Source organism: Dipodomys ordii, unplaced genomic scaffold (genome assembly GCF_000151885.1).
Source record: "Dipodomys ordii isolate 6190 unplaced genomic scaffold, Dord_2.0 Scaffold1, whole genome shotgun sequence".
NCBI classification, from domain to species: Eukaryota; Metazoa; Chordata; class Mammalia; order Rodentia; family Heteromyidae; genus Dipodomys; species Dipodomys ordii.
Window position 1 is genome coordinate 26,616,259 of NW_012267217.1, and position 72,089 is coordinate 26,688,347.

The window sequence follows — 72,089 nt, forward strand, 5'->3', positions numbered from 1 at the left end:
CAAGGCTAGTGCTCTACCACTTGAGCCATAGCACAACTTAAGGCTTTTTTCTTTTTGCTTATGTGGTGCTGAGGAATCGAACCCAGGGCCTCATGCATGCAAAGCAAGAGCTCTACTACTGAGCCACCTTCCCAGCCCCTGAAATTTTCTTAAAAGAGACTCAAAAACACAACAAATCAAAGAAAGGTTGAACCAATGGGATTGCATGAAATTGCAGCGCTTCTGCATGGCAAAGGACATAGATAGCAAGATCAATAGAAAGCCTGTAGATTGAGAGAAGATCTTCATAGCTATACAATGGACAAGAATCTCATAACTAAAACATACCTGGAACTCAAAAAATTAAATCCCCCAACAACAAATCCTCAAAGATACAACTGCCTGATAAGTAAGTGGGCTAAAGACTTAAAGAGAAATTTCTCTGAAGAGGAAAGAAGGATGGCCAATAGACACATGAAGAAATGCTCAACTTCCCTAGCCATGAAAGAAATGCAAATCAAAACAACATTGAGATTCTACCTCACCCCAGTTAGAATGGCTATAATCAAAAACTCTAATGTGGCCAAAAAGGAACCCTACTGCATTGTTGGTGGGAGTGTAAACTTGTTCAACCACTTTGGAAAACAGTATGGAGGTTCCTCAAAAGACTCCACATAGAGCTCCCCTATGACCCAGCAATCCCACTTTTAGGCATTTACCCAAATGATCACAAACAAGACCATACTACAGCTACCAGCACAACTATGTTTATTGCAGCATTATTTACCATAGCTAAGATATGGAACCAACTCAGATGCCCCTCAGTAGATGAATGGATCAAGAAAATGTGGTATATATACACAATGGAATTCTATGCCTCCATCAGAAAGATGACATTGCCCTATTTGTTAGGAAATGGAAAGACTTGGAAAAAATTATATTGAGTGAAGTAAGCGAGACCCAAAGAAACATAGGTCCCATGGTTTCCCTTATTTGCAATTACTAGTATATGTCTGAGACAAGCAGAAAGATCAGATAAGTTGATGTTAGGCAAAATGAACCCCAAAATAAGGATTCAAATGATTTTCTTTCTTGCAATTGTTTCTAACATATTTATAAGATGATTTCTTTGTTGCTTTGTATGTCCCTTCCCCACGGTATAACCTCTGTTTTCACTGTATTCGATATTGGTATACTTTGTAGAGGGGAAAAGAAAAAACAAATTGTTTAAATAGAGATACAGGTGGACCCACTGCAACAATGAGATGTACAAGATGTTATGTCAAAAAACAAACTTTACAACTTTGGCAGGGCAGTGGGGTGGAGGGTGGGGGGGGAGTGGGAGATGGGAAAGGATGGGAAGGGGAAAACAAAGGAGGGGGCAGCAATGCTTGATAAGAAATATACTCATTACCTTGCTCATGTAATTGTAACCCCTTTGTATGGTATTTTCACAATAAAAAATTGAAAAAAGAGTTCTATGTAATCATAGAAACAACAACTTAATATATTGTCAAGATGCCTGGGAAGGCTCCAGGCTTGAGCTTGGATTTGAAGGATGAGCCTACATTTTCCAGACAAAGAGGGAAAAATGTCATAACCAGAAGGAACACCCTTTATAATGTCATTGGAAATCACTTAATCCATAGCAACAGCACACACTCAACAGAAAACTTAATTCTATCTGAGACTGAAGTTATTATAATCATTGTTGTCTACAAACCTGGGATATGAAATTAGTTTCACATGGGAGAAAAGTTATATATATATTGATTATAACTGTAGAATCAAGACATTTCAACATGGCACCAATGTCAGTGTTATCTTGGCTCTAGGAGGTATGAGGTTTGAAAGTCCTGCCAAAACCTGGAATCATGATGTATACACTAGACAAGGCTCATCAGACCAGCTGAAAAAAGGCAAGTTTAGATTTTCCTCTCAAACTCACAGACTTTCGTTGAGTAAGATGGTGAGAAAATATCACTGTAAGCCTAAATATAAGTTCTTTTTCTCTCTCATTCCTTTTATATATCATCTTCCTACCATAGGTTGTAATTGATTTTACTCGTTAAATTCATGCATGATGTGATTTTTCCAACTGAATCTGTATGTTTGATTTGCTCTCAGTTTGTCAAGGATTTCCTTTTATAGCTGCTATTAAGAATATTAAGCGTATACTCCTGTATTCTATGTTCTTAATTGCAAAAATCATGGAACAGCCAATGGTATATTGGATAATAGTCCTTGAAAATAATTGTTGAAATCAAAGAAAGATTGGACAAATGGGATTGCACGAAACTGCAGCGCTTCTGCATGGCAAAGGACATAGCTAGAAAGATCAATAGAAAGCCCATGGATTGGGAGAAGATCTTCACTAGCCATACAACGGACAAGGGTCTCATATCTAAAACATACTTGGAACTCAAAAAAGTCCCTTCGGGGCTGGGAAGGTGGCTCAGTGGTAGAGTGTTTGCCTTGCATGCATGAGGCCCTGGGTTCGATTCCTCAGCACCACATAAGCAGAAAAAAAGCCGGAAGTGGCTCTGTGGCTCAAGTGGTAGAGCACTAGCCTTGAGCTGAAGAGCTGAGGGACAGCGCCCAGGCCCAGAGTTCAGGCCCATGACCGGATCCAAAAAAAAAAAAAAAGTCCCTTAACAAATCCTTAAAGAAACAACTGTCCAATAAATAAGTGGGCTAAAGACTTAAAGAGAAACTTCTCTGAAGAGGAAATAAGAATGGCCAATAGACCCATGAAGAAATGCTCAACTTCTCTAGCCATAAAAGAAATGCAAATCAAAACAACATTGAGATTCCACCTCACCCCAGTTAGAATTGCTATAATCAAGAACTTTAATAACAACAGATGCTGGAGGAGATGTGACCAAAAGGGAACCCTACTGCATTGTTGGTGGGAGTGTAAACTTGTTCAACCACTTTGGAAAGCAGTATGGAGGTTCCTCAAAAGACTCCACATAGAGCTCCCCTATGACCCAGAAATCCCACTTTTAGGCATTTACCCAAATGATCACAAACAAGGCTATACTACAGCTACCAGCACAAGTATGTTTATCACAGCATTATTCACCATAGTTAAGATATGGAACCAACCCAGATGCCCCTCAGTAGATGAATGGATCAAGAAAATGTGGTATATATACACAATGGAATTCTATGCCTCCATAAGAAAGAATGACATTGCCCCATTTGTTAGGAAATGGAGAGACTTGGAAAAAATTATATTGAGTGAAGTAAGCGAGGCCCAAAGAAACATAGGTCCCATGGTTTCCTTCATTTGCAATAACTAGTATATGTCTGGGACAAGCAGAAAAGGTAAAAAGTTATATACATATGACCAGATAAGATGATGTCAAGTGAAATGAACCCCAAGACAGGGACACAAGTGGCTTTATCTTGCTGCTATTGTTTTTAATGTACTTATAATGTACTATGTGATTTTTTTTTGTTGCTTTGTATGTTCCTCCCCCATGGTATAACCCCTGTTTTCACTGTATTTAATTCTGGTGTCCTGCATCTTGTATGTACACTTTTCTAATTTGGGGAGGGGAAGGGGAAAAACAAAATGCTTAAATAGGGATACAAGTTGACCCATTGTCACAATGAGATATACAGATGTACAAGACACTATGTTGAAAATGAACTTTACAACTTTGGCAGGGAGGGGTGGGGAAGGGGGAAGTTGAGGAGGTGGGAGGGAAGGGATGGTAGGGGAAAAACAAAGGAGGAAGCTACAATGTTTGATAGGAAATGTACTCATTACCTTGCTCATGTAACTGTAACCCCTCTGCACAGTATTTTGACAATAAAATCATATTAAAAAGAAAATAAGCGTTGACGTTTGGTTGGCAAAGAAGCATTTGTAGCGTACCCTCATGGGTTTCTTTTTTTCATGTTTGGACTTTCTTTTTTTTTAAATAAGTTTTTTATTGTGAAAATACTGTACAGAGGGGGTTACAATTACATGAACAAGGTAATGAGTACATTTCTTATCAAGCATTGTTACCTCCTCCTTTGTTTTTCCCCTACCATCCCTTCCCTCCCACATCTACAACTATACTCCCTACCCCTCCTCATGAATTTCTGATGCCATTAAAGTTGACTCTTTTTGAAAAGCAACTTGGCAATCATGATAGTGATGATGAATGTGTTGACAATGATGATGGAAGTAAATATAATAATAATAATTTTTGGTTGGTTGGGGGGCTTGAACCAACTGTCAGGGCACTATCTCTGAGCTCTTCAGCTCAAAGCAAATGCTCTACCACTTAAGCCACAGTGCCACTTTCGGTTTTCTGGTGGTTAACTGGAGATAAGAATCTCACAGACTTTCCTTGCCCAGGCTGGCTTTGAACCACGATCCTCAGATTGCATTCTCCTAAGTAGCTAGGATTATTTATAGGAGTGAGCCACTGGTGCCTGGCATGAATATAAATCTTAAAGTTAATTTGTTCTGTAGTAGGTCATCAATCCACACTCTCAACTTCTGCAGAACTTACAATTAGTAACCTTGATGGACTAATGAGGAAAACTAGAACACAGAAAGTTAAGACAATTTTGTCAAGGCCACATAGGTAGTAAGTGGCAGACCAGGGAACTCTGACTTCAGTGGTTCATATCTGAACTACACTGCTTTTTATTGTATCAGATGCTAATACCTTTCAACATAGTTATTGCGCTTCTGGGAATCAATCCACAACAAAATCTCTAACCATGGGCATCATTATCTATATGCAAGAAGATTTATATTGTAGTGTTACACATCCTTGGAAACAACCCAAATATTCAAACATTGAGGAGCAGTTAAGAAAGTGATGTATTATCAAGCAGTTGACAATCTCATGCCATTAAAAATGGTGGTTATAGCTTTCAGGTAAATAAGGTGAACTGGGCAATTGCCTTCCATTACTCCCTTCATAAATGATACAGCGCAAACTTTTTTCCCTGAAGATTTTTTCCCCACAAGTACTGGAATGAAAGGAGAGATGATAGCAATTTTAATTTCAAAGCTTGCAAGTGCACAAGCTATCAAGTACTGTAAGATTTAAAAGCCTGACCTCTAAACTGCAGTAAGGAAAAGCATAAATAGATCTAGTTCATATTATAGGATTTTTTTTCAAAATCCTAGAAAGTGCTGATTTTTATTTAAAAGTGGAATGGAGGAAGAGGAATAAAACATGGGAAAGAAGTTAACAGTCAAAGAAGCAATTTGATACATGATCATCTCTTCTCCTATTCTATATAACCAGAAGATTATCCTCTACTCCAAGGAAAAGTCAGGAAGTTTGTACCTGTAGTCATTAAGAGGTATGATTTGTGGCCAGGTGAGCTAAAGGGTGTTAATCACAGTGTTCTGTCATCGGCTTTCGGTATAGTTGATGTCTGTAGTTCTTCCAGTTGACTTCCAGATAGAGTTCTCTTATGATCCTCTGCCTACTTCACAGGGCCTTCCTCACAGTCTCCTTTGGTACTTCTTCCTTACCTACTCAACCTCTAACTGCTAGAGTAACACAAGATTGAATTTTTTTTTTTGTCGGTCATAGGGCTTGGGCACAGCTCCAGGCGAGCGCTCTACCACTTGAGCTACAGCGCCACTTGCAAGATTGAATTCTTTAAGCTCATCTCCAACTCTATTATTTCCTAGGTGATCTCTTCCAACCTCTGTCTTAGATTTATATTTCTTCCCTGTTCCCTGAAAACCTGACTATGCATTCATACACATTCTACAGGCATCTAAATGGAACCAAGAAAAGCCACATCTGTTTCCTCCATAGTTGTCTCCAGCTTATAAACTGTCAATTCCATTCTTCCCGTTGCTCAAACCAAGAGCCTGGAAGTCATCATTGGTTCCTATCTTCTCTGTCATTACCTAACCAACAGATTAGTAAATTCAGAAAATGTATCCAGAATTTAACCATCTCTCAACACCTATTTGGCTACCATCCCAAACCGAGATACCATGATGACCTGACTAGATTATTAGAACCACCTCCTAGCTGGACTCCCTGTTGTTCTCCTTGGCCCCCTACACAGCAAACATTTGGATGGTTCTTCTACTCCTTATTGAGTTAATTTGGCTGCAGCTGTAGCTTTTTTTTTTTATCTTCTCCAAAGATATTACACACATTTCTTTCTCAAGAACTTTGCCTAGTCCCTGTACTTGAGAGGCTCTTTCTCCAAGTAGCCATACGACACACATCCTTCGGGGTTTTGTTCAATGGTTCTTCTGAAGAAGGTCTTAGACCACTCTAAAATAACTTCCCACTGCCATCCAAGCCTTGCCTTTCCTTTTCTCCCATCTGTTTTCACTTGTTTATTGCTTTCTGATAAGCCACATGTCTTTTATCTATCTACATCTGCCTATCTATCTACCTACCTATGTACCTACCTACTTAACTTTCATCTACCCTCCTGTATTTTACAAAGTCAGGAATTTTTTTGGGGGGTCCATTCATGGGGCCTGAACTCTGGGCTGGGCGCTGTCCCTCAGCTCTTCAGCTCAAGGCTAGCGCTCTACCACTTGAGCCACAGCACCACTTCTGGCTTTTTCCTTAAGTGGTGCTGAGGAATCAAACCCAGGGTCTCAGGCATGCAAGGCAAGTGCTCTACCACTGAGCCACCTTCCCAGCCCAAAGTCAGGAATTTTTATGTTTAATTCACTCCTGCTTCTGCAGTGCTTACAACAGTGCCTGATACATGATAGAAACTCAGTTAATAATGCAAATGAAAGAGATCAGTTATACCTGAAGCAAGATTAGGAGAGCATTTTCATATTGGAAGATAAAAATCTTACCACATTCACCAGTCCCAACCCAAGAATGTACAGAAGTAAGGCTTTGACTGCCAGGCCGGAAATTGATAAAATAGTATTTTCTGGGGAATCTGCCAGCTCAACAGAAAAGAATTGAAGGCACTGACATTGGATTACCAGTGAAAATCTCTGGAAGGAGATTGAGTCCAGTACTAATGGGGTTCCTGGTATGTGGGGTTCTTTGTGCTAAGACTGAGCCAGTCCTAGGCAAACCAGTGTGGTTGATTACCAAGCCATAATCAATAAGCCCCAGTCGCATACTCAGTTTCTAATCATTCAACTATGATCCAGCTCAGGAGGGAGGGAAAGAGGGAGGGTGGAGAGAGGAGAGAGGTTTAGGGGAGAGAGGGAGAGAGGGAAAGAAGAAGGAGGTGGAGGGAAGGACAGGGAGAGAGAAGAAAGGGAGAGAAGCAGAAAGAGGGTGAAGAAGAGGGACAGGGAAAGGAGAGGGAGAGGATGAAGAAAGGGAAAGGAAAAGAAGAGAGGGGGAAAGGAAGAGAGGGAGAGGTGGAGGGTGGAGAAGATCACTAATACTGTCTGATGAGTACAGGAAGCAGAACCACAGTGATCCAACCTGACTTCCTGCAAAGTTTATGAGCGTGAAGAAGTGAAGGGGGTTGGCCAGATGAAGGCCCAGAAGAGTTTGTGTGTGTAACACTGTGCACACAAAATATTTCAAGTCCAACGATACATGGAACACAGCAAATGAGGGACACACTCAGGTTTCAACTGTGTCAAATGGCCCAGACAGCTAAGACGGAGGGATCTCTGGATTCAGAACTGTGAGATTGGTGGTGACTGCCACAAGAACAATTTCAGTGGCATTTTGAGAACATAATTCAGAGTAGGGAAGGAAGAATAAGTAGAAAGTAAGAACTTGGATATGAACATTCATTTTTTTAAATTCATCTATTCAGTAGAAAGTTGTGTAATCAATTAGGATAGGAGTGTGTCACACACATACACACACACACACAATTTTTAAATACAAAACACATGGTTTAGTGAGGTCACTCAATTGGGTGATTCAATTCTGGCCCCAAATCAAAGACAGCTAAGCAAGTTCAAGTGCCTTTGTGCCCCAGGATGGAAACAAAATGGAGCTGACATTCACAAACAAGGAGAGACTTATGTTTATGGAAAGGGCTTCCTTCTTAGGGAATTAATGAGATACGCATGCCTTTGGCAGAAATGCCCTTTACATATTTATTTATGCTAAGGGATATAGTGAAACGATGAAAGTAGTTAGCAGAAAGAGTAGTTAGGGAAATATTATTCTTCTATCCATGAAAGGAGAGAAATATTGCTTGAATACTATTTTCCTTGTGTCCCTTATACTTTCTTTGTTCTATGTATATATTTCGTCTCCTTTGATTTAGCAATGTATCTCTGGTTTCCTTCAACACCAAACCTTGAAAAGCAACTTCATGAGTTCTACCCGATTTATTCACAGATACTCATTCAGCATGTCAGTGGATGAGGGGCATACACCTTTTTGAAAAATTGTATTTGCTTTTCCCCTTCAGATTTGCCTGGTTTTCAATGTCACTTCTGGCTACTCAGTGATTGCCATTACTGAACTTGCAGAAATCCAACACAGTCTGTATCAAATACAATTTTGGCCTATGATCCTCTAAACAATGAATAATAGTTTTGTCCACCCAGAACATTGGCTCAAGGTTTGAACCAACTGCTCATATTGCATTTCTTTTCTGGACTAGTTTCATCAACAGCAGCTATGTCTTATAATAATTAACATTATAATTATAATAACATAAGCCTTTGTAATTAATTTCACTCATGTCCCCTCTATTCCCAAGAAACAGTGACTCATTATTCTTAATTTGCAAAACACACTCCATTTTTTAATTTTATGTTTAACATAATAAGATACAAAATTAATTTATTCAGGGTCTTACAAAAGCAGAATTGCTGAGACAGGATGAGAATGAAATCACCAAGTCTCAGGTCTTACTATTCTGTCACAGTCACTCTTGTCATGGTCTGTATATCCACCCATCCACCTACCATCCCACCCATCCATCCATCCACCCATCCACCCATCTATCCAGCACAACTTTACCATGCTAGTTACAGCCAAATTCAACAGACACACAATTACTACTGCTTTTATGATAACAAATATAAGACAGCAGGCAGGTTTTAGAAAATGAATAATAAGTGCAATGATGAGAAATGTGCTACATGTTCCACAAATATATCCAGAGCTTTCTGATATTTGAACTGATCAAGGTTTTATTTTATTTTTTTTTAATTTTTATTGTGAAAATACTGTACAGAGGGGTTACAATTACATGGGTGGTCAAGGTTTTAGTACGTTTTATGGGGCCAAACTGTTGATTTCCAATGCTAACCGGCATGCCAGTGGTATATCAATCTTAGGAAAGAATGCTCTCGTAGAACAATTTTAGGATTGTTGTGTTAAAGAGGTTTCTGAAGCTTTCTCTTTCTGCTCCTAAGCTGTGAAACTTGTCCTTCAAAGGAAATCTTAGCTATGTAAACAAAACAAATAAAAATGAGCATCCTTAGATGAAAGCAGAAGCAACAGATTGGAGCACAAGCTATTGGCATGTCCAGAGCGTCCATGACTCCTATCCCCAAGGCTCCTTGAACATTGCTAAAAACCAATAAGGAGGGCTGGGAAGGTGGCTCAGTGGTGGAGCGCTTGCCTTGCATGCATGAGGCCCTGGGTTCCATTCCTCAGCACCACATAAGCAAAAAGAAAAAAAGCCGGAAGTGGTGCTGTGGCTCAAGTGGTAGAGTGCTAGCCTTGAGCTGAAGAGCTGAGGGACAGTGCCCAGGCCCAGAGTTCAGGCCCCAAGACCGGACCCCCCCCCAAAAAAAAAAACAATAAGGAAAAGGCGCTATCCTTTCAAACTCAAGTGCTCATTTGTCAAATCAGTCAACTTTTGCCACCTGTGAGAATTAACACAGAGTCTAATAGCTGAATCAAATCTGGCTGATCTAAAGGTGATCTGCTTGTATAGATGTAAAAATCTTCTAAGGAGCTTCAACAATGCTCATAGGGCTCCTTCATCCATGTTTCACAGCAGCATTTTGTTGTTGTTCTCTCCTTGGCTGTGTAATCTGTAGAGTGCTTTCAGAATTGTTTTTAATATTTATTTTTATTGTAAAAATACTGTACAGAGGGGTTACAGCTACATGAGTAAGGTAATGAGTACATTTCCTATCGAGCATTGTTACCCCCTCCTTTGTTTTTCCTCTACCATCCCTTCCCTCCCACCTCCCACCTGCCCAATTCCCCCACTCCACCCCCCTCATCCCCGCCACAAAGTTGTAAAGTTCATTTTCAACATACTGTCTTGTACATCTCATTGTTACAATGAGTCAACCTTATCCTTATTTCAGCATTTTGTTATTTCCCTTCCCCCCACCAAATTAAAATGCATATACAAGATGCAGGAATCAAATACAGTGAAAACAGGGATTATATCATGGGGGAAGAACATACAAAAGAAACAAAAGAATCACATAGTACATTGTAAGTGCATTAAAAACAACAGCAAGAAAGATAAAACCTCTTGTCTCCCTATCTTGGGTTCATTTCGCTTAGCATCATCTTATATCGTCATATATACATAGCTTTTGACCTTTTCCACTTGACTCATACATATACTAGATATTGCAAATAAGGGAAACCATGGGACCTATGTTTCTTTGGGCCTGGCTTACTTCACTTAATATAATTTTTTCCAATTCTTTCCATTTCCTAACAAATGGGGTGGTGCCATTCTTTCTGATGGAGGCATAGAATTCCAGTGTGTGTGTGTGTGTGTGTGTGTGTGTGTGTGTGTATCACATTTCCTTGATCCATTCATCAACTGAGGGGCATCTGTTTATCTGTTTTCAGAAATGCTTTTGAGAAATGTTGCACTTCTCTTTCCAAAACAGAACACTTTTTGAAATTTCCCCACATATGAAAACCAGAGATAGAGTTGTTGGTAAGACTGACACAACCTATTGCCTGAGGGGAGTCAATATATAGAAATATATATTGAATATATAGAAATATATACTGATGGTGAAAACATACAGGAAGACTAGGAAAAGATACTCAAGTCCACTGTAGAGAATTTTTATGACTAATTCACAATGCCAGTCAAACAATAATTTTTGTTACCTCCTGAATGCCATACCCCACATTGGACTTACAGAGACAAAATGAGTGAAATACAACCTTAACCCTCAGGAAGCTCGCACAGAATACATACCAAGGAAAAGAGAAGTGTACAAATGACAGTTCATTAGATGTCTGAGTGTATTACCCCTCAGGTGAGAGTAAGATGAGAATGGTCATTGCTATCAGGTAAAGGAAAGTTATTCTGCAAGGCTCATTAAGATGATAATTTTCCTTTGGGGACCCTAAAGTCCTTTCCTATATTATCTATTATTTAAGAGGATCACAGGAGAGAATGAGGCCAATTTATAATCATGTCACTCAGATGTTTCACTTGGATTTAATCCACAAATATGTTTGTCTTCCATTTTCCCCATCTAGAGAGATGACCATACAGCTGGCTCTTCCTTGGACAAGCTCCTTACTCACTCTCATTACCATCCCCATGCCTAAGAAATCACCAGATCTACTCATTCAACTTATTGAATACATCTGGAATATATCCACTCTTCATCTCTCAAATCACCCCACCCAGCACATGCTAGCCACCTCCACTGTCATCTCCTGAGGCCAGCGACCACATTTTCTTTCTTCACCTTTGTATCCCCAACACCCATAGCAGAATCTGGCATAGAGTATGTGCTCCATGGAAAAGAAGGGGGGAAAAGGAGGGAATGAGAAAGGAAGTAAAGAAGAGGGAGAAAGAGAAGGTTAATAAAAATAGTAATTAGCTCTTCCATTAAACTTCCAAATGATTAGGTATAAACCAAATATAGAAATGCATACATGTCTTCCTAGTTTACAGTTAGATGATACCATCATTTATTGTGAACAGTGAGCTCTTGATAATGTCAAATATTCAAGTGTACTATATATTATGACATTCAGTATAAATATTTTTTTAAAAAAACAGAACCATATTTCTCCATGGTGCAACACAGAATCCAGTTGTTCACATATTTTTTTGGTGCTAGTACTGTGGCTTGAACTCAGAGCCTGGGCACTGTCCTTTAGATTTTTTGTACAAGGCTGGTGCTCTACCACTTGAACCACAGCTCTCCTTCTACCTTTTTGCTGGCTAATTGGAGATCAGAATCCCATGAACTTTCTTGTCTGAGCTAGCTTTGAACTGTGAGAACCATATTTTGGTCTCCTGAGTACCTAGAATTACAGCTCACATTGTGAGTCATCATCATCTTCTTCTTCTTCTTCTTTTTTGCCAGTTGTGGGGCCTGAACTCTGGGCCTGGGTGCTGTCCCTCAGCTCTTTAACTCAAGGCTAGCATTCTACCACTTAAGTCACAGCACCACCTCCATCTTTTTCTGCTTATGTGGTGCTGAGGAATCGAATCTAGAGCCTCATTCATGCGAGACAAGTGCTCTACCACTGGGTTACCTTCCCACCCTCCTCCTCCCCCTCCTCCTCCTCCCTCTCCTCCTCCTCCTCCCCCCTTCCCCTCCCCCCTACTGATATCTAAACACTGTATGGCTTATGTAACTGAATGTACTATACTCATTGGCTGGCTTGACACAGGACTGAGAGTATGTGCCAAAAACAGATATGGTTAAATCTACCCCCTCAGCATCTGTGATACACACGATATAAATCATCAGTTCATCCTTATGATGATTCCACTTACCAGAACATAAATAGCCTTGTGACCACATTGATTTGAAAACTTACCCTGTGCCTGTCAAGACTGTTTCAGAACTTGGTCACAAGACACAGGTGAGTGATGCCAACATTTCCCAAATCAACACAATTTAAAAACAGGAGTCTGTTTAACAATCTTGGTAAAGAGGGGGTGGGCCTCCACCTCACCTTTCAAAGTGGAGCATCTTCTATGATTTGATGAACAGTACCATTTCCCCCTCTGCCAGCCCACTGCAGAGACTGCGCGCCACAAACCCTCAATCCCACTTGAGGATTCAGCCTCCAGGCCGGATGCTCTTCATCCTGTCCAACTCATAGTTCCCCCCAAGCAACATCAATCTCATTATGGTCATTCCATCTGCTGCTGGTCTTGGAAAAGGTTAAAACTTTGCAGAAGCCTAATGAACCATGTCCTGTCCTCAGAAATACAGATTTGTTATTGCTTTTCACAGAAATGAAACAAGTGGAAAAAAACCAGGACTGGATCTTATGAGTCACAGGATATGTGGTCAAAAGCACAAAGTCAATTGAGAGCTTAAGTACTAATTCATTGAATGGAAAGCCAGGAAATTGGAGGTCAAGATTCCGCTCTGTACCAGTGACCTGTGTGAATTTGAACAAAATAATAAAACCTAGGCCTCTGTTTCTATAATTCTATCTGAAAGCCCCTTGAGAATTGACAAAAGGATGGGATGATAAACATGAGAACACTTTGTAACAGTTAAAAAAAATCTCATAAACTAAGAGCATTTTAGAAAACTTCAGGAGTACATAAGAAAACTTAAATCCCTCCTAGTGGGACTTAGAAACAACTAGGTGGATTCTTTTGCAAGAAATGTGTTTTTCTAGGTGATTATTCAATTTAGCATTTCTTAAGTATGTTGTCTGTGTTTCAGGAGCAAGTTGATAGAACTGAGGAGAACAAAAGAGGAAAAACAGCTCATGATTCAAATTTTCCTACAGAACCTCAGATTCATTCAATATTTGTTTGTTTGTATACTCAGTCTAGAAGCAGTCATTTAATTCCATAATGCTTACTGAGCACTTCCCATGCTCCAGGCACTGTGCTAGCCACTGTGGCTACCATAAGGGTAAGAATGGTCCTGAAATCCCTTCCCCTTGGATCTTGTAACAAAGCCTTTCTTTATGAAAGAATGAACCAGACAGGACTTCCATTCTGAAGTCATTATAAACTAGTAGGAAAAGGGAAGTAGCCTGTTTTAAGAAGAGATAAATGGATCCCATCAACCCCTCCTTATCTCGGATCAGCATATAGCATCAGTGTCAGCTGATCTTAGCAGGTCATATAGACCTGTTTTAATAGCTTCTATCATAAACCTTCCCTTGAGCCTATTCCTTACGACAACAAAATTCTTATGAGACTTCCCTGTGGCCTCTGTCTCTGTTTCCTTATACTCTGGTCTTCTTTTAACCAATCTAATTGAGATTTTTGCCCTCTCGCCTGATTGAGATTGCTCTTGACAAAGACACCACAGGCCACCATCTTGCTAAATTAAGTGGTCACATCTCTGTTTTCCATCTCATCATTATTTGAACTAACTGACTGCTCCCTCCTTCTACAAAGAAAGATTGTTTCCTTTAGTTACTCCTTTGACACTATGATCTCCTGATTTTCTGCCTGGCTAACTGGCCACTTCAGACTTGTTTGCTGGTTTCTCATTCTCCTCTAAACTAATATAGGAATTCCTTGGGGTTTATGTCTTAGGCTCTCTTCTCTATATACACTCTTCTTGAGTGGTTTCATTCCATACCATGGCTTCAATAGTCAGGTTACACTATATTTGTTTATAACTACCTATCATCCATCCATCCATCCATTTATCCAACCACTTATGTAAATACTTATGTATCTATGTATCTGTCTACCTATCTATGTTGATCTATAAGTCTGTATCTGGCTAATCTATATGTAGCTCATATAATTTTTTTTTTTTTGGTCTGGTCGTGGGGCCTGAACTCTGGGCCTGGGCGCTGTCCCTCAGCTCTTCAGCTCAAGGCTACACTCTACCACTTGAGCCACAGCGTCACTTCTGGCTTTTTTCTTTTTGCTTATGTGGTGCTGAGAAACCAAACCAAGGCCTCAGGCATGCAAGGCAAGCGCTCTACCACTGAGCCACCTTCCCAGCTCTGTAGCTCATATAAATTTAATGTTGACTTTCTCTTTCACTCCAAAACCATATATCCAATCACCTATTTGACATTTCTGCCTACTTTTCTAATAAACATGTTAAACTTAACATGGTCAAAACAAGTTCTTGACCCTGTTCTTGTCAACATTGACACCAGAATCCAGAGTTTTCCTTGCTTCTTCTCTTGAACTTCTTTCCCATTAGCAAACCTTGTTGACCTCACCCTTAGAACTTGTCCTGAATCTCTCCACAGTGCTGCATCGCAACTGCTGTGTATACCTCTTCCCCTTCTCTCCAGGTACATGAACCTTTGTCCTGGTCCTCAGACATGCACTTTGCACAAGCAGCAACTGCCTTCGCTTGGAATGTTCATCCCTCTGATTTTTAGATAATTCGCATCCTCTTCTCACTCACTCAAATGAAAGGTTTCTTCTTCAGAAGTCTCTTCACAAACATTGTATTGAAAGCATTTACTCACACACTTGTCTATCACTCCAGTTTAATATATAAAATATTTATTTATCTAATATTACAATATATTATAAAATGTGTAGTATTTAGTAAATAGGTATTATTTAATATTCATCCATCTCACATTAGGTATCTGTTTATAACTTGTCACCTTTACAAAAAGGATCTCTGCCAGCTTTGTTCACTGCTGTGTCCTTGGTGCCTAAGATAGAACATATTGCAGGCTTATATACATTTTTTAAAAATATACATTTATTGAGAAAGTGAGGAAAATGTGGAATCCGAATCCTACCAACATTCTAAGACTTGGGTCCTCCAGATTCTGGTTAAATGATACAGGAACCCAGATTAACATGACTATTGCCATTTTGTTGTAACAACCATTTTGCCATGCCCCTCCCCCTAGTGATCCTGGCCTTCATTCCAACCCTGTAGGATAAATAAAGTCATTAAGATAGTCAGCTGAGAATGTCATGATATACCTACACTATTTTTCACTGGTATTTGAGAGGTTACTAATATATTATGATTGGCTAGTTTTCCTTTATCCAGCTTAGCATAGAAAACCCTTCCCTTTTACCTTGGTGTTCACATATCCTCCAATTTTGCTGTCATCAAAAACATTATTTTTCTGTCTGCAAGTCCCTAATAAACTGCATTCTGTATAAACTCCTATCTGTATGCTCTTTCTTTGGTCTCTTGTCATCTTCTACCTTCAGTGACTGGCTCTCATACAAAGAATTTTTCTGAAACACATGAGTTTGTTTCCCATTTCTGACAGTTGGATCCAATATACTTCATCACTGCTTCTGGCAATGCCTAGTGTCCATTGTGTTAACTCATTCATTGCTAATGATACAATTTGTATTTCTTATTTTAATATTCAATGGTGCTTACAAATAATGAGGTTGAAATAAAACAAGGGAACACAAAAAGTTCCCAGTGTCTTCTATGTCCAAATCTCATAGATTCCTTAAAGCAAAGACAAACATACAAATAATTGTACAAATTGTAATATGACAGCATTCCTAGGATTTCAAGTATGGGTATTTGTTCCATTAACTTTCAGATTTTTAGTTCAATTTTTTTTGTCTTTAAAACACGTTCTCACGGTGAGTCAATTTTATTCAATATTTTAAGCAATCTCAGACAGTGTTTCTAGTAGATTGTCAAATTGTCATGTCTGGGAGACATACTGCCCTTCTTTTTGGCCCTTTTCCCATTTAGCCCAGAGATGGCTATAGGATCTTTCCAAACAGCATTCTGGGTAGATAATAGCAGTAATCACAGTTTGTAAGAAAGATGATACCTTTTGGCCACCCCCAACTTTGGATGTAATGAATTTAGATTCAATAAAGTGGGTATCAGATTGAAAAGCCATTTTGTGCTGTAGTATTGTGGACTTGAAAAGACTTGGTAAATTACTTGTCTGATTTATCAGAAACTTCTGACTATAGGAAATCAGCCTTAATTTCTGATTCCTTACAGGGATGGCTCTGGCCATCTTTTTCTAGTGGTCATCTGGGAGGGCCCGCTTGTATCCACATGGTTCACAGGAGTTTTAAAATATAAAATATTTTTAAAATATAATATTTTATAAAATATAAGCACAATAGCCTGTAGAAGAAGCAAGCATCTGGGTATGAATCACTGCTGTACTACAAACCAGCCACAGACCTTGCCTAACCTCTCAGAAACTGCTTGTTCCTCTTCGATGTAAGATGAAGAATATATTCTTTGAAGTGCTATTGTGCAGATTACAGATAAAGCTGAAAAGGTTCCTGGTACATAGTAGGTGTTTAATAATAAATGATATAACTATATAAACTGTGGGTTTATCCAGCGTCTACAACTATTAAAAAAAAAAGCAGAAGAATCATGAAAAGCATAGCTAGGAGTAGTGGTACACACCTGTAGTCCCAGCTACTCCAGAGGTGGAGGCTGGATGATTATAAATTTTTGCCCAGGCCCAAAGGCAGCATGGCCCTGTTTTAAAACAAAATAAAAACAAAACAGCTGGGGGTATTGCTCAAGTAGTAGAGAACTCTGTTAGAATGTGCAAGGCCCTGCCTTCAATCCTGAGTGCTAGAAACAACAACAACAACAATAATATATTAAATTCCACCGGTGGGGATCAAAAATGTCCACAGAATTTATGAGAATGTTAAAGGTAAGAAGGAAAAGAATATTATCTGGAAGAGGAGGTGAGGCAGAAGATGGAAAGAAATCCAGAGAGAAAACAGAATGCAGAAACGCCTCCCTCCAAGGTGATTGAGAGGCCCGTCCAGTAAGATGGTACTATTACTTACACATAGAGAATGGAAGGTCAGTGGCAATGGTACCGCTTGCCTTGTTAGTCTAAGGGCCAAGGAGAATGGTGAGCTAGAGCCCACAATTTTTACCTCCTTCACACTCTCCTCCCACTCACCAGCATAAAACAGAAAGGTAGACCTTGTTTTCCCAGGGAGTCAGTGGAAAATGTTCTAACGAGGGGCAAAAATAGCAGCATTGTCTATTGCTATAGTGGCCAAGACATGCTGTTTAGGCAAAAAGGGAGGTAACAGGCAAAAGTGGAAAAATCAGGCTACCTCACTACAGCCACAAGGTCCCTCCCTGCCAGTTGAATACATCTCTTAGGGCAAAATCATATCCATTTATGAGCACCAGTGGCTCACTCCTCTCATTGTAGCTGCTCAGGAGGAAGAGAACAAGAGGATCACAATGCCAGGCCTTACCAAATAAAAAAATTCAAGCATATAAATCTCAGCAGAAAGAGCTGGATGTGGTGGCACCCATTTGTCATTCCAGCTGTGCAGAAAATGCGAAATAGACCACTGAGGTTCAGGCTGGCAAGGCAAAACTAAGTGAGACCCTTTAAAAAGAAAAACTGAAGCAAAAAAGGCCAGAGGCATAGCTCAAGCAGTAGAAAGCTTGCTTAGTAACTGTGAAGCCCAGAGCTCAAACTATATGGAGCCAGTACTAAAAAAAAAAAAAAAAAAAAAGACTAAACTAACTCCTCAAATCCTCCCCCACCCACATCAACTTAGAATGCTTGAGTCTTATCTAAGATTTTCTTTATCCATAGGAATGAAAGCTATCTCCAACTCTTACCATCAATGTCCTCTAACAGAAATATTATCCAATTGAGGTGATATAAGAATTTAACCCACTTTTCCAAAAAACATACCAGTATAATATCTAATTATATATGACTACTATAAATAATCTCAGTGGCTGTGGTTTGTAATGGATGTGCTTTATAATGGCAAGACTCATGAGACCCAAATCACCTGAGTTTCAAGTGGAGATTGCTACCTCTCTGCCTCTGAGCCTGATCTTGCTCTTGGCAACAGGCTGTCCATTGCCAACAGCAACTGTAACCTAGAATACATTAAGAATAACAGTGATTGACTCCAATCTAGTTAACAGATGGTAAAGCTGTTACACTAGGATTGTAGGTCAGACTAAGGCCCAAAGGTCAATCAACATAGGGGACATGCAGCATGTTTTTTCTTGTCCTGCCATAGCTCTGAGAAGGACATTCTATCTTTTTTTTGGTATTACATTCACCAGCTTGACCTAAGAATGTAAAAGTGACAAGCTAAATGGGAGAATCCTGTATAAGCATTGATTTTTTTCCCCTACAAGAAGCCATGATCTAAAGCTTAAAAAATGTTTTTCAAACCACAAAGCCCTAGATTTTGTAGGAAAGTGAAACAAAAGATTATTCCACAGTGAACACATGCCAGCCTTCCAGCGTGATCTGATGGTCTCTTCATTGTAAGAGATTCCACAGCTGCTTTCATGACATAGTCTAAAGCTTAATGCTTCCTCAGCCAAAACTCACTGCATTGTTCTAACTTAACACTCCTTGACCATGATGAAAACCTACTGTGTAAAGATCATAGACTAGATATTCTGGACACTTGGAAAGACATTTATTTTTTATTTATGGTTTGCCTCTCTCACTTATTTAAATGACTAAGATATCTGCAGATGATTTTTCATCAGGTTTTCTCTTCTCTGACCAAGGAAGGTCTTTTTCTGTTTTCTTTTTTTCCTTTTCCTTCTCCTTCTCCTCTTCCTCCTCCATCTCCTCCTCCTCCTCCTCCTCCTTCTTTTCTTTTTGGCTGTCCTTGGGCTTAAACTCAAGGCTGAGCACTGTCCCTGAGCATCTTTTTGCTCAAGGTTAGCTATCTACCACTTGAGCCACAGTGCCACTTCTGGCTTTTTCTGTGTATGTGATACTGAGGAATCGAACCCAGGGCTTCATGAATGCTAGGCAAGCACTCTACCACTAAACTGTGTTCCCAGCCCAAGAAGGTCTTTTTCTATGCAAATATGTATCAGTGGTTTCACCCAGAATAGTCGGTTCTGAGTTATTTTCCATCATTACCTAGCTTCTCCCTACCTGTTCAAACCTTTTCCCACCCTTCACTTTCATGAGGTCTTTTATATTGTTGACTCTCCCTCTGTAATGCTCTTGCTTTCCCATTCTATGTTCCATGGCACTTCTTACTTCAGCAGTGAGTAGACTCCCTCTGTATTGAACTCCTAAAGTGCTCTGTCCACACCTCACAGTCTAACACTCCCTAATACCTTCACCATTGTCCATATGGAACATTGTTGGTGGGAGTGCAAACTTGTTCAAAAACTTTGGAAAATAGTATGGAGGTTCCTCAAAACACTCCACGTAGAGCTCCCCTATGACCCAGCAATCCCACTTTTGGGCATTTACCCGAATGATCACAAACAAGTCCATACTAAAGCCACCAGCACAACTATGTTTATTGCAGCATTATTTACCATAGCTAAGATATGGAGCCAACTCACATGCTCCTCAGGAGATGAATGGATCAAGAAAATGTGGTATATATACACAATGGAATTCTATGCCTCCATCAGAAAGATTGACATTGCCACATTTGTTAGGAAATGGAAAGACTCAAAAATTATATTAAGTGAAGTAAGCCAAAGAAACATAGGTGCCATGGTTTCCCTTATTTGCAATTACTAGTATATGTCTGAGACAAGCAGAAAAGGTCAGATAGGATGATGTTTAATGTTATCATCTTGTACTACTTTTACACATTACTTGGGATTAGGAAACCAGCACTGATATGTTACTATTGACTAGATTCCAGACCTTATTTGGATTACACCAATTTTACCTTAAAGTAATCTTCTTGTTCCAGGATCCCAAGATCTGGAATACCACATTATGTAATTTATTTTATTATATTAGCAGTAGTAGTATCTTCTATTCTTCTGGTGAGAATTTCACAACTTTTTCTTGTTTTTCTCATCATATTGACCTTGATGATTCTTTTTGTGTGTGCCAGTACTGGGGCTTGTACACCAGGCCTTGGCACCGTCCCTTAGCTTTTTTTGCTCAAGGATGGTGCTCTACCACTTGAACCATCACTCCACTTTTGGCTTTAGGGTGGTTAATTGGAGATAAGAATCTTATAGACTTTCCTGCTTAGGCTAGCTTTGAACCATGGTACTTAGATTTCAGCTTCCTGAATCACTAGGATTACAGGTGTGACCCACCAGCACCTAGCTCTTTGACAGTTTTGAGAAATACAAATTCAGTGTTTTGTAGAATATCCTCCATGCTAGGTTGGTGTGCTCTTTCTCTAATGATAAGACAGCATAGGTTTCAGAAAAGAATAACACAGAAGTCAAGTACAGCCTTACCACATTAAATCTGGAGTACATCAGATGGCCAATACACACACACACACACACACACACACACACACACACACACACACACAGAGGGAAATGTTAAATATCCTTATTTGTAAAAGAAATGCAAATCAAAACTACACTGAAATTCCATCTCTCCTCAGTTAGAATGGCAATCATCAAGTAAACAAACAAAAACAAATGTTAGTGAGACCGCATGGAAAAGGAATCCTCATGTACTATTAGTTAAAATGCAAGTCAATGCAGACACTATAGTTTAAATCAGTATGAGATTCCTCTATATGATCCTGTAAACCATTCCTGGGCATATATCTGAAGGAATATTAGTCTGCATACAATTGAGATACCTAAATGCCTGTTATAGGTGTATTCACCATAGTCAAGCATTGGAACCAACATAGTTGCTAAGTGCCCCATAACTGGAGATTCAATTTTTAAAAGGTTATGCATAAATACATACATAGAAACCATGATGCATATAGATTACACTTATATGTCATAGATGTATAATATATAGTACATATATATCACAAATGTATCATATATCATGAAAATTATATATCACGGAAATATTTATATATGATACATATGAGAAGTGTTCAGCCATGAAGAATGAAATTATGTCACTTGCAAGAAAATAAATGGGCAAGAGACTATTATGTTACATGAAATAATCTAGACTGAGAAAGAAATATTGCATATTCTCTCTCATATGTAGATCTACCCTTTAAAATGAAAGACAAAAATTTTTTTAAAAGGTTCTGGTTGGGAGTAAGTACCAGGGAAATGGAAGAGGGTGAAAGGAGAGTGTGAATATGATCAAAGTACTTCATTTGCATGCATGAAAATAGAATAATGAAACTCACTAAAAATGATTTTCAAAAGAGAGTGGAGGGATAAAGAAAAGTAATAAAGGGAATGAATTTGATCAAAATGTATTATATTCGTGTATAGAAATACTATGAGACCCCTTTGTACAACTAATATACTCTAACAATCAAAGAAAATAAAAATCAGGGATATAAGCACAAGTTACTGACTCTAGCCCAAACTTAAAAGACACTGCTTCACATATGCACACCAAAACATAGAATTCTTCTTTTTAAGCATCTGATCAGTTTGGATTCAATTTTGGGAGAACTTTCTAAATGCTCCGTATCTTTTCTCAAAGCTTTTCTTTAAAAGGAAAATAATATTTTCATATGGCATTCCCCCCATACAGGCTGCTATACCAAATACTGGTGGTGCTAGTGGTTTATAAACAGTAGACACTTATTTTTGGAGCTGGAAGTTCAAGATCAGTGACTCATCAAAATCAGGTTGATTGTCCCTCTTCCTGAGTCCCATCAGAAAACGATTGTTTTCTTGTTTTCTCACATGGTGGGAGAAGAGCAAGGGCTCCCTGGGACTTCGGTATCTGTCTCATCCACAAGGTTCAGCCCTCACAATCTGATCTCCTAGCAAAGTCCCCACCACTTAATATAAATTCATATAGGAGTCAGGACTTTAATAGCTGAATTATGCCTGTGGGGGTATACAAAATCTAAGCCCATAACATATGGATGTAACAGAATAAACATTTTAAGCAGCATAAACATGTTTAAAACCTCTATACATTATACCCTGGCCTGCCTGTGTTTGTTTGTTTCTTTCTTTCTTTTCTTCCTTTCCTTTTTCTCCCTCTATTCCTTCCCCCTTTCTTCTTTCTTTTTAGTGCTAGTCACAGGGCTTGAACTCAGGGCCTGGGTCTTTTTGTGTGGTTAATTGGAAATAAAAGTTTGACAGTCTTCTGCCTGTTCTGGCTTCAAATTATGATCTTCAGTTCTTGGCATCCTAAGTGACTAGGATTATAGACATGAGCTGTCAGCACTCAGCTTAGGCCAAAAATTTTTATATTATTTCTTTACCCTATCCTATAATTCTTTTGTGGCTATTACAAATTAACACAGCAAATATTTCTTAATGGGTTGTTTTCAAAGTACATTGAAAGCTACATCAAAAGGAAATGATCCTAGATAAATCCTTTAAAAAAACAATTTCAGAAAAAGAAGAGAGCCAACTGTTATGCATAGGATTTGTCAATGGAGTATTTTCGGCAACTTTGATGTAATGGAAAAATTAAAATGGAATTTAGGGTTCAGAGTGAGTGGTTTGAAGTAGGAGCACAAATAGACTGAAGTGGAGGTGTGAGAGGCAGAATAGTCATGGGGAAGAGAAACGCAGTGTGTGGAGCTGTGTTTGCAGAGGTGTTTTTCTCCCATGACTGTATAAATAGAGAGGAAGGCCAGATGTTTTCACAATTGGATTAACACTGGCTAGAAGGATGGGACTGAATAATGAACAAGATCAGTTAAACCTTTAATAATTTCATGACTCTACAGCTTTTAAATTAATGGGAAATTTTTCAGATTTATACCTTTGTTAATAGTGTGTTCTACTGGGTCCATCTGGCTCAGGTATACTTCTTGGTCCTTGTGCTGCAGAATATTAATCCCGTAAGACGTAACTCTACTGTGCTTCTCAAAGCAATATAGACTGGAAATTTACAAACTTTTTCTGTATAAGGCCAGACAGTAAATACACACACACACACACACACACACACACACACACACACACACACACACGTGTATATGAGGGAGGAGGAGGGGAGGGTGAAGGAAAGGGAGAGAAGGAGTGTGGGGGGAGGTGAAGAGAAAGTGAGAGGGAAAGGCCGAAGGAGAGGATTAGCTTACAGGATTGGAAGCTGGAAGATCAACACTGGTGGATTGCATGCTGTATATGTGGAGAAGCCAGTAGCTGCTTGGTTCCAGAATCTGGAAGCTTAAGTACAAGAGTCAGGAACTAAAGCTGCCCCAGTCCAAGACTGTCAGCCTGGGAGCCTCTGGAGAGTCACTGGTAGGAGTTTTCATCGAAAGGCTAAAGAAACTGGAGTCTCCTCTCCATGGATGGCCTCAACAGCAATAGCTATTTAGGAAGGATGGAGCTTGCATGTGCTTACTGGCTTTCTCTGCTTCCACTTTTGTTCCAGCTTCTCCTGAGCCAATTAGAATGTGGTGCTGCCCACATTCAGGGCAGTTCTTGCCCCCTTAGTTGCTGTCTCACACGCCAATCCTCCATGGAAGCACCCTCACAAACACATCCAGAAGTGTGCTTTACTAATCCCTAAGGCATCTCTCAATCCAGTCAAGCTGGCAATCTTTACATTCTTCTTCATCTTCCTTTTAAACAACACTGTTAAAAGGGGTAACAAACATTCTTGAGGGTTGCATAAATTCTGCCGATGGGGCAGAATAGTACACTGACTGGTACTTTGTTCAATTCTGCCTCAGGGCTTTCCTGAATATTATATATTGGCATGTTAGAGACAGAAAAGATTTGTAGTATAAGAAGAATTTCCCATTGTTCACCCAGATTTATTCTAAAATTATTTGACCATATAACTAAAGTTTTCTTGCCTACATATTATCTCACAAAACTAGTTCCTTATAGAAATTTCTGGCTTTGAGGGATATTCTGGTCTTTTTCATATATGGAGAATAATAAAGTTTGGGGCTGGGAAGTTGGCTCAGTGGTAGAGTGCTTGCCTTGCATGCATGAGGCCCTGGGTTCGAGACCTCAGTACTACATAAGCCGAAAAAAGCCAGAAGTAATGCTGTGGCTCAAGTGGTAGGGCACTAGCCTTGAGCTGAAGAGCTGAGGGACAGCGCCCAGGCCCAGAGTTCAGCCCCCATAACTGGCAAAAAAAAAAAGAATAATAAAGTTTATTTCTAATTCCTCTTACACATATAGATACCCTTTAGATGACTTAAAAACATAGAAAAAGAACAGAGATAATCTCTAAGTCTTTAAGTATTAATAGATTTCCAAGTAGCATCTCCAAGGTATATAAGAATGAGGTAAAAATTATGGATTTGACTACACTAAAATTAAGAATTCCTGTTCAATGAGTAACACCAACGGAAAATTTAATGGTCAATTAAAAGAGTACAAAAATACTGTCAATGTCAGAAAACATGAAAGATTAATATTTCAAAGAGCTCTTACCAATATATTTTTTAAAGTATTGGAGCTTCAATGGAGCAAATGATATGAATAAGCAATGTGTAGAAGGGAAAAATCAGAATGGCAATGACTAGTTGATGTGTAACCTCATTAGTAATTAGAGGAAAGCATACATAAAGGAGATGAAATTCCCTTTTGTGCTACACATAGGTTGGCAAATATTTAATAAAGCAGATAATAACTAGCGTTAACATGTTGACAAGAACAAGGGAAGATGGTTTTCTCAGGCTCTGCTAGCAGGAGCAAAAGACCAGTGTGACCATTCTGAAAGTAGTTGGTAAAATAGTAAAATTCATTATATAAATACTCTGGAACATAAACCCAGAGAAAATTATCCACAGATCCACAGATTACAAACACAAAAGAATTCGTCACTGTATTATTTTAAGGTGTGTGTGTCAGACTACTCCCTATCACTAGGAAATAAATAAAATGTAGCAGAAGCTTTTCATAGACTATGATACCAACAGCCAGAACCAGCAAACAGGAACTACATAAAGCAGCATGGACAGGGCTGTAAGAATAATATTAAGTGCTGGTCATCAGTGACTCATACTTGTATTCCTGGCCACTGAGGAGGCTGAGCTTTGAGGATCATCAATGAAAGGGAGCCCAGACAGACATATCTGAGAGATTCTTGTCTCCAATTAACCAGCAAAAAAAGCTGAAAGTAAAAGTGTAGCTCAAGTGGTAGAGTGGCAGCCTTTGGTAAAAAAGCTAAGGGAGGTTGCCTAGGCCCTGACTTTTAGCACCAGTACATAACTCTCCCTGTCTCTTTCTGTCTCTGTCTCTCTGTCTCTGTCTCTCTCTCAATCTCTCTCACACATGTGTTAAGTTTAAAAATGGGAAATGGTGAGATGTATAGTATAGCATCAATTATACCAATATATATGCACACATATATACAATACATATATACCCATACACATTTGCAAACACAAGTTGTAAAGGAGGAAACCAGTAAAGTCAAGCTAACAGCAAATCTTAGTGTGCTATGAACAGGAAAGTTCAATTGATTCAACCCTTGACAACTGATGTTAAACCATGCGTGTTGGTTAGAGAAGTGTAAATGCCTATTACTATTTGACTTTCCCCAAGGTTCATCCTCTGTGAGAGAGGGAAGTTAAGTTGATTGTATGTCCTTTTCCCTGACATTGATCAGCATCCAGCAGAAAGCAACTTGCCTTGAACATATTTTCTAAAATAATTTTTTATATTGTAAGCAACATGTAAATTTTTACCATTGTTAGGTGCAACTACCAACACCACAAATCTCCAGAACTATTTCTGTCTTCATAAATTAAAACTCCATTCCTATTAACCAATAGCCTCCTGTCGCCTGGTCACCACAGACCTTGGCCACTATGATTTTACTGTCTCCATGAATTTTACATAGAATGGTGCCTCCCACAAGTAGAATCTTACAATATTTGTCACACAGTATTTGTGTGTGTGTGTGTGTGTGCCAGATTTTCCTTTTTTCATTGTGTGTATGTTTTGTACATACAGTGTATATTTTGTTTACCCATTAATTAATCAATAGATAACTTGTATTGGTTATTACCATCTTTGGGCAGTAATGCTGCTAGGTGCATGAAAATTTATTCAAATTTCTTTCTTGATTCTTTGGGGAGTATTCCTAAAAATGGAAATGATAGATCACAGGGTAACACCATGCTTATTATTATTATTATTTACCAAAATAGTATAGTTTCCTCAAATAACATACTATTCTAAATATCTGAAGTGATAACTTTGCTCGTATACCTCTTGGACTATTCATGTAATAAAAAGCTCTTTGTAAACAAAAGCTCTCTGTGATAAGGCAGTTCATCTTGAGATGTACTACACTATGCATGAAGGATCTCGCATGAGTGGAAATAATGTAGACTGATGCTCCCAGATGAAGTACCAGGATTGGAGCAAATACACCTAATAACCCCCATTCATTCCACATGTGCATATTTGGTATCTTGACTATAATCTGTCCATTTCAGGATACCTTAGAGTGCAAGTAAATTCCCTATCACAAAATAATGAAGACAAAAAGGCCAAATACACACATGAAGAACTTGGCAAAAATGAGTCAAATTGGAGCTATTTAGCACATTGCTCTAACAAATATACACACTAAAAGCAATCACAGGCAAGCTATAAATTGTCCTGAGTTATACCATGGAATCATAAGACAGATGACCTGAAAAATGTGAATTGGCGGGCTGTGTGGGATTCATTAGTTGGCTGCTCTAATACTCAGGTAATAGGATGCCTCTCAGCTCCAGACTCTATTTCAGTCCAGATTTGTTTTCCCCATTGCCTCAAAAATTAGAAGAGACTCAATCACTTTGGGTTTGCAATCAAGTGGAAGTTCATCCTGCTCAAAATACTCCAAAATACACAAATGCCATCCATTTCATTCGTCTGTTGCTGTCTTTACCATTCAAATACAAAATGCAGTGCATTTTCATCTAATGCCACAAAGCATTTCATAAGACATTGATTTGAAAACAAAACAAAATACCAGGGATGAGAAAAAGAGGCAATATCCTAAAAATAAAAATTCTAAGAAGGAAGCTCAGCAAGCCATACAATTGAAGTCATAGATGTGAAGGCAAATCAATCTCTGTATTAGAGATTTCATAGGAAAACTACAAAGCAGACAGCATGATACAAGGCATGATGAGGTTAGTCAATGGGAAAGTGGAGAATTTCAGAGCCAAGTTTTGGAAATAGCCAGAAAACAAAGCAAACAAATTGATTTGGAAGAGCTCACTTTGGAATGAAAGGTACATTTTGGGTGAAGGCCAGCTTACAAGTAGAGGCATAAATTACAACATACTAAAAATCTTGTGCATTGAAAGTGATACTTTGAACAGCTTTCTCTCAACTTCCATTTATGTTACTATAGTTAACTTATTTTCTCTTAAGGAGAACATTGGATGCCCAGATCTTTCAAATGTATGTGTGCAAGTTGTCAATGTATATTTTCTCATATCTGAGGGAAGCTCTCAACAGCAAACACGATTTATACTATTAGGTTTAAAATTAAATTGCATGATTAAATAACAAAATTTAAACCTTGCCTACTGTAAGTTCTCTGTTTCAATTTTAAAAAATCTTATTATGTTATTTATAAGCCTAGAAAATCTCATAAAATAAAGGCAAGAGGGTCTGTTCACTCATGGTGAACATTTCTAAGCATCTGTAGCAATAAAATCCATCTATGAACTTAGTTAATAAATTCCCTTCAACATTGTAAACTTTATTAATAAAAATAAGATGCTCCCTTCCTTCCTTCCCTCCCTCCCTCCCTCCCTCCCCCTCCCTCCTTTCCTCATTCCTTCCCTCTCCCTCCCTCCCTCCTTCCTTCCTTCCCTCCCTCTCTTCCCTTCCTCCCTCCCTCCCTTCCTCCCTCCCTCCCATCCTCCCTCTCTCCCTCCCTTCTTCCCTCCTTCCTTCCTTTCTCTGACTTTGTAAACAGAGTAAAATTATTTGAAAGTGAAAGGAAAACCATGGAAGGAAAGTAGCAAAACTCTCCATTCAGAGAAGGGCGCTAAGAGAAAGTCCAGTGAAGTTCTGTTGGAGGGTGGCTATAATAGCACAGGGCTCCTCTCATATCTCCTACCCTGGGCTTTGTACTGATTGCTTGGGCATGCACATTCCAGCTCTTTTCATTGGCTGAGCACGAGCCCAGGGCATTATGGGAAGATGAAGCATTTGATCAGGAACCCGAGGCAATTTGGGAACAAGGAGTTCCATGATGGGTCACATGTCATCTGCCACATGTTATGTCTGCCACTTCTTATCCCGACCTACTTATCCTGGTTTCCCTTTCTCTCATTTCAAGTTTTCAGATGGATACATTTCTTTATAAGCCCATTAAATGCCTAAAAAGTCAGTTTGTAACCAGAAGCAACATCTTCCACAATTAGTTTAATTTTTTTTTTATAAATCGCGTGAACTGAAATTATTAAGGTATTTGAAACAGTGTAATGCTGTTTCTAAGCTAGGTCCATTTCTCTCATTTTTTAAAAAACGAGAAGCCTAAATTCAAGTATACATTTTCAGTTAAATGTCTTTTACCTTTCAGTTGCTCCTAATAGATTAAAATCTCTTTGGCACAGCATTCACTGTCACTGTCAAGAGTTCATTGAATGTCCCTATACTTAACACACAAGCTTCATACTGTGTGTGGTTTGGTTATAATTTATCATCACTGTGCTCAGTTCTTCTGCAGGTGAGTTGACGTTTTTTAGCTTAATAATCTCTACAATAGCATCGTTATCTCAAGCAGCCTGGGATTGCTTATTGATCAATGCTCTGAGGTCAGCGTGAGGTGTTGGGGTATGAGTAAATCCAAGTGGATTCTTTTGGAGTCATTGGAAGATATTGTAAGCTTTCTGGGGCAGGTTCTATGACAATAATAACATCAAATGCCGTGTTTTGCAAGTGGGATGGTTTAGAGTTTCCATTTTACATAATTCTTTCATCTGATAATCTGAAGTTTTCAAGCCCTTATCCAGACGAAACCAGTTGTTTTGTATATAATTGAATTTTAGATCCTTTTCTTATTCTTCACAGCAGGTAGAACACAGCACTATGGACTTTCTGACCACTTGGATTCTCTACAGTGCTCACATTTTTCTCAGCCTATGTAGTTAGAGCTATATGGCTGATCCAGAGACATGACAAAATGCCCCCAATGAAGTGTGCTTTTGTGTAGATCTTGCCACTGGTGCTGGACTGGATAACTGAAGTCTAGATTGAAGATAGTGATTGTTCCACAGTACTTCCTCCTTCTTTGAGTGCCCCTTTCAGATTTCTTTTTTTGTGTGGCCTCACTGTGCACATGCAAACTGTAACAACCTAGTTTACAAATAGGATCTCAGGACAGAATTGTAAATTAGTTGCCTATCCCAATCCCAAACAATACTATGCAGTTGACTCAACTCCCAGGATCATCACATGGTAGGCTTTCATGTCCTAGTTCTGGGACTAGCTGACCTTATATGGCAAAAGGGACTTTGCAGTTGTGATGACATGAAAAGATCTTGAAATGGAGATCATCCTAGATTATCCAGGAGGATTCCATTTAGTTCCAAAAAGTGGTTATAAGAGGTGAGCAGAAAGTAAAAGTCAAAACAGATATAATGACAGAAGCAAGAGGCTGGAGTGATTAAAAGAAGGGGCTGTAAACCAAGAAGTGCTGGTGGACTCTAGAAACTGAAGAAGACAAAAGAAACAACAGCAACAAAAAGCAAGGAAACACACAAAAACCCTCAGCAGGCTCTTTTGATGCTTCTCGAAGCTTCAAAAACTAAGTCTAAACTAAATTTAGACTTTTGACCTATGGAATAAATTTGTGTTTTAAGCTATTGCATTTGTCCTAACTTGTAACAGCAGCCAAAAATAGAAACCCAAGTGACCAGTGTCTTCTAGATGGCTCTGGCTTCACCCATGCCATTCAATTCCTTCTCAGAGCCTACCTTTTAATATGGCAGCATTCTTGCTGGCTAGGAGGGCATCTAGCTCCATCTCTATGGGGTCAACGCCTGTTTGCTCTCTGATGAAATCCTCTCTAGATTTTATCACCTGATTTCCAAGTAGATGCACCTGGGAAGGTGGAGAACAGGAGGAAAGAGAGTCAGTTTATTTCTTGTCCTCTCTATGCCCACAGCATACCTTCAGGAGCCACTGTGGTTTGTCCACAGTTCTGGCTCCCAACAGACCCAATGCTCTTCTTGGTGCTGGCTCCCACAGGGCAGAAGGTCTCTCTCCACCTACCATTGAAGTTTTACCACCTCTTCCCTATCCTTAAGGAAGCTATCTAGCGGGAGGGGGGATGTAGCTGCTTTTGTGTTTGCTATAATGCCTCACCTTCCTTTGCTAATTTGTTTTTCAACTCTTCTAAACTTACCAAATTGTTCACAATGATTTTCGGTTTGTCAAAAACTCAAGGGTTTCTGGGCATGGGTGGTTCACACCTGTAATCCTAGCTATCAGGAAGCCAAGATTTGAGGATCGAGGTTCAAAGGCAGCCCAGGCAGGAAAGTCCATGAGATTCTTACCTCTAATAAACTACTCAAAACAAACCCCAGAAGTGGTGCTACAGCTCAAGTGGTAGAGTGCTCGCCTTGAACAAAAGAAGCTCAAAGATAGCTCCTGGGCCCAGAGTTCAAGCCCCAGGACCAGCAAACAAACAAACAAAAGCCTCCTGAGCCACAGCTCCACTTCCAGCTATTTGGTGATTAATTGGAGATAAGAGTCCCAGGAACTTTCTTGACTGGGCTGGCTTTGAACCCTGATCCTCAGCTCCCAGCCTCCTGAGTAGCTAGGATTACAGGTGTGAGCCACAGGTGCCTGGCTTGTGCCTCAGTTTGGTGGGGGGCGGGTAGGAGGAAGGGGGAATTTAACTCTTTCCTGTCTGATTTTGAGATCTGCCTCAGGGCTTGGGAAGCTCCTACTGGAATACTGATCCAGAAATATCTCACTGTGGTTCACATATTCTGAAATCCTGCCCTTTCTTGAGCATATGTCTTTGGATACTTTTTATTTTTATACCATTTCAACAGCCTTCTTCATAGTAATTTGCTATTTATATCTTAGTCATTCTAGCCAAAGGAATTTGTTGGGAGGGCATAAGGGTTCAGAAAGTTGCTAGGAGGATGGAGAAATAAGCACTTAGCTAGTACAACCAGCAAGAAGCTAGGGCACCCCGGAGACCAGGCAGCAAGACCAGTCACAGCCACACTGCCAAGTGGCTGCTCAGTCTCTGGTCTGGATGAGTGGCCTATTTCTCATCCTCTCTGAGATTCAAATTCCTGATGCCATGAGTCCAAATGGTTGAGCTCAAATTATGTGTGCCCATCCCAGGGAGAGACAGGATGGATTCCCTTTTGTTTCTTAGAAAAAGAGATCTGCTCCTTCTGACAACAGAATAACACATGTGTGAGAGAGAAAATCCCCTCAGTGAAAAGAGATTAACATTTAACTGCTACAAGCAACATTATCTTGCATTTCAAAAATCCATGACTAATAATTTCAATACTACCCCGCATTTCCATTGTCTCTCATGAACTTCTCTCATCTGGATTTACATTTTAACCCACATCTTTTGAAAGGATTTTAGACTTGGGCTGAATCATCAATGGTTTGAGTTTTGTTCAGCTATTTTTAAAAATTAATTTTATGATTAGCAAAGTAGTGAATGAATTGTAAAGTGTGAAGACTATTCCTATATTTTTTTAAGGCAAGTCCAAATTGGTTAGTACCATACCCAGCACTGAAATGGCTCCCAAGTTTAGGACATTGGGTTTCCAGAAGACATCTGGGATAAATAAGGGATTTGACTTTTTTTCCTTAGGCTTCTGGTTTACCGATCAACAAAACAGCATGTTCTCCACAAAAATGCTTTTAAGATGCATGGTATTTCTCCAGTGACACAAACATGCTGTGCAAAAGCCATTAGATAGTTCAGAAGGTAGTCAGATGTCGGTGGTTCATGTCTATAATCTTAGCTACTCAGGAAGCTGAGATACGAGATCTCAGGATCACAGTTGGAAGCCTGGGCAGATAAATCCAAGAGAATTTTATCTCCAGTTAATCAGCAAAAAGCTGGAAGCAGAGGTGTAGTTCAAGTGATGGAACAACAGATTTGAGTGAAAAAGCTCAGGGACAGTGCCCAGGCCCTGAGTTCAAGACTCAGTCCCAGCACAAAACAAAAACCCAACCAAACAAAAATAGATATTTCAGAAGGTTAAGGTGGATCTTACTTCACTGTTGCTCTTTAACATCAGGAAAAGCTTCAAGGCTCATCCCTTCATTGCTAGCTCTTCTACATGATCCAAACCTCCTTCCCAGACCTCATTGAGGTCAATACATGTTAAAAATCAGCCATGGCAAATGAAGCAAAATTACTGCACATGGCACCTTTCAGTGACTTGTTAGACCAAGACTGCTGCCTTCAATCCCTCGTGAGTCACATTTGCTGTTGCACCATTTGGAAAAGGAAGTAAAGGCCACTCAGATGAATGGTGAAAATAACAACATTGCTCTAAGCCAGCTCCAGTCTCCAGAGTAGTGATGAGAACTCCTACTTTTTCTGTTTTTGTTGTTGTTGGTGGTGGTGGTGGTCGTGGGGCTTGAACTCTGGGCTTGGGCACTGTCCCTGCACTCTTCAGCTCAAGGCGAGTGCTCTACTGCTTGAGCCACAGCACCACTTCCAGTTTTCTAGTGGCTTATTGGAGATCAGAGTCTCACGGAGTTTCCTGCTTTGAACCGTGATTCTCAGATCTCAGCCTCCTGAGTAGCTAGGATTATAGGCATGAGCCATTGGCACCCAGCTTGCCTCCTACTTTTTGTATTGTGTACCACAGTTCTACCAACACTAACCCTGTTCTGTAGAATGGTGTCTTATCTCCCTTTCGAGGACACAACCTAAGATCAGCTCAAGCCAGTGTGGGGCTGCATTGGACAATGCTTCCTCTGGGCTACCTGTGCTGAGTCAATGTGTCAGACCTGGTCCAGACCAGAGAGCTCCTCTACCAACAAGCTCCAAGTCACTCATGAAGGGGAAGCTATTGGCAGTTTTCTTTCTATCAAAGGAAGTGATATCACCAACTTGTCTATGTTATTTTTGGAAGTGATTTCATTCTTTGTTTGTTGAGCTCTGGTTAAGTAACCAGTTAAGTAACTCCCACATATTTCATAAGATGAAGATCAGCCTTTTTTTAAAAAATTGTACCTCATTTGTCTTGCTTAGAATCACAGCATGACACTCCTGCGCTACATGCTATGAGGCTCTGAAAGCATACAAAATGATTCTTTCTGCCTCATAAAGCTCAATAAATACTTGTTGACAAACTGCCAAACACCATCCACAAAGAGAGATCAAGCCAATTATATGATTCCTCCTTATAACAAATAGACATTCATTAGTCCACTTACTAGATTTATTGACTACCTACCCTGCCAGGTACCAGACTAGACACAGGGAGAAACAATAGTGCACAAAACATTGTTCCTGCTCTCTTGGAGAAACAGGTATCTGTCAGATTCAGTGGTGAATGCCGTTTGGAGGAGATGCAAAATTTCTCAGAAGTCTTTACAGGCTGAGATTTGTTTTGTATAGAGATTGAGAGAATCTAAAGACTGGCATTTGAGTGGAGCTGGAAAGATGAGGGAATGCCATGTAGCTGCATAAAGGAGAGTAGAGCACGCAGGCTGAGAGGATAGGGTTGGAGCAGGAGAGAGTGTTCATGGTAAGAAGCGCAAGGTATTGGGTTTTGCACAGAGAGGGTAAGGAGTGTGGTAGGACCTAGGATCTACAGATTGGGGTCTCCCTAGGTCCTAGAACAAAACCAGAACTAGGTTTGAAGATGGAGAACACGAGACCAGTACACACTGAGCAGTTGCCCTCACAAGCTTTTTTTTTTTTTTTCCTTTGTTCATTGTGGGGCTTGAACTCAGGGCCTGGGCAGTGTTCCTCAGCTCTTTTGCTTAAGGCTAGTGCTCTAGTGCTTTGAGCCACAGCTCCACTTCCCAGTTTTGAGTGGTTAATTGTAGATAAGAGTCTCACAGGGGACTTTTTTTGTCCAGACTGGCTTAGAACCAAGATCCTCAGATCTCAGCCTCTTAAGTAGCTAGGATTATAGGCATGAGCCACTGGTGCCCTGCCCTTACAAACTTTTTGAAGCAGCAAAATGGACATGAGAACAATGTGGATGGAGTAACGTGAGGATGAAGGATGTGAGGCCGCCCGATGTCCCTTCTGCTTCTCAAGTGACTCAAGTTGTCAGTAAAAGCCAATCCTTTTGTGTGCTACCCCCACCCATTCTTTATTCTCCCACCTCTTATGAAGTAACAATCCTGCTGCCCATACTACTCAGACCTCCAGTCTCAGTTCAGAGTGGTGAAATTGTTTCTAGCCTCTACTAGCAACCTTCTGGCATATTGGAAAACCTAGGAATTCTCTGTGTATGCCTGTTTAGGGGCTTTCCATGGGCAGGTCTGGCTGTTGCTGCCCACCTGGATTTAGAAGGAAAGTGAGTACTATGAAGAAATTTTTGTTTTGAAAAAACCATCACTCTTGTTCCAGAACGTAGAACAGATTAGAAGGGGGTGATGAGGCCATTGGGGTTGACAGGGCTTAGAGCTATGTGATGAAAGAACTCCAAGGAAAAGAGTCAAGCCGGGGCAGGGGCGGGGAGGGGGGTGGAGAGTGGTGTGTGATTAGGAATAGAAGTAAACAGGGCTCAGCAGTAGTTTCAGATGAGAATTCTAGGTTTATGCTTTACACCACCAGATGAATCTTTAAATTCACTTAAAGATTCCTAACAATGCCAATCTCTAAGATAGGGGGCATGGGATAAGGAGTAGATACGATTCTAAATCACCAAAATAAACATTTGATCTTGAGATCAAACCTAGGACCTCACATATAATAACAGGTCATTCTACTGCTGAGCTCCATCCCGTGTGTGCATGTGTGTGTGTGTGTGTGTGCATGTGTGTGTGTGTGTATTCGTGCGTGTACACACACAATACACCAATAAAGCACAATGTTTTCCCTGCTGAGGAGAAGCTGTGACAGTTGTATCACTATGTACAGAGAAGCATGTGGGAACTGAATGGGGAGGAAAGTAGAAAAATTGGGCCCATGGGGAAGCTACAGGTCCACATTATTTTCCACACAAGTTTATTAGGATTGCCAAGTTAAGCATATAAAGAAGGTCTGCAGATAAGCACGGCAGAGATGCTGGGATGGGAAGCACTTCCCAACTATCAAGAATTGTCTTTTAAAGATTTTGCTTAGAGGTGAAGTAAGGTACAGGAGTCAGAGGACTGTATTGGATGAGGTCAGGCTTGACAGAACACTGGTGTGGCTGTATGGATGGTTGCAGAGTCTCATTTTGTGGGAATGCCACAAATTAATCAGCATCTCTGGGGCCTGTTCCTATCCTAAAATTTGGTGACACTAAATTCACTCCCAATAGGACTCAAAACTCAAGCTGAAGACTATACACAGGGCCCTTTCATATGCTAACAAGCACTCTAACACTGAGCTATATCCTCAGACTCTTGGTGTGTTTTGATCTAGTAAGCATGTGCCATATGTAAACTACTTGAGCTACTCTTCAATCCTTTTACTTTTTAGGTTTTGTTGTTGTTTTGTTCTTTTTTTGGTTTGTTTTTCAGATAGGGTCTCAGGCCTCAAACAGCAATTCTCCTACTTTAGATTTGGAAGTAGCTGTAATTACAGGTATGATTACCATGCCCAAGTCTTTCTTCTGTAGGTTAAGAGCTTAAGTTGGTGCAGAAGTGGAATAGTAGGCATATACAGTTGTCAATATCTGCATAACGCTAGAAATTGTGAGGTCATGATGATGGAGCCGTGGAGGAGGAGAAGGATGGAATGCTGCAGAAAGAATGCACCAGGTCCTGGTCTTGGGGGTCATTGGTACAGTAGTAAAAAACACAGAGGCTTGCTCTCTCTTTTACAACTGTCCCAGGTGGTATTTTAGGCTCATCAATGGCTCTGATCCAGGAGATCTTTCAGGAAACCAAGTTCCTTCCATGGTCAGCCCTCCATCATCTGCGAGGGCTGCCTCCTCCTCCCGTTGTTCAGCCCTAATACTGTGTTTGGCAATAGAAACATACAGAAATTTAAGGTAATTTGGGAGTACCAATTCCAACTATTTCTAGAAAATATTATCAGCCCCCTCATGTCTCCTAAAGTTAATCAGAACTGAACCACTTCTATTCAGTAAATGTGCTCTGCTCTTAAATAGTTACTAGAACCTAAATCTGGCTTTTACTTTCAGAGTGATGCTGCATTATTCATGTTTAATTAGTCTGCTTACATGAATTTACCCATTTGCAGATGACAGATTATTAAAATAGTAACATATTTGCTTATAGGTTTGTGTTGGGATGTACATGTCTGCAAAGGAGAAGGAATAAAGTAAATTTACCCATTGAGAGGTGAAGGACTGGTTCTTTGTGCATTTAGAGACAAATAGTACAATTCTGTGGGTTGACAAGGTTTTGACATGGGTTGCCAGTATTAGGCTAAGCACAGTTCCTGGGATATTAGAGAAAATCATACTACTCATTGCAATGCCTCAAAATAAGAGACAGTCCTGTAGCTATGCTATACAGAACCATAATGATTCTATTTCTCTGAAGAATGAGGTCCGTAGGACTAGTTTAACACACACACACAAACACACACACACACGGTATTTTATTTATTTTTGCCAGTCCTGGGGCTTGAACTCAGGGCTTTTAGTACTGTCCCTGAGCTTCTTTTGCTCAAGACTAGCACTCTATCTCTTGAGCCACGGCGCCACTTCCAGCTTTCTCTGTTTATGTGGTACTGAGGAATCGAACCTAGGGCTTCATGCATGCGAGGCAAGTGCTCTACCACTAAGCCACATTCCAAGTCCCTTTTATTTCTTAATGTAAGCACCGAAGGATGAAATTAAGCTAAAATTAAGCTATAGATTGAGTGGTGCAGTTCCCATGTACAATCTCAGCTAATAAGGTCCACCCAGACAAAAATGAGACTTCCTGTCTGAAAAAAAATGGCTAAAGTGAAGAAGAGCTGGGAACATGGTTCAAGTGATAAAGAACCTGCTTAGCAAACACCAGGCTTTGAGTTCAACCCCCCACCTCCCGTACCAGTAAATATACTAACAAATAATTTTTAAATGGTGCTATAAATGAAATAATCAAAATTTTAGATCATTGGAATTTGGGGGACGCAGCAAATGAAAATAGAAAACAAAAGGATCGTGGCAAACTGGAATGATGGATTAAATAATGAATTGATTCTTAATAAGGATAAATACAATGAACTAACACTAACACCAATTCCACAAGTATAGATAGGAGGATTTTTCTTTTACAAGGGTAAAAATGTTCTAGAATTTTAGATGTCATAAAAGTCAATGTGCTATAACTACACTAGACATATTTAGTCTTGGATTCCATTTACAAAATATAGCAGGATCCAGAAAAAGGGAGCAAGTGTTCTGATGTGGTAGAACCATCACACCCCTGATTGTTGTACTCATTTCTGAGCAACATCATGAGAGGCTCTGTTTTAGTTAGGCTTATGTTTATGACTGCTGGCACAATGAGATCCATTGATAGAGTGACTTAAAAAACACAGACACTTCCTTTTCTCTTGCATAACTGTCCCAGGTGACATTCTAGGCTGGCAATGATCCTGTTCCATGAGGTCATTCAGGGAACAAAGCATCTGCCATTTTCATTACCTCATCACCCACCATGGCATTGATATTTCCTATGAAGCAGAGGCAGGGACACCACCATACCCAGACTGTAGCCACGCCAATGAAGGAAGAGCACGCAGGGACATGATCACTGCCTTAAGGTACTGGCCAAGAATGGCAGTCTCACTGATGCTCATGTTTCACTGTCAACAATAATTGCTCACATCTTCTTGCATAGGCTGGGAACCATAGCTGGGCTACCTTCAGTGAGGGTAAGTCTACATGACTATACTTTCAAAGAAGGAAAAGAATGGATGTTTGGATGGTTGGAGTATGATTTCTGTCATAACATATTGGACAAATGAATGATATGTTAGGAGCACACTACATCAGAAGAAACTAAATTTCTCACAATAGCAGTTGTGGCTCAACTAAAGCAAATGTATAAAGGACTTTCCTTCATTCCAGAAATTGGAAAACTTTTGGATTTCTTTAGGAGTTATCACATTTGTTCGAGCATTTTGAGTGGTCAACTTAGATCATAAGGGTTCCCTTCTGGTGGAATCTTCCAGGTAGATTTTGTCATTCATTCTATAGAAACTTGTCTATATAAGCAGTAGGGTGAAGAATGCACAAATTCCTTGGGTGTCTGCTATATGTCCTCACAACAACCTCATGAGATAGCATTATTCACATATTACCAATGCTAAAAAAATCAGTGTAAATTTGTATTAAGGACTCAGCTATTTTGTGGCATGACTAGTATTGCAAAGAACATTGGCTTGATTACTCAACCCCATGATGTTTCAGCCATGTTGCTACTGCCTGCAGAAAGAAGGTCAAAACTAAATTAAGTGTTCCTTCTTCTTCCTTCCTTCTCCCCACACCCTTCCCATCCAAATCCTTTATCTTATCAGAGCTGACTGCCGGGATGGGACTGCCTGTTCTGCACAGCAGCAAGATAGGATCTTTTCAACATCCGTTCCCTTTTACAGCTCTTTCGACTGGGCCAAATGACTGATTTGTCACCCACGTTTTCCCTGGCCAAGAGACAGAACCATCTATTTATTTAGAAGCTTGTACATGTCTCATTTCTTACCTAAGAAGGTGGCAGGCCTTCTGATGTGACACTCCTCCCCCCCCCCCCACCTTGCCGCCAGCACATACAATAAGGTAATGAATCATTTTCTGCTGTCAACCTGCTAGCCTGCTGCCTAAATCTTTCCTATCCTCGTTCTGAGTGTGGTGGGGGGAGGAAGGGGGGAGCTTAACTTGGAATTAATTCTTCATCCCTTATGCATTGAAATGGACGTCAAGAGTGAATTAATCACCACCAAAACTGCACCACAGAAAATTTACACAGATTTCCTCCAAAGAAAGGATGAGTCACGCAGAGCACCTGTTTGGTCTCCTTAGTAACTGGCCTCTTAGATTTCCCTCTTGTATTTGCATATAAGCGAGCACAGCAAATGGACTGGGGGAAGGGAAAACAGTCCACATCCTGCACAGTCTGCTCCGAGCAGAATATCACCTGTAACGCTATTTGCCAACCATTTTGTGCTTTATGAACTCACTTGATGTCTCTGTTCTAACCTGAGCATTGATTCAGCTGCAGAGATAGAGTGGGGATAAGCCTGGAAAATTACTAAATGGCCTCAGGGAAGTTTTGATGACACAATAGAAATGGATACTCAGTATTGTGAAGATGGATTCATCACTGTGTTAGAAGTAGGATTTTCTTGACTTTAATCTTTGCTGCACTTAGAGAGAGACACACACACACGATCAAGGCAGAGGTAGACCAGGTAGAAGGGAGAGGTCTAATTAGACCACTAATCCAGCTTTACCACAGGAAATAGTATTTTAAGCATTGTTTTTTTTTTTTACAAGGTTCTATGTGGTTTTATTTATCCCTTTCACAAAACTCCCCTCTGGAATTGTGGGATACATCTTTTTTGTAGGATACATTTTTTAAAATAATTTTTGAAGGAATCTTTGGATCAAGATGTTCTCAGCCACTGAAGCTGGTACCTGTGAATGAATCATTTAACTTTTCAGGGTTCCTCCTGGAAACAGGCATTGAACAAAATAACATTATTCTCTTTTCAAATTGTGAAATTTGAACTCCACTCTCTGGAATCATGTTGAGTTTAAAGTTAAAATTGTTAGCTTAACACTTCAATGTATTGGGTCAGAGAATACCTTACACAAAAAGTTAACCCATCCACTTTTTGAATATGATGTCCTTATAGATTAAATTACTGACTCAAGAGGACATAAAATTCAAGTCTCTATTTTTTTGCTTTTTGAAAAATATGATTAAACAAACTAATTTTGTAATTAAAAAGTATAAGTTTTTAGATGAAAAATATTATCAGTGTCCCACCTGCCTCTCTTTCCCTACTTCTCCAAGGCAGATACTTTAAGAATATTTTTAGCCAGTTCTTTTGATTATTTATCTCATTACCACTAGATACTAAAGTGTTTCAGATTCAAGTGTTGCCTGAAAAGACCCATTTCTCATCCCCTTCCTCTCCTTGTGCAGTTATAATTTTGTTTAGATCCGTAACTATGTTTTATATCAATGCTATTCATAGTTGAACTATGCTGCATATGATGATTACTTTCTTTTGTTTTCTTTTCCCAGAGATAATAATGATCATGTTTTGATTTTACTTCATTTCTGAAGAATAATCATAAACTGAACCCAAACTCTCAGTGCTCGTGTCTTTCTTACATGCTTAGACACATTTAAGTATAGATAAGTTCATATTCTTGAAGAATCATCACCCAGATCCTTTATATCTGCTTCCGTCTGGACCAGGTGCTTTCCAGGCCTCCCTCTACCATGGTTAGCCTGTGCTATGCACTGCAAGTTTTTCTGGAAGTACTTGACCTTCCTCTTGGTTGCGATTTTCAGGTTCTTGGATCCCACATCTTCTTTCAGCACTTAATCTCTTATTGTGGCAGAACACTGCCTTCTCAGTAAATTCCTTTAAAAAAAAGTGCATAGAAGGCAAATTCTTTGTTGTTTTGCATGTCAGAAACATTTTCATTCTATCCTCACAGATAGTTGATAGATCTTCTGGGCATAGAATTCTAGAAAGAATTTTTTTTAACCACAGAACTGTGAAGGCATTTGTGCATGTTAATACGATCCAGGGTTTGTCATTGAAATGGGTACTGCTTTTTAATTATTTGTGAAGGAATGGGTTCCAAGTTTATGCAGAGGCCCTTAGCATCTCCAAGAGATCATTAGGCTTCTGTATGGTGTTTCTTTGACTCATCTTCTTCTTTTCCTATACCTGCTACTGGTTGTTCATCTTAGGAACACTGACTCATGTATCTCTTTAACTTCAGTTATGATGAAAGCATGACCCACATATGGCCTTACTATTGTCACAGGGATATAAGTTTGAATGAAATGACAAGCATTCCTTGTGAAAAAAATTGCTTGACAAATAATGTCTGGATACTCTAAAAATATCTGATGGAAATTTTCCTTCTCTAATTCCTACTGGTGTCTTTTACAAGAGCTTTATAGGGGCTAGGGGTTTAGCCCAGCGGAAGGGCGCCCGCCTGGCGCGCGCAAGGCCCTGGGTTCAGTTGTCAGCCCTGGAAAAAAAAAAAGACATAAAAAGCTACAAAAGACCAAAAAAAAAAAAAAACAAGGCAACAAGAGCTTTATAATCAAATGATATATTAATAATATATAGTAATAAGAGGGGGGGGCAAACCAAGGCCAATGGCTCATACCTAGCTATTCATGAGGTTAAGACCTGGATTAAAGTCCAGAACCAGCTGTGAATAAGCAAGCTAGGAGAGAGAGAGAGAGAAACTAGCCAATTGTAGTGATTACCAAAGAGTGTTTTCAAAAAGGATCTTCTCATAGCACTGAAGTACTATTGATTAATGCCTTTTACACTGTTTTAGGACATGCAAATAGCAAATATCCCAAATGATGAGAGGACATCTGGTAACAATTAGCAATTGAGTCCAATTTAACATTTTTCTTTATGCTTAATGCTCTTTGGTACATCATATAAAAGATATCATTTCATATTTGAATTTGGTATTTCTATGGTAGCCTCACATTTAAATTTGAAGTTAATTTAGAATTGGTTTTCATAAATGACACAAGGTAGAAATTAAGAGTTTTTTTAAATCAGGATATCCAATTGCTTTGGCATCATTTAATGAAAAGCCTATACTTTCCAAGTGCTTTGTAGTAGTGATGGTGATTTCTTTTCTTTTCTTTTTTTTTTTTTTGATGGTCATGGGGCTTGAACTCTGGGCCTGGGCGCTGTCCCTCAGCTCTTCAGCTCAAGGCTAGCGTTCTACCACTTGAGCTACAGCGCCACTTCCGGCTTTCTGGTGGTTTATTGGAGATAGGAGTCTCACGGTCTTTCCTGAACCGCAATCCTCAGATCTCAGCCTCCTGAGTAGCTAGGATTTCAGGCGTGAGCCACTGGCGCCCGGCTGATGGTGATGTTTTTTAAATAAAAGACTTCTGATTCTGTAATGTCTGGGTTGTTTTAAACACTCTAGTTGTCTCTCCTTACACCAAGATGACAGTTTTTGTTTTTGTTTTTTTGTTGGTCGTGGGGCTTGAATTCTGGGTTCTTCAGCTCAAGGCTAGTGCTCTACCACTTGAGCCACAGTACCACTTCTGGTTTTCAGGTGGTTAATTGGATATAAGGATCTCATGGACTTTCCTGCCCAGGCTGGCTTTGAATCAAGGTTCTCAGAACTCAGCCTCCCGAGTAGCTAGGATAAGAGGCGGGAACCACTGCCACCCAGCAACATCACAGTTTTAATTAATGCCATTGTATAACTCTTAATAACTGATGGTGGTAGCCTCCAACTTTGTTCTTCATGGGTTTTCTTGAGTACGCTTGAAGAGTATTCTTGGTCCTTACTTGTTCTGGGTAATCTTTCAGATTATACACACGCATGCACGCACATGCACACACACACACACACACACACACACACACACCCCACACCCCACACATACCATTCAATGGAATTTTGATTTGAATTACACTTGAATTATGTTAAATTTATAGATCAGTTTAGAATAATCTACACTTTTTCCTTTCTTCAATATTTTTATTTATTGTAATTGTAAAGGTGATGTACAGAGGGTTTGCAGTTATATAAGTTCGGTAATGAGTACATTTCTTTTTGAACAGTGTCATCTTTCCCCTCACTTTCTCCTGTTCTTCCCTCCCCACCCCCTCCCCCTTAAGTTACCATAGCTCATTTTCAACTTAGTGAGTAACATTGCTGCATTTGTTAGAATTGACGTTTTTTAAATTGACACTTGAGTCTTTCAGCTCAGGAATATGGTATATTTCCCTGCTGTTTAAGTCTTTGTTTCCATATTTATGGTTTCCAGTGTAGAAGTATTACCTACATTTTATTAGCTAAGTAATGTTTTATGCTAATATTATGGTATCATTTGAAAATTTTATTTCTAGTTGTTTCTAGCATATAGATGTATAGCTGATTTTTATTATTGTCATTGTGTCGAGAAACTTTGTTGAATTCATGTTTTAACTTTAATGGTCATATTTCCATATACTCAACCCTCTTATCTGCAAATTATAGCTGTATTGTTTTCCTTTCCCATTTCTCCTCTCTGTCTCCTTCTTTCTTTCTTCCTTTCCTTTCCTTCTTTTCTTCCTTTCTTTTTCTCCTTCCTTCCTTCTTTCCTTTCTTTTCCTCCCTCTTTCCTTCCTTCCTTCCTAACTTCCCTCCTTCCTTCCTTCCTCTTTCTTCCTTTCATCTTTTCTTTCTTTTTTCTTTCTCCTGGAACCTCCAGTACAATGCTGATTAAACCTGGTAATATTTGTCTTACTACTTATCCTAGAAGAAAAATTATTATTTACTCATGACATATAATGTCTTTTGTGAGAGTAAGCAGTACTGTTTAAGTTTTTAATATTTAAATTCTCTCCTATTTCTTTCTATAATTCCTTAAGAAGAAATAATTATCCTATAACTATTAATAGATTTGTGTTTGTTGTTTTCAGGACTGGGGATTGAAAGCGAGGGCATATTCATGCTAGGAAAGTACTTTACCACTTTCTGAGCTTCATCCTTAACTTGCTCCTCTAACTTTTGAGATGATCATACAATTTTCCTTTTTGTTCTGTTAAGGTCTAATATTATACTGATTTTTCTAATATTAAACAACCTTGCATTCTTGTTATAAACTCAACTTGGTAATAGTATATCATTTATATAAATGCTGAATTCTGTGTGTTAATTCTTAAATTCTTATAATTCTTAAATTTGTGCTCACAAATGTGAAGAGCCTGCAATACTCCTTTGTTACTTTCTTGCTATTAACATTTACATCAAGGGATGGATAGCTCTAGAATCTTTGCCCTTACAGTCCTGGTTGCCTTGGTTGTTCTCTGATCTATTAAAATAACTGGATTAAAAGAAAAGAAAAACAAAATTCAACCAGAGCTTATAATTTTTCTCAAGGGAGGATTTGTGTGAAACATGCTATGCAATCACAGCCAGAAGTAATCCATTTGCATTTTGAAAACCTGTTGAACGAAACGAAACATCATTTTTAACCTTTCATTTGCCTTCCGTTGTGTTTCAGTTCCTGAAAATTTCTTGGGTTACCAAAAGTGTAGTTTTGACTCTTAGTGTCATTTAGTGCTCTCATCTGTTAAAACAGAGCTGTAGGGGATAAATGAAATTTAATGGCAGCTATAACATCTCATACATTTAAAGTGAATGGGGGGGGGAAGAAGTGGGACTCTAAAATTGGAACAGAAAAGGAGAACTTGGCTATTCATATTAATGACAATTTTCAGTAAGCTAAAGATACTCACTGGGAAGAAAGGTGGTCAGATTCTACCCCTTAATTTAAATTGTTGTCATACATGTCTTCGATCTGGCTAAGGAATTATGAGATGCATTCTATAGTCATAAATATATGATGAGGTGATCAACTTAAAATTGATATAACATTCAAAGGGGAAAGGGAAGGGAGAAGACAGAAGTTGAGATAATGGCATTTGGCAGATTCTCTTCTGTGCTAGGCGCTTTGCCTGGAGCTTTGCTGGCATTTTCTTGCATAACATAATGTGTTAATCCCCATCTTACAGAAGAGGACAATGGCTGAAGGTTTATGAATTTATTTTGGGGTCTTTCAATGATTTTAACATGTAGTTTAACAACAAGAATATTAGGAAGTTGTAACATGTCTTGATTTGGGATGGGGAAAGTAGAGGGCAGGAGATTCAAGAGGAGGAAAGAGGATGAATATGGTCATCGAATCTATGTACATGTGTCAAACGTGACTAGGGGAGAAGAGGAAGGGACGAAGAAGGATAATGATGGACGTGATGACAACTCAGGATGTGCTCTGTCTGCAAATGGACATGTTCAAATGAAACACCTTTGTACAACGAATTGATGCTCAAACCAAAAAGATATGTAACGTCCCAAACATCCCATAGATATTAATGATTCAAATCTAGTTGTTTGATTTTAGAGCTTGAGGTCTTTTTCTAAACCCAGTTAAGACTAAACAGAAGAGAAACCAGGTGTTCTTCTCAGTAGACTAGGTTCTCTATTAGGAAGCCCTGCAAAAGGGGCAGCAAGAAGGAAGTTTTTCGTTAGATGTTTGTGGTTTGTTGGGTAAAGATTATGGGGTGGGGGATTATATTTCCTTTGTCTCAGAGTTCTTGCTATATTCTCAAATACAAACATTTCCTGTTTACCACTAGACTGGGCTAGCGTCCAATAGTCAAGCAATATGAATAAATTTCAACATTTCTCTATCTAGCATAGGGCTAGAGTCTGTGTATCTATTGTTGACCTGCTCAGTGGCTTAGGAAGTGAGGCCAAGCAATTATGACCAACTCATGGGGGCCAATCTGCATTTCCTAAATGTGTTTTTACAGAACATGTCAGTTCCATATCATATTGAGAGTTATGCAGAAAAAAATCTGATTCCTAGACAAATATGGATTCAACCAGTGCAAACTCTAGATTAGGCTACATTAAATATGTTTATTTTAAACCTTAAAATGTCCATCTATACTGTGAAATTTCAATAATTACACATTTCTTTTCCTAAATCTTCTTTGGTTCCAGAACACTCTGAGGATCATCATCTAGCATGGGGAGGTTATAAAGACCACATTGTAGGAAAAGATCAGTTAAATGCCTTACAGGCCAATTAATCTTACAGCAACCCACCATATCTCTAGTCATAAGCAGGAAGACATAAACGTGTAAACAAAGCAGCCCATGAACTGGCCTTTCATGACCTGGATGGTGTAGATTCCATCTCAAAAATTTTGGCACATAGTCTGGGTGAAGCAATGTTGTAGAATGTGTTCTTTCATGGAAGAGAAGTTGGGCAGGCTAAATTTCAACTTTCCCTCCATATTCTAAGATTCTTTGTGTCTGTGAAAAATATCACCATTTTTAAAAAAGGAAAACCAAGTGTTGTAATATTGTGATATGGAACCGGAAGTGCTTATGTAATCTTCAGCTTGGTTCCTGCTACACTGTTTCTAAAATGAAAACACTCAGAATCTTCAAACTGATGTGTTGCTTAGTATACTACGGAGATTATTGGTAAGTGGGAGTCACAATCATGTAACTAGAGCTTTTCCAGGTCTATCCTTAGACCTGGAAAAGAAGAAGGGTTAGTCTGTTTTCCATTGCTGTAACAAAATACCCAAGGCTAAATGATTATATGAAGAAAAGACATTTGTTCAATTCATAGATTTTGGGGGCAGCCCCACTGGTTTGTCCTTTGGTGAAGGACTTCTAGCAGATGACATCACATGGTGGGAACACAAGCCAAAAAAAAAAAAAAAGAGAGAGATTCTGGAACCAGATTTGCTCTTTTTATAGCAGCCAATTCTCAGAGAACTGACTGGAGCCCCAAAAGAACTACATTAATCCCTTCTAAAGGAAGTGCCCCTAGTGACCTAATTACCTCATACTAGGCTCCACCTGTTAAAGAGATTCCACCACCTTTCAACCTCTACTACACCAAGCCACCTCCAAACCACAGCAGAGGCTGAAGGTTGAATTCATCAGCAATGCCCAATGATTAAATCTAATCAATCATGCCTACGTAATAAGGCTGCCATAAACCTGCCAAAGAATGTGGTATGGACAGATTGCACATTGCTAGAAGGGTGGCACCGTGGGAGAGCACGGCAGTTCTGCATCTCATCCCCAGCACCTTCTTTGTGCATCTCTTTCATGTGGCTTTCATCTGTATTCTTTGAAAAAATAGTCTTTATAGTAAATGAAAATGTTTCCCCAAGTTCTGTGAGCCATGATAGCATGTGTCAGACCCAAAAAAGAGAGAGTGGGAACCTCTAACTTGTCGCAAATTGGTTAGAAGCACAGGGGACAATCAGGGGCTTGTGATTGGCAGCTAAAGGGGGATGCAGTTTTGTGGGGCTGAGACTTAAACCTGTGGGTTGGGCACTAACCCTGGTTTGAGTCAGAATTGAATTACATTGTGGGACATCTCATTGGTGTCCAATGGAAACATGTGACATGTGACATCAAGGTGTCTACTGTGTATAATGGAGTATAATGGCTGTAATGGAGTATTTCCTCCAACTGATACCTTGTAACTACATGCATTCATTAGGAAATAGAGCAGCAACAAGACCACCACAAGACAGTGGTATAAATGAAATAAAAATTTCTTATATAAAAGTCCTAAGGTGAGCATTTCTGTTTAGGAAATTGGCTCTATTACACAAGTTTCTTCAGAGTCCCAGGTTTCTCCAACACATGGCTTTGCTCTGCAAGGCAGGGCCTCTGCTACATGGTGTAGCTGTCTCACCAGAAGGCATACTTTCTATGCCACAATAAGAGGAGAACTGAGGCAAGCAAGATGCCTTCACTTAGGTGAGCAAAAGTTAGCTGCATTCAATCTGCTCTCATTTCACTGGGAGCAATTTAATATCATGGTCACTGGGAACTCCATCTCTTTCTAGGTAGTTAAGTTAGATGCCCAAGGTAAAGACAAAAAGAGATTTTGGAGAAACAACTAAGACTGTACACCTTTTCTTGGGACAAACAGGGGCTGGTTATTGTTACTTGGGCTTTACTAACATTTAATAATGAGCAGCCACTTCAGGCTAATCGAAATCTTCCAAGAAACATATTGAGTTCTTGTCAGTGTGCTCCTCAAGCACTCCAATTTATGAAGCATGGAATTTCTCAGAAGAGCTCTGATTATCTGTCAGGATTGGAGGACCAGTACAGCAAGTCTGAGGGAGAGGTGAGAGCTGGTAAACAACTCACAGTCAATATTCTTTGCAGGCTCACTCTTTATTGACCTTCAGGTATTTCAAGTCTTTTTTTTAATAGCCCAAGAGAGAAGGAGGACTGGCACATCTAATTTTTCATATAAACTCAACTTTTACACTATGTGTTACAATCCCATAGGATAGAGTGCAGGGGTAAAAAACCAAACCAATTCAGATAGGCAATTTTCAGTTTAAATGCTGCTCTTTCTAATCTTCAGGCAGGAACTAAGTAGGGACCAGAGGCAGTGGAAGTTGGTCTGTTGCATTTCCTTTCATCTTTTCCTGAGGGTAGTATTGTACTGCACATTCCCAGTATTCCAGGTTCTGCTTTCTTTTTTCTTTTTATGTATGTATGTATGTATTTTTGAGTTGCTGCTATTGCATGGGAGGCCAGGGATATTATAGAGCCTGCAAAGCAGGTGGAGTCCACATGGAACTTCTCTAAATTATTTCTCTTACAGATATTAGAAACTCTACCACCTTAGATGAAGAGTTTATGGATTTGAAAATTTCAGGAGTTTTCAAGAGTAACACGAAAATACCTTGGGGAGGACATATCACAAGTTAATTCTCCAAGAAAGGCATTAGAATCACCTGAAGTACTTGGGTCCCCACCTCTACCTCCAAAGTTAGAGCTTCTGAAAATGGGACTGGGCTTTTCTTTGTTTCTAAAAAACATTTTAAATTATCTTTAAGCAGTCATACAAAGGGATTTCAATTCAACGTATCAATTTATAAGTACAATGCATCTTGTTCAATGGCACCCCTTCCTTCATTCTCCCTCACCTCTTCCAACCTGGGCTTTGCTATTCTGTTGCCAAGTTTCTAGATAATTCTATGCTTAGCTTTAGGAATCAGGGACCTATGTCATTGCCAGTAATAATTCAGAGACTCCTCAAAAACCGAGAGTTGTTTTGAGGCAAGATTGGAGAAGAAAGAGAGGTGAGTAGGGAGAAGAAGGCCCTGAGAACTACAAGGAAAGACTCAGGCAAGGAGACTGGCTCTTCTTCATCTGGTTTTGCTTTGACTTTAAAAATGACTGCTTTTGTGGAGACTGGGTAGAGTACTTGCCTGGCATCCACAAGTAAATGATATAAACATGCAAAACAAAAATGGCGTTTTGTAAAATAACAGCCTTTTTCAGATCTAGTCTTATGAAAATGTCTGATCCCATTCTCTTTCTAATATATGCTATGCTTTATTTTTTTAACTTTTTGTTTCCCCTTAATTTATGAGATCAATAGTTCATGAATGCTGGGTTGGAATAATCATCTGAATTCCTAGAAAGAATCCCCGAGAGGTCTTGAATTCTATTCTCACTCCTGAGCAGACCCATAGAGCTTCTAGGAGAGGCAATGGTTCTCCGAGTATAAAAAATGAAAGGGCTGGGAATGTGACTTAGTGGTAGAGTGCTTGCCTAGCATGCATAAACCCTAGGTTTGATTCCTCAGTACCACATAAACAGAAAAGGCCGCAAGTAGTCCTGTGGCTCAAGTGGTAGAGTGCTAGCCTTGAGCAAAAACAACTCAGGAACAGTGCCCAGGCCCTGAGTTCAAGCTCAGGACTGGCAAAAAAAAAAAAGAAAGAAAGAAAAAAAAAGAAGTGAAAGACAAAAAGCAATCTACAGCTTCCTTTCTCTGTGAGTATCAGACCTCCAGATCAGAGACCTTTAGTTTACATCTAATTCATCCTTTTGGCTTCATATGCAAGCCTGTTTTCTCTGGTTTTCTGCCTTCTGGAGAGATAGAAAACAGCTGCTTAGGGGACATCTTGATCCCTGAAGCTAAAGAATTTCCCCATTAACATTCTTTATACAGACTAAATAACTCTGATTTCCATAACCTTTCTTATGGTCTCATTTCCTAGACCTTTATTTTCATAGCTCTGTTTTGGATGAAATTCTTCCAACAAGAAATGAATTGATGCCAAATATAACCAAACAGTTCTTTCCTGTCTCTTCTATGACATTCTCCAATTAATAGGACAATCTTAAGTTTTTGTGTGTTTTTTTAAAAAAAAAACTTTACTGGATATTGGTAATTTATATTCAACATGTGGCCCTCATGTTCTTAAGTTATTGGGGAGAGTTACTTGTATAGATAAAATAGAAATCCAGAGGCCTGTTCTCAGATCTGATCTTCTCACAGCTACATAATATAGATTCCCTTTATTTTGAAACTTTATTTGGGGTCTGCTTTCATCTATAAAGTGAATCAGATAGATGAGGTGACCGATAACTCACTTCCCCTCTAAAATTCTTATGATTCATATCTGATTTCTCTATAACAAAGTAGTCTGAACTCCCACAGCAATTTATTCATATGTTTCTTATAGCTGTATCACTCTCTTACCTATAATATAGCCGTTGATAGCATATCACATGTGCCACAACTTTTCCTCATAGACTAAAAACTCCATACAGGCAGGGCCCAAGCAATGGTGACTGGCTTCACTTAGTAGAATGCTTTTCGGGAAGACATTTGTTAAATGGGTCTATGCAAAAATATAAGTCCAAAGTAAGACATTTTGGTATGAAAAAATGTACTAGGAAACTTGGTCCCTGCATGCCTGTTTTCCCTCTGTGGGGACACGCTTGCCACTTCTGTGTATTGTTCTCTTGTGAGTAATCTACATAGCATGTAAGTTTGTTGAAAATGCAACAGATAATGGCACACACACAAAACCATGCTCGCCAAGAGAAATTAAGAAGCTTTAAAAGATTGGAGTACCAAAACCCAGTAAAGATTCCAAAGTGAAAATTAAGAGAAAGGAAAGGTTAGGAAGGCAGAAGACAGTTGAGAAAGACGTAACTGGAAGTACAAGGAGCGCATTCATCTTAAGCATCCCCAAACCCCTGGTTCAAGGCTCAGTACTGGAGAAAGAAAGAAAGGAAAGAAAGAAAGAAAGAAAGAAAGAGGAAAGAAAGAAAGAAAAAGGAAAAAGGAAGGAAGGAAGAAAGAAAGAAAAAAGGAAAAAGAAAGAAAGAAGGAGAAAAAAGAAATGAAGGAAGGAAGGAAGGTAGGAAGGAAGAAGGAAGGAAGGAAAGACATCCAACAAATTCAGTTATGCAATTCTAAACATTCTGTAAGCATTGTTAGTGATTGTTTTTGTTTGGAAGTTTGACTGTTGTTCAATGGTCAACAGGAACACTTGGTTCCATCTACTTAAAACGTTCCCAAGTCTTTATTATGATGACTGCTCAAAAGCATAAAGTTTTGGACTCTCTCCCAATCTGGGGGTTAAGGAACATCCAAGATAACTTCCTGGGGATTCTCTTGGCCCTATCTTAGACTCAGGGGGATAGTACTGTGGTCAAGTTAGGCCTTGTCTTGCTCCAGTTCCAAACTTTTTGTTACAGTCTTATCAATTCTTCCTATATCAGACTATGTAAGTCTACTCTAGTCTAAATAGGACTGACTGACTTAAAATAGCTAGTTTGATGTTATATTTGTTGCAGAGGAGAGCTGAGATCCAGGTATTTCTAATTTCTAGCACATTTCTGTAAGACATAAAAATCCTGTTGAGAAAAGTAATATTTGTGGGGAATTGAGTGTCTTTGCATTCTAGGTCAGTGATTTTGCAGAGGTTTATATTTCACAGATTGGAGTTTTAAAAGTTTTTTGTGGTGTTTACTGACATATGTTGCTAACTTATTTGACTAAAAAAGTCTTCTGAATTGAAGTTCAATAAAGATTTAATTTTAAGGGAAATTCACTACTCACTGAACTGTTGGGTTTTTTTTTCTTTCATTTTACCACAAACTCATGAAAACTTTATCACTGATGGCTAATCTGGAATTTGAAAAGAGCCAGATGTGTGCTTTGTGTGCGTGCATATGTGTGTGTGTGTGTGTGTGTGTATGTGTGTGGGGTGTGTATGAGCTGTATGCTCTATCACTTGAGCCATACCACCACTTCTGGCTTTTTGTTAATTGGAGATTAGAATCTCTTCAATTTGTCTGCAAAGGCTGGTTTCCAACCAAGATTCTCAGACCTCAGCCTCCTGAGTAATTGGGATTATTAGGATTATAGATGTGAGCCACTGGTGCTAGCCAGAGCTAGATAATTTATCGATTATTCTTTAGGTGATGTCAATCACCTAAAGAATGTCAATTCACACATGGGACACATCACACAGTTATTTGCAGAAGGCTTTCAATAGAAAGCTACATTCTTGTCTAATGCTCCTGACTCAGGATGTTACAGAAAAGAGTCTTCAAAGCTTGTCACTTCATTTAGTCTGAAGATACTGTAAACACAGTATTGTTTATACTTCCGGTATTCTCTCTTAGAAGATCTACTTGAGAAATCTCACTCTAGTCTCAATAACAGAAGCACTTGGACTTGTTGAAGCCATGGAGTTGTCTCGTATCTTCCATAGACTATGAATCCTTTTACCCTTCTGTCTCTTTACAGAATCTCCCTCCAACTTTTAGCTCATTTACATAGCTAATAATTACACCTATAATAAGAGTGTAATTTTTATTTTCACTTTGTTTCTGGCTCTAGTCTAAGCTCTTATCGTCATTTCCTTTTGCTTCTTTAAAACAAAAACACTATTTGACTATACTGTACTAACATAACTATTTGTAAGCCATCTTAAATCCTGTCCATGGCTAGCAGAAATATACTCCAGTGTATAAATTAGTCAACAGAGGCCTAAGCCCTAGATACAGCTTCATGAAGACTCCTAGCAACCCAGGGGCCCAATGTTATTTCTGGAACTTGTCTGAACCCAATTTTCCAGTAATGATAGAAAGAAAGCCTGCTACATATGTCCATGCTGCTGGCTTGATTCTTGTCCTGTTCTATAATTTAACAGGAGCCACCAGGGTCTTACATAAAGTGAATGAAATGGGGATTTTAAATGCTATAGAAAAGCCAGTTGGAAGATATTTGGTGAAGAAGAACCAAAAATCAGAGTTGAATTGTAGAACCCAGCTATTTAGAAGGGTGTAAAATGGGGATTAGAACTAACACTTTTAATGAAAAAGTTAAAGTTGTATGCAAATAGAGCTTTATGGAAAAGAAATATAAAACTATCTAAGTGCATTTATATGAAGTGAAAGCTAGGATTTATTCTGTGTGTGTGTGTGTGTGTGTGTGTGTGTGTACTGGGTTACAACAAAAGATATATTTTTTACTGTTCATTATGGAAATTGCCTTGAGAATAGCACATAAGGGGATGTCTCTTGTATTTATTTATACTTAATAAGCATGGGCCTGGCCACACTCAATCTCACACGGAAACTATACAACACAAAATGCCACATAGTACATAATCACTATCTTCACAGAATGCCTGCTCATTAATCAGTCTTTTCATTAATAAGTAGTTGTATACTGAGCTAGAGCTAAAGCTACCTTTTACGGATTTGGCTCACACAAATGCAGAGAGTTTGGCCAACCTCAAATTTTCAGAGTACTAGCAAAGAGTTAATTCCAATCCAAAGGCAGAATTCAGGCTGAATCTCTTGGAAAGTCAGTCTTTTTTTTCCCTAAGACTTTCAACTGATTGAACAAGGCATACCCACATTATGGCAAGTAATCTGCTCTATTCAAAGTCGAATGGTTTAAATATTCATCTCTGTTTGAGTAGCACTTCAGAGAGGAAGAAGGGTAGACAATGCTTTCCAGCCTTGTAAACTAATAGGAAGTGAATAAACACTAATATTATTTTTTAATCTGCACAGAAACATCCAAACATATGACTAAATAGCTGGTCCCATGGCTCAGGCAAGAAGCTACATGAAATTAAACACCGTGAAATTAAAGCACCAATCTCAGTTTAGATTCACAGAGTCAAAGAAAAATAGTAGGTTTCATCTAAACTGTCTAAATTATCGTTGACTGTTAAGACCATATCATGTGCTGGTTGTAGCAATGTGTGCTGGAGCTGGGCCTTACAGGCTGCTGTACCTAGCTCTTCTCAAGTCTGCATTTAGTGGCATCACATGAATAGTCCTTGGGATTGCACTTGCACTGCAAAGACATTATCTATCTGAGATGGTCAGTCCCTCAGTGGACTAGCTTGCTAGCATAGCATTAGATTACTATTTTTAGTTGTCCTTAAGCAATGCCATCATAATCCTATACTTTGGTTTAGTAGGCATGGTAGTAAGCCTGGGAATGGAATACAGTCATCCTTCAATCCTTAGAACCCACAAGAATACCCCAAATACCCTGATATTCAAATCCCTTGTATAAAACTGGTGCTCTGTTTGTACACAACCTATCTGTTCTCCTATATGTTTTAAATTATCTCTCGATTATTTCTGCCTAATACAAAATAAGTGCTGTGTAAACCATTGTTTTATTGGATTGCACAGAAAATAATGACATAAAGAAAATAGTCTGTATATGTTCTGTGCTGATACGATACGTATTTTTTCTAATATTTTCCATCTGTGGTTGGTTGAATCCACAGATGCTGAGCCTGCAGGTATGGAGGGACAACTATTTTTCAATTCCAATTACAAGAATAAAGGTGTATAGTTCCAAAACATGAGTTCCTTTTTTCAAATAGGAAAGACAAAGTAGCCAACATTGCCAAGTGACAGCATCTGCCATGAATTTTTAATCTCTAAATAAATTGATCCATACAGAGTGTACATATGCATTGTTTATATTTCTTCAAGAAATAACTATTTCTTCAAGAAATAACTGTTAAATTATTATAGGAAAGAAATCTGCAAGATCTAACCTGTAGGACACAAACTGTGGAAATCCATACAGTATTGTATTACTCAGTGTTCTCCACAGCAACAGAGCCAGCTGAATAAATATATAATCATAAGAGGGGATTTGTTGGATTAGATCACATGATCAGAGGCTGGATAGTCCCACAATGGCCATCTGCAGGCTGGAGAGCCAGAGAAACAAGAGTCTATTGACTCTAGGAAGCCTCAGAATGAGAGAGGCCGATGTTGTAGTCTCGTTCTGAGGCTGAAGAACTAGGTCCTCCTGGAGGGCCTCTGGTGTTAGCATTGAAAGGCTGAAGACCCTGGAGTCGGATGTCTCCAGGAGACCGCTGCAGAAAAGGGCACATACTCAGGAAGTGTCTAGCAAGCTCAAGCTACATGTACCCTTCTTCAACTTGTTTGTTCCACTCTGGTCTGTGGCCTATGGAATGGTGCTCCCACACTCAGGACTCACAGTGAGTCCTCCCCATTCAGTTTTCTGACTCTCCTGACAAGCTTCTCTGGAAACACCTTCACAGACACACCCAAATCACTAGCATTCCTCAATCAAGCCAAACTGACAAACAAAATTAACTATCACATGGACAGAAGATCTAGTAGACCCGTTTAATCCCAGCACTCAGGAGATTGAGGTAAAAGGAAGGTGAATTCAAGGCTATACTGGGCTACATCATAAGATCCCAGCTCAAAGATACAAATAAAATGCACAAAAATAGAGGATCAGTTTCTTTAATAAATACATTTTAAGGATGAGAAGCAAATAAAAGTGAGACCAGAAGTTAATGCACATCACAATCACCCCAAAGCTCGCATGTGAAATCACCTCCTCAGACTTTTTGGATGAGTTTGTATATTAATGTGAGAGAATCTTCATTTCTAGTAACTTCCCTGGTGGTACTAGGGACCATATTTTAAGAACCACTGGATTAGAGAGACCTATGAAAACAATTTACACATTATAGTATATGGATCATATTTGAATCTTAAATCAATTGAAAATAAAATTAGATACTTAGTAAAGTTTGAGTACTGACCCATTTACTGAAATTAATAAATTATTGCTAGCTGGGTGCCGGTGGCTCACACCTATAATCCTAGCTACTCAGGAGGCTGAGATCTGAGGATTGCAATTCAAAGCCAGTCCCAGAAGGAAAATCCGTGAGACTGTTCAATTAACCACTAGAAAACTGGAAGTGGTGCTGTGGCTCATGTGGTAGAGCACTAGCCTTGAGCTGAAGAGCTCAGGGACAGTGCTCAGGCCCAGAATTCAAGCCCCATGACTGATGAAAGGAAAAGGAAGGAAGGAAGGAAGGAAGGAAGGAAGGAAGGAAGGAAGGAAAGAAGGAAGGAAGGAAGGAAGAAAGAAAGAAAGAAAGAAAGATTGTTGCTTACTTCTTTTATGCATGGTAATTATATTCAAATTTTGTCTTTTACTCAAAGGTACTTATATTTTCAGATATGCTGAAATATTATGGATAAAATATTATCTGTGATTGCTTTGGTTTGTGTCCCTCCAAAATTCGTGTTGGAACTTATTCTCCAATATAGAACAAGTTGAGTGCCTCTTACTTAAGTCCTAGAATGTTTCCAGCTTTTTTAGGGGTGTGTTTATTTTTCTGAATATGTGCACACAATTTGCAAGTTGAGTATCCTCTCTCTCTCTCTCTTTCTTTCTCTCTCTTTCCCCCCCACTCTTCCTCCCTCTCCCTCTCCCTCTTCCTTTCCCTCTTCCTCTTCCTCTCCCTTTCCTGGTACTGTGCTTGAACTAAGAGCCTTGTTTATCTAGCTTTCTTGCTCAGAGCTGTTGTTCTATCACTTGAGTTATGCCTCTAGTCCATAATTTTACTGGTCAATTGGAGATGGAGTCTCTGCCCTGGTTGATATTCATCTTCCATACTCCAGGTTTTAGCCTCCTGAGTGGTAGGGTAGGAGCATAGCAGTAAGCCATCAGTGCTAGGCAAAGTTAACTATTTTTAATTTAAAAATCTACAATCTGAAATGCTCCTGGATGCTAAACTTTTTGAGTGGGTATGGAAAGATAAATTCCAAATTGAAGAGGTCTTTAATTTTTTCAGGACCATTTTGGACTTTAGATTCTTAGGTTAGAGGTATCCAACCCATAGTGCTAAGAGGGTAGGCGTTTGGGAGGTGATGAACCAGGACATCCTCACTTCCTGAATGAGGACAGGTCCTAATAAAAGAAGTTTCTCACAACCTGTCCCTCTTTACTCTTTTGGTCTTTCTGCCATGTGAGGACCAAGTCAAGGTGCCATGTAGGAAGAAGTTGGAATTTCACTGGATGTGGAGACTACCATCCCTTGATGTTAGACTCCTCAGCTTCCAGAACTGTGAGAAATACATTTCTATTCTTTCCAAGTGGCCCAGTCTGTGGCATTTTGTTACAGCAGCACGAATATTCTCAAACACTTACTTATTACAAATTAATCTTCAGGGCAGTGTTGAATAACCAGGATATTACAAATGCAAACACGATCAGCCAGTTAATTGCTACATATGGATAGTAAGCACATGAAGCCTTATGTTATTTTCTCCTTCTGTGTGTTCCATCATTAAAAGCTTTTTTTAAAAAAAGAAAATGGACTCGAGTCCCTTTAAATGTCCATTTCACTTCTCTAGAAGCAAATCATCTTTCTTTTTCATCATTTCCCATTACAAAAAAGCAAAGCTTTTTACTAATTTTTTAAACCAGAAAAGACCCTAAATTCAATTGCATCCCATTATAACTTGGGTGTCATGGATGAGGGATGATCAGCTGCCCAATGCCAACACTGCTTTTTCCTTGGGCAGCTCTTTCTTTTCCTGCACTGCTTGATGACACTCAGGAGTCAAATACAGTCTCAGAGAGGAGGGGACCCAGACTGACATACGTCCTTCTACGACATCGTAGCTAGGATTTGGTCTTAGTTACACATACCTATGAACTTATTATATGTACTCAGGAAAAGGAACTAGAAAGATGGCTTTCTTTAGAGGATATGAATGTGTTTCTATCTTCCCCAGAGATAACCACACATCACTGTAGTTTAAAACTAGCAAGCTAGAAAGACAGAAAGAAAGACAGACAGACAGAAAGAAAGAAAGAAAGAAAGGGAGAAAGAAAAAAGAAAGGAGGGAGGGAGGGAAAGAGAGAGGGAAGGAGGGAGAGAGGGAGGGAAGGAAGGAGGGAGGGAAGGAAGATAGGAAGGAAGAAAGGGGGAAGGAGAGGAAGAAAGAGATGGAAGGAAGGAAGAAAGAAAGAAAGAAGGAAGGAAGGAAGGAAGGAAGGAAGGAAGGAATGGGAGAGAGGTAACATCTTAGAAGTTCCAAAGTGCACCCCTTCCACATAACAGATAGGGAAATTAATGTCCAATAATCAGAATGGAAAAGAAAGAATGAAGGGAGGAAAGTAGAAAAGGAAAGAAAGAAAGAAGGAGGAAAGGAGGACAAGAAAAACCCAAACAAAAAATGTAGATATTGGCAGAGCCCCACTTTAAAGAAGAATCAAAAACATCTCTGGTCAAATGAAAGGTTAAAAATGAAAGGAGGGAGTGAGAACTGACTCACAGACTATCTGTAGACTATTCAGGCTATCTACATAATAAAATTTTGAAGTGAAATTCTATCTACCTGCTGGTTTTTGTCCTAAAACTGGAGATAGGTATGGTGTAGTCTATTAATGAGTTCAGTTGAAGACAGGACTAAAGAGGAAGCCTGTCATTCCTGGAATGCTGTCTTGGGGATACAACGATGAAAATAGTAGCACGTGGGACATTTTTTCAGCCAATAACAATAACGTTTTTAAGTACTAATGCACTAGAGACTTTGCCTTATTCCCCATTCCATACTTCATTACTATGATGACTCTGCAAGGTAGATCCTATTCTCATTGCACAAATGCGGACACAGAGCCTCAGAAAGGTAACAGAACAGTTATTCAAGTTTATATAGAGAGGTGGATCTAAACTACGAATCCCTACTCTCTGCTAATACATTTTCCCAAGACCACTGGATACAGTTTTACAGGTTGTATCTAGCAAAAGAGCCCAGACCACAGGTGGAGGGAAGAAAAGGCTGAAATGAAGCCCAGGCTTTTCTTACCAATCTGTGAAGCTTTTTCTGAAAGAAGAACCTTTTAAATTCACACAAATGCACTTTTATTTATAAATGGTCACCTAAACCCTCCTTCAACCAATTTCCAGGCCTTGGGAATCCACACAAGGAGCTAACACTCCTGGAATTTTATACTCTGTTATAATGGCTAGTTATCTAATAAAACCAGCAATGTCATTTTGTCCTCAAGGCTTACTGTAGCCATAGATTGTAAAGAATAGTATTTCTCCCCAAGCTAGGGTGGAAATGGAAGGTGACTCAGGCAGGAGGTAACTTCTTGGTGATGTAGGGTTTTAAACTTGAGCAACTATATAAATTTACTAAAAACACTAAAGTTCTCATTTGCATAAAGTGAATTGTATATATTTTCAATGAAGTTGATTTTTAACTGCTATGATCAGATCAACAACTCATTAAATTGAATTAATTCTCTAAAGTGACTCTATATAAAGAAAACACATCCAGGAATAAACAGGATCATGATACAAGGAAGTCAGTAGATGGGATGTAGAGCTTTAAAGATAAGGGCTGACATTGTGAGCTCAAGAGACCTTTGCATTCCTACAGTTCCTAGAGCACAAAAGGACCCAGCTCTAGAGTGAAAGCTGGATGGTTTCCATGCATCTTGTGACTCATAATAAGTTGATCTTTGAATCTTTGCTTTTTGAGTGAAGACCAGTGGTCGAGTACATAGGGCAGACATGTGTTGTTTGTGCCCTCTCTCAGTCCTTTGCATCTTCATAAGTATGTAGCAGATGGCTACATGCGATGGAATTCTAAAGGCAAAGAACTCTGGTGAATTAAACAAGAGTTAAAGCAAGCATGTTCCTCTGTTAAATTAGTAGGGAAAAGGAAATGACAGCCCTCAAGAGGCCACAGTTTCTACATAACCAGAACTTGCTTCAAATGACATTCTGAGAAACATGAACCACCAAGAATATTCATTCACTCCATGGGGGAAGTCTGATGAGCCTACAGCTGCCATGTTATCAGAAAGCTCAAGCTAGCCATGTAGACAGACCACAGAGAAAGGAGAAAGATACTTGGTTGATTACTGGCATTTGCAGCCATCCCAACTTAATGACACATCCTTTCACTAAGCTAATCACCCTGAAAATGATGGCCATGGAGGAGGGACAGACAGTGCAATTCACAGGCGCTTTTCCTTTCAGGATTTCCTTACTCAGAATAAATTCAAAGTAGAAAGTGGTGGTAGAATGTGAGTCCATATCAGGAAGTGACAAACAAAAAAGAAGTGAATGTAAACAATGGAGTGAGTTTTGTGTTTTTGCATCATCCAAAGGATGAAATACATATATAAGCATAGCTCCTACATATATGTGTATGTAGAAGCTATGAAATACAAACTTCATGTCAGTTGAATGCACATTTACATTTAAAGCAAACCATGTGTAATATAAAGGTAAATGGCAAACCATGCCAATTAAACCTTTAATTTGTTGTTAGAATGGCATAAAATAGCCAAATTTAAAAACTACCGTAACAAGTCAAGGAATAATGGGAAAAAATAGTATGAAGTTCTCACAATGAATGTTTTTCATTGTGCTTGAACCACAGGCCTTACAAATTCTAAAGCCAGCCCTTTAAAAATGATTATTTAACCTTTCTGGGACAAAACTGAGACCCAAGGAAAACGTGTGACTTGCCAAAATCACAATTAAAAGCAGGTCTGGCACTACCGCCCAGGGCCACCTCTCAGGTCTTTTTACCATTCCTGCAGCTGTCGAAGAAAAAAAGAAAAGTTGGCTTCAAACTCAAGAATACAGTATTTCAAATCAGCAAGTTCAAAGAACGACCGAATTAGACACATTTGTTGTAAATGTCTCTCAGAGGCTTTGAAAGATGGCACTGTGGCATTTTGTTTTAAGCAAGTAAACATATTTTCTGAGTTTAAAATTTTCTCCTGCCACTACAGAGCTTAAATAGATGATAAATACAGCATGGAGAGAATTCATGGGAAACCATTACAGCTAAGTGTCTATTTGTAAACCCAGCTGGCTTCTAGTTAAAAATTTTTTTAAGGAAGGAAAAATAATATGCTGTATTTAAGTATGATTTGAGAAAGGACTAGGGCCTGCCCCTTTCCTGAGTTTAAAGCGCTATGCTCATGGAGGATAAAGGATCAGATGACCACATTGGACAGCGAGGGGCAAAGATTTGCCCCTCCTTTGATGTGAGCAGCAATCTCAGTAATTGTTGACAGAGAAGTGAATACAACTTGCCCTCTACTTTTAGAATTCACAAGTAGTAATTAGCATAAGCAAGTTCTTAACCACCTCCAGAGACATTAGTCTGTAAAAAAAAAAAAATCCCAAGATGTTATATGCAAAACAAAACAGACACTTAAATGAAATATACTTTGGGTTAAAAAAAAATCTCTGGTACTATTGATTAAATCTTGTGCAGTTCTCAATGTTTCAAGTCCTGGACAAATGTGGTTTATTCAAGATCCACACTCTAGTTTCCTTCTTTCTCTAAACTGTCTCTTCCCACATTGTTGCAGAACTGATCACCTGCTCCTACAAAGAAGAGGTACACATTAAGAAGGGTGAGGGCTGGTATTGGTAGAAGAGAGTCACCAATATCATAATTATTTTTTTTTTACCTCTTCTTTCCCCGAACGCTCTCATCTCTTAGAGTGCTGACTCTGAAACATTGTTCACCAGTGGGCAAGTGTGGATGGTGATATGCTAAAATCATTTTATCCAATGCTGCTAGGGTCTTTCTGGAAATTAGAGAAAAGGAACCTTCCTTTAGCTGATGCAGAATAAGCTGGATTTATTCTTAGTATCTGAGAGATAGCTTGGTTAGGGCACAACCTCTGCTTTGTACATAGATACCCTGAGATTACTGCAGTCACTTTGAATGACAGTCATTTGAATGTCTAGTCATTTTGGCTGAGAGTGACAGTATAATATTTTATATGATTATATATGTGATTACACATGGGCTATCATGTGTTCCAAAGAGAAGAAACATGATCATAAAAAGAAATGTAAGGTTATTCACCAAATTTGTACACTTGTTTTTGTCATTTTTTTTCCCTCTGGGTCCCAACTCCCAGGAGATTGTCTGACTAAAGACTAGAGAGTTTCATGCTGTGGAATAGACTCATTAAACTCAATAGCTCTTAATTGCTAGACATGCAGGAGAAAGCTCTGTGTGTCTTGTATATATGTTTTCCTGAGAGAGAACAGAATGTAACCATTAGGGAAATATATTGAATCAGTCACAGTTTTCCTGAACATAACTCAAGCCAATGGGTAAAGACAAGAATTAGGTCTGCTTTTAAAGCAATGGGCTGACTCTGACCCTGGTGATAACTATCTTCCCATCCAACCAAGAAGAATGCCATATTTAACATATCTGAATCCCCATGTAGCCATTAATGTAGGAAACTAAATAATTTGCTTTGTTGTAAGGGAAGCCTTCCTCACTATGGAAGTGTCTAGAATGTATATCAGGGAATCAGATATTCTCTGAGAACAAAAAAAGAAGCCAGTTATTCTAAATTCTAACATATTTAGGTGTATATAATACATACTTAAATTTCAAAGGGAGAGTGTCACGATCTCTGTATTAAATTATATTAGTCTTGATTTTTTGACAGTTGAGGGACATGAACTCAGGGCCTGGGCACTGCTCCTGAGCTCTTTTGCTCCAGACTAGAGCTCTACCACTTTTCACCACAGATCCACTTCTGATCTCTGGGATAAGAGTTTCACATATGGGGCTGGGAAAGTGGCTCAGTGGTAGAGCGCTTGCCTTGCATGCTCGAGGCCCTGGGTTAGATTCCTCAGCACCACATAAGCAAAAAGAAAAAAGCCAGAAGTGGTGCTGTGGTTCAAGTGGTAGAGCGCTAGCCTTGAGCTGAAGAGCTGAGGGACAGCGCCCAGGCCCAGAGTTCAGGGCCCACGACCAGACTCCCCCCCAAAGAAAAAGAGTTTCACATACTTTTCTGCCCAGGCTGGCTTCAAATCATGATCTTTAGATCTCAGCCTCCTGTGTAGCTAGGATTACAGGATTACAGGCATGAGTCACCAGCACCCAATTAGTCTTGATTTTTTTTTTTTAAGTATTAGGGCATACTATCTTATCAAAATTTGACTGAGTAGGAAAAGCTAGTGTTTTAAACTATGTGCAGACTAGAGCAACTCCCTTGTCAATATAATAATATTCAGGTAACCAACCTCTCTCAGGCTGAACTTTAGGGACCCACATAAATAAAAATGGCTGCCATCTTGAATGGCATAAATTCAGGCTGTGTAAATTTTCAACTGGAAAAGACTCTAGGGAGCTATCGCGGTTCTGCTATCCTTTAGTAACCGAATAATAGAGCTATAATTCAGCCTGAAGTATGTGGGGAAAAATCTATGGCAGGACTATCAGCCTCCAAAAGTGCAGAGTCAACCCTCTACTAACACAAAGTCACATTGGTGGCAGCCAATCCTCTGAAGTGGCAAGTTCGTTTTTTTCAGGATACACTGTGCTGAAATTAAGGAGAAAAAATGTTTGCAAGAAAAGGATGTAAGTGTCAAACAGATAGCAGATTTATTTTCAGGATTATATAAAGCACAAAAATGAAAAGACTTTCACCAGGCAGGGTTGTCATGGTTACCTGATCTCTTATCAAAAAGGGGAATCAAGCAGGGAAGGGAAACCTAGAAAAGGCAGTGACCATAGGCCTGCACTTCCACAAGAGCTTTTTATGAGGATATGAAATGAGGGCCAGCATTATGCTACTCTAGATAATTTTTAAGGAGCTTATTTTGCTGTGCAGAATAAGGACTCTATGCTGCTGTGCTTTCTAAACCATGATGGCCGAAACATCATTGTTTGAAAGGATTTGTAAATGAACAAAACAAATGTCTTTAAAATTTCTTCGTGCAGTTAAAAAAAGAACTTTTCTGCAACTGCAAGCGTAGTATACAGGTTGAATTGTTTTCTTAAAAAGGTACGTTTTTCTCTTTGAAAAACATTTTAAAGGATTTTATTTTGAAAGCTACTGGTTTACACGAAAACTGGAGTTTTTTTTCCTTCGGCAGTAGAAAGACTGTCTCCTTAATTTCCACTTCCCAATTAGAACAGAGGAACAGTGTGCACTTTACTCCTTTCTTATCAAGCCCAGTTGCTTCTACAAATGATGCGGTGTTCCCAGCCATCACTTTCATAAACCATTGTCCTGGAAAAACACTGAACCTACAGACTTCTAGGTACAAGCTCTCACTTTTCCAAATCATAATCAAGTCCCCAACCTACCTAACATGGCTTGTAAAGTGCCCTTCCTTCCAGTGACAGATAATCAGAATGTGTGTACAGGGTAACCGGTATGAATAGCCTCAGATAAGGGGAAGACCTGTAACGCTGATTTTGTTTCTTTTACAGCCCAGCCGTGGGAAAGCTGGGGAATCAGTAAAGTCAGTTATTTCTTGAACAGTGTAATCTCTGAATTACTCCCACGTCTCTCCCATTCTCTCTGGGGAAAATACATTAAGCCTAAGTAAATAGATTGTACAAGGGCTGGGTAGGGGAAGGAGGGCTGGATATGACTTAGATTCACAGCGACATCTTTTGCAAGTAATGTGTTGAAAATTAACATTCCTTGTGACTTTACTGTGGACTCAACATGGAACTAGTTGCTTTAAGTGTCATAGCATTACCATTAAAGAGTGACCTCATTAAATATGTGGGAGTTGAGATTCACAAATGGAAACTTATACTAAGTTATAGAGACCTTTACATTTATGTACTGATTTCAAAGACAAGGTCTCCTTGTGTTGTTGAAGACCATCCTCAAACATGCAATCCTTCCTGTCTGAGCCTCCTGAGATCAAAGACATATGCCAAACCCAGAATAAGCTCTTCTAAATTTACTTATCATATCATCCAACAGTAGAGAAGATGAGAGTGTTCTCACCTCAAGTAGTTCCACTCCTGATGAAATGCTTTAGAATAGTGCTTTTGCTCGTCTGCGCAAAAGCATGAGATCCTATCTGAAAAACAAACTAAAAACAAAAGAATTGGAGGTGTAGCTCAAGTAATAATGAGCCTGCCTAACTAGCAAGTATAATCCCCACTACCACAAAAAAGAAAGAAAATATTAAAATGCATATTAAAGTTGTAATCTTTACATTGTTTGCTTTCTATTACAAACCGTATATTTTTGTGCACGATTAGGTGGATAGTTAGGTTATATTACCTGCAAATTTCCTTTCATGAATATTTCTGTGTCCTATATTAGATCTGATAGTTCTCAAATCAAAACTGAGACTTCATTGTTCCTGAAGCACAAGTATGTGGCTTTAAAATAAAATAAAATAAAAGCCCTATTTCTCAACAGCAATTGGGGAGGGAAAAGGAAAGTCCAAACACATTTGTAAAGAGATATCTTCAAAAAAAAAAAAAAGAAATATCTTCACCTTTTAACTGGCAAGTCAGTTTCTTTGCTACATTATTAGTCACTTCTCAAACAGTTATTAAGGGCCAAGTGCCAAGCTGAGGGCCATGGCTTATACCACTAAGCTGGTGTACCGCTAAAGGAAGCAACAGTTCAATGCTGCTCTGTGATAGATCTAAAAATAAGACAGAGTTCAGGTTCCATTTAGCCAGTAAGAAAATGGAACAAGAGATGGTTTCATGTTTTTTAGTTTCTGACTCCCACGTGGTTGAATCCATGAGGGAATTTCCAGGGTATTATACTTAAAATCTCTAGAATCATAGCACCTACTCTGTAATACACATTTAAGTGGGAATAATTTGAAGAACCTGGGGCTACCTTAACATATTAGTGTGATCAGTGAACTCATCTAATTATGTTTATCTTGAATATGTAATACAAAGAAATTGCTCTCCCCTCCAACTGTTTTGGGAAGAAGAGTTAAATATGTGAGAAACAATAAATTCTCTACTGTCTTCTGTTACACTTTAGATCTAATACTTTTCAACAAAAGCTCTTATTCAATATGCATATAATCTACGAAGAATCCCCAGGATATCTGTTGGACTAAATTGACTTCTCAAAGTTTATTTCTTTTGATAAGAAATCATGTTTTAGTGGAGGGAGGAAATTTTATGGTAGGAAGCTAAAATTTCAAATTTTATTCAGGCTTTATTTTTCTTAGAAACAATATTGTTTTTCTTTATCGAATACAAAAAGATTAAATTCCATTTTTCAATTCCTGTAAAGGCCTCAAGATCCAAATCCAACATTAAATGTGTATGTTTGACTCCATACCCTCCCAATATTAACAATATGGCTCATACATAAATAGGAGACAATACATAGCCACCCACCTCAGCACGAATAATACATAGGACTCAGAGCAATATGGACTCCAGAATGGACTTGGTTAGCACATCTCAAAATGACAGAGTATTAAAATATGGGCCAGAAATGGGATTTGATTTCAATACATCTCTATTTTATACAATTTTGACTTCTCAACCATTGCTTTGGGTTCTGTCCTTACAGAATAAAATCCAAGAGCTTAAGATGGAAATATAGATGCTGTGTAATTATAGGCATCTTGTGATTTATACTTATTCTTATATTTAGGAGCCTTTTAAAAATCAACTCATTTTCTATCAAAAAAGCTATATAGAAGGGCAAATTATGGATTAAATAAAGATTCTGATCTGGTACATTTTTGAGGAATTTGACTAGAATGGCCACATGCTGGGCAGATTTTAGATTGGTGGTAGCAGTAACAGGGTATCCCTTGGTGTAGGCTAAGTTGCCTGAATGACCCCTTTGAGAGCCTCCCTTCTTCCCTATAGACTATTGTTCTCTGAAACCAATTGTCCTAAAGGTCAAAGTATACTTAACATAAAAACCTGTTGAGTGGACTCGAAACTATTTCCATTAAAAGTCCTTTAATAGCCAGGTGCAGTGGCTCAAATTTGTAATCCTAATTTCTAAGGTTGGCAGAAACCAGGGGATTGGTGGTTTGAAATCAGATGAGTCATAAGAAAGGTTTGTGAGACTCCATCTTAACCAATGCCTGGATGTGATGGTGAGTGCCTGTTATTTTCATCAATGAGGGGAAGCACAAATAGGAAGCCTCAGGTCAGCCCAACTAAAACCCTACCAGGAAAATGACCAAGTCAAGAAGGGACTAGAGGTATAGCTCAAATGGTACAGCACCTGCCTAGCATAAATGCAAGGCCTGGAGTTCAATCTCCACTACCAATTTCAGTCCATTATTTCAATTCTCTTGAAGTTTTGCCTGAATATCTATTAGTAATTCTTTTGTAATTTTCTTGACAGATTATTCATATTTGTTATCTCTGGATCCAAATAAGCTGAAGCATGAAGAGGTCCAAATGAGCTACCAAAAATGACAAAACAAGTGACTCACTGAAGAACACTACTATTCAGGACAAGATCCACAACCTGTAGAAGTTCATAAATTCACCTCATCCGAAGCAGATCTAGCTCTGTCTTTGTTTACTTGTAAAAAAATGTCCCTTTTCTATTTTCTGGGTGGAGACTGGAAAGCTGTATAGATTAAAGGATATGAAGGATGATCACAAAGAAATAAAACTAATTGTCATGTGTATTCATATGCATTCAGTTTCTGTGAAAATCCATGGTTATACTTAGATAAAACTTTGAAACAACATTAACTTGATAAATTACATTTAAAATATTGATGAGGGGCTGGGATGTAGCTCAGTGGGAAAGTGCTTGACTAGCAAGGGCAACATCCTGGGTTCAACCCCCAGTACCAAAAAAGAAAAGAGAAAAATAAAAATACAGTTAAAAGAAATTTTTATAACCTGCTCCCTAATAGATTTAAAATGATCTATAAATATGTGTATATAAACATGTACTTCTAAATATTCTGCATAAATACATAGTTTGCTCTTATAAATACTCATTGTGGAAGAAGACTAGCATACCTGAGGAAATACTAAATTTATTCACAGATTAACTCTGGATCTTCTGGAAATCAAAGCAGGAAGAGAAAGTTTATGTTAACCATAAGGAAAATTAATAATTTGTATAATTACTGATGCATATAATCACTAAAAGGCATAATTCCTTACTACTATACACAAATTGCTATGAATTATTTATTTGTCCTTGGTATAATTTAAAAAATGATAAAAAAAATCCTTGACCTGAAGGATATTTCAGTCTAGTGAATGGAGAGATAGTTAAACAAATAATTAAATCCCAATATATTGACTGCAAAGTACTATGAATAGTACCCCTGTAAATGTTTCTAGAAATCCAGATTAGTTTTGCTTTTATCCTTCTACGTGTATGTGTGTGTGTGTGTTGTGTGTGTATTTCCAGAATCTAGAACAATATCCAGTATACATGTTCAACTTTTTTTTTTTTACCATGGGCTTAGTATTGTTATTGTGACCAATATCCCTGCCCTGAGCACAGGTTCCTGTGTTCCTGTGTATTCTCCAAGCATCTGGTTCTCTTCTGGAGTTTTTTCTCCTTTCGTCTTTGCCCCTACCCCAGCCCCACTCTTCACTTGTCTTTGAGCTGTTAGGTAATTACCTGCTTCATTTTGGTTTAAATGTTAAAGACCTGAAGTCAAAGGAAATCTGGGATTTGAGATTTGGGAGCAAACCTGAGATTCTCAGTAGGATTCCTTTGTTGAAGAAAAGAAGCCTCTGCAACATTGGTTCTGGATCCTTAAGATGTAAGAAGTATGGATCTAAGGAATAGAAGAAGCCACAATGAAACCAGACCTAAACCAGACTCATAACCAGTAGTAAGCCAATACTACTACTGCTACTACTACTGATAATAAAATAATAAGAATGAATACTAATAATATCTACTTGATACATCAGAAATTATTTAAGTTCAATAGTAAACCAGGTTTCCCTCAGTTGTAAGATTTCAGGTCAAGAAGAAAGCTTCTGTGCATTCTGAGCAAAACTCTTATTGAATAGTTCCTACAATTCCTTTAACACATGAACAAAATACACTACTAATTAGAGATAAAAGGCTTTAAAATGTAATGTAGGAAAAGTGGCACATTGATATTGATTTGCTTCAATCTACAAAATACCTCCAGAATCAGGTCATTTCCCATCACCTCCATTGCTAATTTTGCAGGAGAAAAAATGATGGTGGCCAGGATTAGGCCCTAGTTAGCAATCCAGGGAATTAGCAATGGAGGTGGTAGGAAATGACCTGATTCTGGAGCTATTTGGAAAGTGGGAAGGCCAGACACTAGTGGCTTACATCTACAGACTACATCCGCAATCCTAGCTGCTTTGGAGACTGAGATCTGAGGATCACAATTCAAAGTCAGCCTGAGTAGAAGGTGGAGCTGTGGTTCAAGTAGTAGAGTACTAACCTTGAGCTTTTACAAAAGCTCAGAGACAGCACCCAGACCTTGAGTTCAAGGCCCAGAACCAACACCAAAAATTAAAAATGTTAACATTAGGGTCTTCTCAAAGACCCTTCCTGGAAAAAAGCAACTTTTAGAAATTAGATTGGTCTCTGACATGATCCCCCCTTTTAGAGGTTATGAACATGAAGAATAACCAGCAAAAAAGGAGAAACATCATCCAAAGAAGTAGTAGAAAAATCAGGCAAATATGATTTCCTAGAGCCCAAGAGAAGAGAATTTTTATAAGAAAGGATTGATCACAACTAATGCTACCTCATTGGCCAGTACAGTTTTCCATACAGAGCACTGTTTGTTGATCATTGAATTTAGACATCTGAAACTTTCAACAAAATAACTTACTGGAGTTAATACAGTAGAAATGAGAAATGGCAGGAAACTAATAAAGAAACTTCCTTCAAGATGTCTTGCTGATAAAGGAAAATGGGAGACAGGCAATGAATAGAAAGAGTTGAAGGTTTTATGTTTGATTTCTTGCATGTTTTAAAAATGATAGAAATGTTAATTTTAACAATGCTTGATAGGAAATGAGCTCATCACCTTCATCATGGAACTGTAACCCCTCTGTACAATAAAAAAGAATAAAAATAAGAAAACAGGCAAAAAAAGAAATGTTGATTTATGTAATGCTAGGAAATATCTAGCAGAAAGGGGAGAGGCAGAAAGCTGATAAAAACAGGCAAGAAAGAGAATTATCCAATCAATGGCTTTGATTAGACAGAAGTGATGGACTGGAATAGAAGGGAAGGGAGTGGCCTTAGCTAAAGGAATAGAAAATAGTCCACCCTTTCCACTGGCTCCTTCCTCTCAGCCTCTTCCAGTATCTTTTGGCATCACTACTGCAAAACCAAGTGAAATAGACTGCATGTTTTGTCCCCCAAAATTCATTGCAGAAATCTAATCCTTAATATGGTGGCATTTGGAAGTGGGGCCATAGGGAGATGATTATAGAGTGGAGCCCTCCTGCATGGGGTTAGTGCCTTACAAGAGATCCCACACTCATCGGCCATGTGAGGACACAGTCAGAAGTAGCCATAGTTGAACCAGACGGTGGGCTCTCACCAGACCTCAAGTCTGCAGGAACCTTAGACTTTCTAGACTCCAAACTGTGAGCAATAAATGTCTTGTTTATAATCCATGTAGCCAGTGGTATCTGTAATAGCAGCCTGAACAGATTAAGAAAGTAAGAAATTTTCTATTGCACCTGGCTAAACTCCCTATATCTTTTTCCTTCTCTTAATAGACTAGTGCCTTTCAAACATTTTTTTTACATTTGCTCTGCTCCTTTGGTCTTGTTCACTTGCCAGCTTGAAATAATTTGGCTCTTGCTTACCACTAGCTCTGTAATTGCCAATTTCACTTCAAGATGCTATTTTCTTTTTACTTATCAAATCCTGCTGACTATTGACTGCTTCCTTTTCTAAAAACCTCTTCTCTTTCCTATATTATATACCTCTATTCTAGGCTAACCTCTCAACCTTCTGCCTAGATAGGCTATCTCCATCATCTTCTCTTTTGATGAAGGAACATTGCTTATCCAAACCACAAGCTGACTCCTAGGTTTCCACAATGAAAGAGCTGGATGGTTTTAGGTGCTGGTATAGTGGGATATGATCCTTGCCTCCATCCCCAGCTACCTTTGTTCCTCAGCTATCAACGCTTCAACTGTCACTTGCACATGGGGCTGTTTTAGGCAGTAAGCACCAAAAACTCAGTTATCTTTACAAAGGTTGAAAAAAGGAAAGGCAAGAAGGAGGAAGAAAAGAAGAAAAGCGTGAGGGATGCAAGAAGAAAACAAGGAAGCATGCAAAATGGGATACATCCTTAATCAACTGCCTACAAAGCGTGTCAAGTATTATTTTAATATATTACACATAAAATACTTTCATGTGTATGGATAGTAACCTCCAAAATTACAGATGTCTGGAGCCTACCAGAGTTACTTACTAAAACTCCAAGCTGAAATTTCTTCTAGAGCTCCATATCTTTCTTTCCAATTTCCTGCTACACATAGTCACCCCAAATACAACACATTGCAAAATAAAGTCATCTTTCCAAATGTGCTTCTACACTTTATGCAGTAGAAATGGCATGGGAACTAGCCAACTTGATAGGTGCAAATTTCTATCTCCAAGTTAGTCACTTTGTGGAAAACAAGAATTTAAAATAGGACTTTGCCTTTCCTAAGATCTGCCCTGTAGCAAGCAAGGAAAATTGTGTTCCCAGCCTGAGAGGAGAGCCTGTAACGGGAGGGTGCTGGGTGCAATACAGGACAGGGGAAGGAGAGGCCCAGCATCTTTT